The 72,089-nt window shown below is 35.5% G+C and overlaps 6 protein-coding genes and 4 long non-coding RNA genes across 11 annotated transcripts; 4 read left to right on the forward strand and 6 right to left on the reverse strand.

Moving 5' to 3' along the window:
* Window positions 1–1,620: 1,620 nt before the first annotated feature.
* Window positions 1,621–4,091, reverse strand: LOC110900071. The gene is made up of 3 exons (XR_002570751.2): window positions 3,946–4,091; window positions 2,565–2,649; window positions 1,621–1,848 (listed from the first exon to the last, which is right to left on the reverse strand). It is a non-coding gene; the product is annotated as an uncharacterized LOC110900071 (long non-coding RNA).
* Window positions 4,092–7,375: 3,284 nt separating this feature from the next.
* Window positions 7,376–8,630, reverse strand: LOC118485519. Its single transcript, XR_004876501.1, has 2 exons — window positions 8,444–8,630; window positions 7,376–7,725 (listed from the first exon to the last, which is right to left on the reverse strand). It is a non-coding gene; the product is annotated as an uncharacterized LOC118485519 (long non-coding RNA).
* A 12,104-nt stretch (window positions 8,631–20,734) lies between these two features.
* Window positions 20,735–23,507, forward strand: LOC110903499 (type III polyketide synthase A). The gene is made up of 2 exons (XM_022149396.2): window positions 20,735–20,966; window positions 22,312–23,507. The coding sequence occupies exons 1-2, from the start codon at window positions 20,762–20,764 to the stop codon at window positions 23,289–23,291; spliced, it is 1,185 nt and encodes a 394-aa protein (XP_022005088.1). The 5' UTR covers window positions 20,735–20,761; the 3' UTR covers window positions 23,292–23,507.
* A 4,786-nt stretch (window positions 23,508–28,293) lies between these two features.
* Window positions 28,294–29,231, reverse strand: LOC118485520 (ethylene-responsive transcription factor ERF039-like). The gene has a single exon (XM_035981710.1). The coding sequence runs from the start codon at window positions 29,139–29,141 to the stop codon at window positions 28,464–28,466; it is 678 nt and encodes a 225-aa protein (XP_035837603.1). The 5' UTR covers window positions 29,142–29,231; the 3' UTR covers window positions 28,294–28,463.
* A 5,792-nt stretch (window positions 29,232–35,023) lies between these two features.
* Window positions 35,024–35,957, reverse strand: LOC110926776 (ethylene-responsive transcription factor ERF038). The gene has a single exon (XM_022170468.2). The coding sequence runs from the start codon at window positions 35,867–35,869 to the stop codon at window positions 35,210–35,212; it is 660 nt and encodes a 219-aa protein (XP_022026160.2). The 5' UTR covers window positions 35,870–35,957; the 3' UTR covers window positions 35,024–35,209.
* A 1,632-nt stretch (window positions 35,958–37,589) lies between these two features.
* Window positions 37,590–39,354, forward strand: LOC118485521. Its single transcript, XR_004876502.1, has 5 exons — window positions 37,590–37,752; window positions 37,880–37,983; window positions 38,125–38,356; window positions 38,436–38,542; window positions 39,293–39,354. It is a non-coding gene; the product is annotated as an uncharacterized LOC118485521 (long non-coding RNA).
* Window positions 39,355–42,105: 2,751 nt separating this feature from the next.
* Window positions 42,106–43,896, forward strand: LOC118485522. Of its 2 annotated transcripts, none has more exons than XR_004876504.1 (3): window positions 42,106–42,188; window positions 43,327–43,426; window positions 43,554–43,896. It is a non-coding gene; the product is annotated as an uncharacterized LOC118485522 (long non-coding RNA). The 2 variants fall into 2 exon arrangements; XR_004876503.1 differs by lacking the exon at window positions 42,106–42,188 and adding an exon at window positions 43,140–43,221.
* A 3,572-nt stretch (window positions 43,897–47,468) lies between these two features.
* On the reverse strand, window positions 47,469–48,477 carry LOC110926979 (ethylene-responsive transcription factor ERF039). Its single transcript, XM_022170590.2, has one exon. The coding sequence runs from the start codon at window positions 48,312–48,314 to the stop codon at window positions 47,655–47,657; it is 660 nt and encodes a 219-aa protein (XP_022026282.1). The 5' UTR covers window positions 48,315–48,477; the 3' UTR covers window positions 47,469–47,654.
* An 18,336-nt stretch (window positions 48,478–66,813) lies between these two features.
* LOC118485523 (ethylene-responsive transcription factor ERF038-like) lies at window positions 66,814–67,749 on the reverse strand. Its single transcript, XM_035981712.1, has one exon. It carries the CDS (start codon window positions 67,657–67,659, stop codon window positions 67,000–67,002), a length of 660 nt encoding a protein of 219 aa, XP_035837605.1. The 5' UTR covers window positions 67,660–67,749; the 3' UTR covers window positions 66,814–66,999.
* Window positions 67,750–69,440: 1,691 nt separating this feature from the next.
* LOC110926779 lies at window positions 69,441–70,098 on the forward strand. Its single transcript, XM_022170471.2, has 3 exons — window positions 69,441–69,575; window positions 69,676–69,789; window positions 69,868–70,098. The coding sequence occupies exons 1-3, from the start codon at window positions 69,519–69,521 to the stop codon at window positions 70,033–70,035; spliced, it is 339 nt and encodes a 112-aa protein (XP_022026163.1). The 5' UTR covers window positions 69,441–69,518; the 3' UTR covers window positions 70,036–70,098.
* Window positions 70,099–72,089: the final 1,991 nt, after the last annotated feature.

The following is a 72,089-nucleotide window of genomic DNA, read 5'->3' on the forward strand; positions in this document are numbered from 1 at the left end:
AACGTTTGAATGGAATATGGGTTTTAGCCCATTTGTTTAATACTAAAAGTTTGGTGTTTTTCAAACTCTAAAATTATTTCCTAACTACGATCCTGGTGATTTATTCCGCTACAAATTTTAATAAACATCGATACCATCTGATTGGCTCGCGGCACCCGCTCCCAGGGTAGGGTCGGGGGCTGCGACAGCCATTTTCCTTAGACTGTTGGTGGTTGAGCTTAAGCATTTGTGGCAGTCAGGTGTACGTACTAAAGACGTAACGTCAAACACATTTTTCACAATGAAGGCGGCATTGTTATGGATCATAAACGACTTTCTAGCCCATAGTAGTCCATCAGGTTGGAACAGACATGGCTACAAAGCATGGCTGACTTGCAACGCAGACACTTCTTCAATACGTGTAATTGGTAAATGTGTGTATGTCGTTCATTTTCGGTTCTTAGATGCCAACCATCCCTGGAGAACAAGTCTTGACTTTAACGAGGAACCCGAGACAAGACCCCCCCCCAGACAGTTAAGTCCTGCTGACATAGAAGCTCAACTCTATTGTCTACCATGCAAGCATCAAAATTTTGGAGGTGTGGGGATAACCGGTAGGATTTGGAGTTGAACTGGTCCAAACGAAGCATATTTTTAGAATTTGAGTATTGGTCTTACCAGCAGCTAAAGCACAACTTAGATGTAATGCATATTGAGAAATATTGTGCGACAGCTAGCTAGGTACTCTTCTAATGTTGGTATAGTTTGCGAATTGGGTTACTTAGGTAATTTGGTAGTTTACAAATTGGGTTACTTGGCATATGCTGGTAGTTTGCAAAATTTGAAATATATAGTTTGCGAATGGGTTTTGATATGTATATATATATGTGTGTGTGTGTTTTGGTAGTTTTGTTAGAAGATTTGTAAATTTGGTAAATATATGTTGGTGGTATGCTAATTTGGTTGATATTGATATTATTATAGGAATATGTTGCGGACTTGTTCCAAACTCCTATTGATGTGTGTAAAATGCAACATATAAATCACATCAATTAAGGCATAAAACTAACCCTTTTTAAGTACTAATGTTGGAAAAAGAGTGTTTTTGTCTTCCTTTTGTATTTTCAGGATGAAATGAGCTCAAATTCACAAAAGAAGCAGAAAGACAACTAATTCTAGCATAAATACAAGAAAAGGAATAAAAGTAGACTGCCCGGACCCTCAACGGCATCCTCCAAAGCAAAGAAGAGAAAGCAGAAGTCTGAACACGCCCCGTGCTCAGCCAGCACGGGGCCGTGCCCAAGAAGCAACATAAAAGACAAACTTATATGTTACGCCCAAATTACACATTCCAAAATGTAATATTATCATACTATTATTTAACAAAATTCGGGCATGACCCGTTCGTAATAAGAACAATTCCCTGTAAGACTAACGTGTAATAACTTAAAATACGACGCAGCGGAAAACATGAGCCCAAAAATTTCGTTCTTTAATAGACATATCAAACACATGAAGGTTCAATGCGAAATGCCATATATTCATTAAAACAGATTTATAACGTTTTATAACATTAATACTTCAAAACCTATATGAGTTACACTATGTGACCATTCTCCCCGTACAATCCTTGCTCTCATCTCGAACTAAGTCCGCTTCACTTCAATAAATGTAGAGAAAACCCAAGCGATACCTGTGGACACCACGTACAACCAAACCATTAGTCATTTACATACCATACAACATTAAACTATATAATAGAATTTCGTAGAGCATTCTATAAAGTAGTCGTGGAATTGTCCAAGCGCTTTCTTAAATACTCTTATCCAAATCCAGCTCCATTTCTTCATGAAGCCAACGATCCCATACCTACATTACATTCCAACTCAACGCACATCATTAGTAACCATAAATACTCGAACACTTTGATAACGTTCATGCATATGTCTTAAGCATTGAACATTCATTCACACATACATTCACACCTACGTACTTATTATCATACATACATACATACATATATATATATATATACACTTATATATATATATATACATGCGTACCTTCATACATGCCAATGTTCCTTCCTACGCACAATCAATTAATCACGAATATATACACAAGCTTCGTTTACATGTAGGTTTATGCCGGAATGACACATTCACAACCTTACATAGTATAGACAATCTATGATTCAACCCACGTGCCTTTTGGATTCCCATACACGTATACTTATAAAATTTCCTACACTAACACGAAACAATCCGTTCATTCACCAACCGACAACCGAATCATATAAAACTTGTTCCTAATGGTCCGGGAAATGTTCCCCTTACATAAATGACTAAAAATTCTTACCCAAGGTCATAACCATAACGAATTTCATTACATTATGCAACATATGCACATAAAATTCGACCCGTTTAAACCCACCAATTTAGTTTCGGCTTAAATACAACCTTCTTCAATAATGAGGCATTATTGGCTTTGTACTTCTGATTATTACATGTTCTTTCATGATGTTTCGTAAACATAAGTATTAATATCTATTAAACTTACTAAAAAGTGAATCGAAATTCACTTACCTCGAGTACTCCAATAAGTGTATTTGTCACCTTGCCTTATCTTGACCCATTATCCTCCTATGCTTGACCTCTCCTTGACACGTTCCTATTATCTCATTCCATTACATCCATTCAATAGTTAGTATACATAATCATACGCATCAATAATCACACTTCTATTCACGTGTCAATCGCTTAACGAGTTCAACATGTATCATAATACTACAATGCTAATTAATCTAACAATTTATCATTCCATCATCACAACAGTCATACATGAGCTTCTAGCATGCATAATTATGTATTTACATCATGTTCGTTATTCTTTCAAAATTCCATACTTAGAATGATAACATTTTCTAAGTTAGGCAACTTGCTTCATATGTTAAACATTTCATACCATTTCTTAACACCTTGGTTTTTACACATCCATTCTACTATTTTCTATCAACAACCCGTTTCGACCCGTTGGTGCAATTATATGCATATACTAGTTGGTAAGTGTTTTAGACACTTAAAACAATCAAATAACTTACTAATAATTTATTAAAATTAGTAGTTCATGATTCATACAAGTGTGCATAACAATACAACTATTTTTACTGAATATTTATACTAAAATTTGTGCAGCAACTTTCTGCGCAGCAGCTGTTCACGACACATTTTAACCCATTTATCTTCTGATTCAGTTCTTCATGTTCAAATATTAAATGATCTACACTCAGAGATCTTTCTAAGCATATAAATATCGTAACAATCGGAAATTCCTATGATTTTATATGATTTTTACAAAATCAGCACAGAAGCTGAAATGCTTCCAAACAGCTTGCTGTCAAAACGAATTTACTAACTTTTCATGCTGTTTTGACCCACTAAATCTCATAACCAGCCTCTTATGACCAAATATGAAATGTAATATGCGAAACAACCTTTTCAACATATTCATTCATCCGTTTAGTACCCCAACTTTCATTTCATCACGTTTCAATTTACACTTAATTACTCTTTCAAGCATTTCATCGAACACCTAGTGTGCGTTATAATTATAAAGCATAGTGTACAAGTATTTAAAGCATGACTTGCTATTTCATCCTATATGTCATCACTACTCAATCTAATCCTTGCAATTCCCTTAATCTACATCAGTTTAACTAGCATTCGGGTACTATAAGCTGAATTACATATCAATTGCATATATTTATCATTCCTATAATCTTCATATTTATAACACACATTTCACAAAGTGGGTTTATAGAGGCTTTCTTTCAATTAACCAAAATCGAGCATGATTTCTACTTTAGGGGGTATTCTTATCATCTATACAACACAAATCATAACATGATTTCATGATTGGGTCAAAACCCTAATTCTACAACTTATCAAATCCAGAAATTCGACTTACCACTTGATTGGGTATGGGTAAATGATCGAAATCCTACTACATGCAACTAGTAAACATCGATTTTCCCTTGTCAATTTGGCGAATTGGTGAGAACAAGGGTGAGCCCTTGTTTTTCTTTGTTCCTGGTCGATCCACACATATACAGTGTGTGGGTTTTGTGATTTTCTCACTATTAACCTAATAGTTTGGCATTTACCATGTTTCCCCCCTTAAGTTTATTAACTTGTAAATCTTAACTTAGAATCCCACATTTAGGTACCATATTACTACATATTCTTTAGGATCCCACATTTAGGTACCATATTACTACATATTCTTTAGGATCCCACATTTAGGTACCATATTACTATGTATTCTTTAGAATCCCACATTTAGGTACCATATTACTATATATTCCTTAATCACATTAAGTTTATTATTATTTATTGTGTCTTTTATTTTTGGGGTGTTACAAATCTACCCCCCTTAAAGGAGGTTTCGTCCCCGAAACCTCTTTCTTTTCTTCTACAACCCGTCTAGTTTTATTCTTCGTTCACTCACTCATTCAAGTTACATTGGACGACTTACATAAGCATGTTGTGAGAATTTGCCTAATCACAGATCCCATAGTCCATAATTTGAAACTATCATCCTGATATATTATTCATACTTATCAAGATTTCAAACTTCCTTGCGAAAACCAATCCCTAGTCATCATTAATTTATTCATTTCCGCATATAATCTCGTTCATTCGTACATATTAAACATATCATACCTATTCATATGGAGGTACTTTTTCAATGATAGTGTAAAATTTTCATAAACTCATCCAATCTTTCTTTACAAACCTTCTAGACGTGTTACTTATTTCATTCATTCGCATACATAACTTCCCACACATACATCATTAAAACATGATAGTTGTCTTGAATTTCTTAGCTTCATAATCAACTTGGGGTGTTCCTAATGTTTAATGAATGCTAGAACTGAATTAAGGACCTTAGCCTAATAAACAAACAATTTCAGCATAAGCAGATAAGGGGGACCCGTCGCCGACGGCACATGGTGCGTCGCCGACGGGCTCGGGAAGGTCCCGTCGCTAAACATTGCCCGTAGACAGACAGTTAGCGCGTCAGGTGGAGGGGTGCCGTCGCCGACGGGCTCTCTGGTGTGGCAGACGCTGTTTGACCAAAATTTTTGTTCCCGGGTCCTTTTTCCAACAAGAAATGGTCTCGGGCAGTCCCGAAACCTTCCCTAACATCCTATAACGTCCCAACCCAGGTTATAATAGTAATTTATCCATAACCCATTTCCGTTTTCATCTAAAAGCATAGCTCGAAATCCTTAAATCACTTACTTGTGTGGCGCTTAGAAACGAACACACTTTCACGAGAGCGTAGGTTTGAGGGATTCGAGCATCGTACCTTCATATATTAAATAATTTGCTAACCTTACTACCTTGGTGCAGTACTTGAACATGCAGCAATGAGTCGGTCCTCTTCGTCACCATCCATACCATGTTTCGTATTGACCTCGTTCATCCGTGTGACGAGCTTTCGCTTATGAACATTCTTTCACTGACCTAGATAGGTTTATCACACTATGATATCTGCCATACTCATTATAAAATTGGGGATTATCACATTTCATTCAAGTTCATTTAAACATGATGTTTATTACTTCTCTTTGTTTACATATTATTACTTCCAAGATTCTTTTTAAAGCACTAGTGTGTTAAGCTTATTCATAACGGGTCAATACATGACCATTTCTTAATATATATATATCATTCTCATTGTTTGACCCATTCTTGACGGGTAAACACATAATCATTATTTCGTAATTCTTTAACTCATTTGGTGTACTACACTACACATTTCCTTTCTTCTCTAGCACTTTCTTGGTTTGAAACCAAATTATTTCTCAGCTTCTGCAGTTTGACTTTTCAAGGTCAACTGCCACTTATTTCTTATTATATACATGCGTATCGAAGTACACGTTTGTACTCTTTTTCGATTCAAACATGCTTACGACCTCATAGCTTCACTGTTCCAGTGTTTTCTTGCAAATATTTACCCTTCCCGTTTTAAAGGTTAGTCATAATACATATTTCGCTTACAACACCAACATTTTAGTTCCATTCGCTTATGTACTTTCATTTCTTTTACACACTCGAGTATCTAATTAAATGGGTAATGGCATATATTCTCATAATGAGATTCAAGCATACCACTTACGCCTCGGTAAAATCGAGTTAATTGTGTTCAACATAAATATTTCGTTCTATCCGTATAACGGGTTGAGCTTCATACATTTATTATTGCATTCACGACCACCCGTTCTAAACGGATGGTACCCTATCCTTACTCGACTTGTTCAACTTGAACCGGTCGATTTGCATAGCTTATCATAACCTTCTTTAGCATAACCAAATCCGCAAGGGATTTGCATCATTCGTATCTTTCATTCTTTGAATCCGTTTCGCGGATTCAAGCATTGCATTCACATCTTTCATCCTTGAATCCGTCTTGCGGACTCAAGCATTGCATTCATATCTTTCGTCCTTGAATCCGTCTTGCGGACTCAAGCATTGCATTCATACATTGTCAATCCATACTTTCTTATGGACTCAATATTTCATTCTTATCACTTATACCTTTCACCCTTACATAGTACTCTCAACCTCCCGAGAGTCTTACTACCCATTTCACCCACACACCCAGCCGCTACCAGATCCTATCGGACATACCTGTAACAATCATTACGGTCTCACGAACGTCTTATGTTTCTTGTGTACTGGCCAGGTACACAATCTACATACTAGTTTCGTGTCTTCGTGTAATCGTCACCTTATGTCCGAAGAATTAGGTTTCGGCACGTGTAACATTTTCATAACTTCGTTTCCATTATATTATTATATTCCATTAAAATTTTCATTCACTCGATAACTTTTAGCATTACATGCACCCTTATGCAAAATTTACGTACCTGGGCACTGGTCTTATTACATGCCTTGGTGTCGGTCCGAGACCACAGTCGTGGATCATCCTCATCCAAACAACTATGCTTATCTTACACACAACATAATGTTAGTTTCTTCAAAAACATACTTAAATTCATACTTACATTTGCTTCTACCTTTAGATCTTGATCGAGTCTTGGATTGTACGGGTTCCTCGTCACAAGAGCACACAGGTTTGAGTTCAAGTATTTGCCTCCTCATACTTGATTTCCCTCAAACCAGGGCTCTGATACCAACTTGTTACGCCCAAATTACACATTCCAAAATGTAATATTATCATACTATTATTTAACAAAATTCGGGCATGACCCGTTCGTAATAAGAACAATTCCCTGTAAGACTAACGTGTAATAACTTAAAATACGACGCATCGGAAAACAAGAGCCCAAAAATTTCGTTCTTTAATAGACATATCAAACACATGAAGGTTCAATGCGAAATGCCATATATTCATTAAAACGGATTTATAACGTTTTATAACATTAATACTTCAAAACCTATATGAGTTACACTATGTGACCATTCTCCCCGTACAATCCTTGCTCTCATCTCGAACTAAGTCCGCTTCACTTCAATAAATGTAGAGAAAACCCAAGCGATACCTGTGGACACCACGTAAAACCAAACCATTAGTCATTTACATACCATACAACATTAAACTATATAATAGAATTTCGTAGAGCATTCTATAAAGTAGTCGTGGAATTGTCCAAGCGCTTTCTTAAATACTCTTATCCAAATCCAGCTCCATTTCTTCATGAAGCCAACGATCCCATACCTACATTACATTCCAACTCAACGCACATCATTAGTAACCATAAATACTCGAACACTTTGATAACGTTCATGCATATGTCTTAAGCATTGAACATTCATTCACACATACATTCACACCTACGTACTTATTATCATACATACATACATATATATATATATATATACACTTATATATATATATATATATACATGCGTACCTTCATACATGCCAATGTTCCTTCCTACGCACAATCAATTAATCACGAATATATACACAAGCTTCGTTTACATGTAGGTTTATGCCGGAATGACACATTCACAACCTTACATAGTATAGACAATCTATGATTCAACCCACGTGCCTTTTGGATTCCCATACACGTATACTTATAAAATTTCCTACACTAACACGAAACAATCCGTTCATTCACCAACCGACAACCGAATCATATAAAACTTGTTCCTAATGGTCCGGGAAATGTTCCTCTTACATAAATGACTAAAAATTCTTACCCAAGGTCATAACCATAACGAATTTCATTACATTACGCAACATATGCACATAAAATTCGACCCGTTTAAACCCACCAATTTACTTTCGGCTTAAATACAACCTTCTTCAATAATGAGGCATTATTGGCTTTGTACTTCTGATTATTACATGTTCTTTCATGATGTTTCGTAAACATAAGTATTAATATCTATTAAACTTACTAAAAAGTGAATCGAAATTCACTTACCTCGAGTACTCCAATAAGTGTATTTGTCACCTTGCCTTATCTTGACCCGTTATCCTCCTATGCTTGACCTCTCCTTGACACGTTCCTATTATCTCATTCCATTACATCCATTCAATAGTTAGTATACATAATCATACGCATCAATAATCACACTTCTATTCACGTGTCAATCGCTTAATGAGTTCAACATGTATCATAATACTATAATGCTAATCAATCTAACAATTTATCATTCCATCATCACAATAGTCATACATGAGCTTCTAGCATGCATAATTATGTATTTACATCATGTTCGTTATTCTTTCAAAATTCCATACTTAGAATGATAACATTTTCTAAGTTAGGCAACTTGCTTCATATGTTAAACATTTCATACCATTTCTTAACACCTTGGTTTTTACACATCCATTCTACTATTTTCTATCAACAACCCGTTTCGACCCGTTGGTGCAATTATATGCATAAACTAGTTGGTAAGTGTTTTAGACACTTAAAACAATCAAATAACTTACTAATAATTTATTAAAATTAGTAGTTCATGATTCATACAAGTGTGCATAACAATACAACTATTTTTACTGAATATTTATACTAAAATTTGTGCAGCAACTTTCTGCGCAGCAGCTGTTCACGACACATTTTAACCCATTTATCTTCTGATTCAGTTCTTCATGTTCAAATATTAAATGATCTACACTCAGAGATCTTTCTAAGCATATAAATATCGTAACAATCGGACATTCCTATGATTTTATATGATTTTTATAAAATCAGCACAGAAGCTGAAATGCTTCCAAACAGCTTGCTGTCAAAACGAATTTACTAACTTTTCATGCTGTTTTGACCCACTAAATCTCATAACCAGCCTCTTATGACCAAATATGAAATGTAATATGCGAAACAACCTTTTCAACATATTCATTCATCCGTTTAGTACCCCAACTTTCATTTCATCACGTTTCAATTTACACTTAATTACTCTTTCAAGCATTTCATTGAACACCTAGTGTGCGTTATAATTATAAAGCATAGTGTACAAGTATTTAAAGCATGACTTGCTATTTCATCCTATATGTCATCACTACTCAATCTAATCCTTGCAATTCCCTTAATCTACATCAGTTTAACTAGCATTCGGGTACTATAAGCTGAATTACATATCAATTGCATATATTTATCATTCCTATAATCTTCATATTTATAACACACATTTCACAAAGTGGGTTTATAGAGGCTTTCTTTCAATTAACCAAAATCGAGCATGATTTCTACTTTAGGGGGTATTCTTATCATCTATACAACACAAATCATAACATGATTTCATGATTGGGTCGAAACCCTAATTCTACAACTTATCAAATCCAGAAATTCGACTTACCACTTAATTGGGTATGGGTAAATGATCGAAATCCTACTACATGCAACTAGTAAACATCGATTTTCCCTTGTCAATTTGGCGAATTGGTGAGAACAAGGGTGAGCCCTTGTTTTTCTTTGTTCCTGGTCGATTCACACATATACAGTGTGTGGGTTTTGTGATTTTCTCACTATTAACCTAATAGTTTGGCATTTACCATGTTTCCCCCCTTAAGTTTATTAACTTGTAAATCTTAACTTAGAATCCCACATTTAGGTACCATATTACTACATATTCTTTAGGATCCCACATTTAGGTACCATATTACTACATATTCTTTAGGATCCCACATTTAGGTACCATATTACTATGTATTCTTTAGAATCCCACATTTAGGTACCATATTACTATATATTCCTTAATCACATTAAGTTTATTATTATTTATTGTGTCTTTTATTTTTGGGGTGTTACATTATAGAAGCTTCCATTGACCACGGGGTCGTGTCCAGCGGGCACGGGGGCGTGGTGAAAGTACAGCAGGCGCATTAATTGTAATTGCGATTTACAATTAATGAGGAGAGAGAGTGTCAGACGGGCACGGGGGCGTGTCCAGCGGACACGGGGCCGTGCCCAGCCTTCTGTTCAGCCTATAAATAGGAGTGCTTGGTTTCATTCCATCTCATCCCTTGGCACACCACCTCTCTCACACTCCATCCACCACCCACCACCACCATAACACCATCATCCACCACCATCATCCATTGTCCATCGTAGAGTGTGTGAGTCGTCTCGGGATCCAAGATTGATCGTAAGAGTTCTTGACAATCAAGGCCATGTTTGCCTAAGTCTCTTACATCACTTGGTGAAGACAAGTGTTTAGTATAATACTTTTTATTTTTCAATCTTTTGCACTTTTTATTTGGTTTTGTATTAATGACTTTAATAACTAGTTGCTTATGTTGAAGGTGATCTTTCCTTATCATTTGTCCGTGGTGTCTTGGCATTATTTTACTGTCTATATAAAATAAAAGATTTTCACCATTCATATCTCCACAGTCTATATGGAGGTATGTTGGCTACCTAGTCGGGGGTTAAGGGAACGGTTTGGTAAGGGTCTTGCCCTTGTTCAGCGTTTAGAGGTCCTGCTTGGGACCTGGGTCAAATTTAGTAGGATCTCCTTCAATGCCCATAGGTATTGGATGGCGGGGATCCAAACTCTTTGACCCCCTCATAAGTTAACTACTATTAATACTATAACCCGGCTATTTAGGACTGTATCCCTGCTGACTCAGACTACTTAGCCGAGGGTAACGTCACCGCCTAAAACGGGGCCTACCACAATTTGCATTAATAACTTAATTCATTATCTTTCAATAATCCGACCCTTTAGGATTGTATCCTTGCTGACTCAAACTACTGGGTTGAGGGTAACGTCGCCTTCAAAAGAGGGGCCTACTACAATAACTAAGATAATCTCTTAAACAAGTGCAAAAGTGCGAAAATAATCAAAGGTTATACTAATACACGTGTCGGATCCAAGTGATTCATCTTGTCTATCTGTTTTTATTTTATTTTATTTTTCAGCATTTAGTTAGTTTTTATTTTCTTAGTTTAAAAAACATTTTTCTCACTTTTTGATTTGATTAGACGTTGAGGATAAACCGGTATTAAAAGCTCTTGTGTCCTTGGACGACCTCGGTATCTTACCAACACTATACTACGTCCACGATGGGTGCACTTGCCCATATGTGTGTTTAGTGTTAGTGAATATCGTGTTTTATAAATTTAAAACTTGGCTAAAAGTGTAAAAAGGGCTTAATTATACATCAAAAAAAAATATATTACACCTAACGTGCATCAAGTTTTTGGCGCCGCTGCCGGGGACACAAGGATTTTAAGAAAGCTTAAAATCGACGGCCTAATCAGTTTTTCAAAACCTTTTTAAAACGCGCGCAAATTTTTCTGCATTTTAGCTTAGTTTGCATTTACAGTAGCCTGAACACGGGGCCGTGCTCACTGAACACGCCCCCGTGCTGCATATTTTTAGCTAGATACCCAGATACAGAGTCTGAACACGGGGTCGTGCTCACTGAACACGCCCCCGTGCTCAACGTGACCAGTAACTTTAATTAAAACGCCCAGATACAGACCCTGAACACGGGGCCGTGTCCAGCCTCTGTTTCCATCTTTATTTTTGTTTTCTGGTCCCGAGACTCAGTTGTGATCTGTTGAGTGATTCTTATGAATCAATACTCAGGAGGTTACAACTACACCTATGATGAGGATGATTATAGGGGTAATTATTGCACTAATTGTCATAATGCACGCTCGGTTCAATATAATAACTCATATCAACCATCCAATTCATACAACCATTATGAGGAGCCCAGGTACGAGCCATCAACTTCATACACATCCTATGAAGACCAAAGGTATGAACCTCCTCCCTCATACTCATATTTTGATGAACCAAGGTATGAGCCTTCATACTCATACTTTGAAGATTCAAGATATGAGCCACCGCCTTCATACTCTTATTATGAGGAACCATGGCGTGAACAACCCACCTCATATGAGTACTATGAAGAACAAAGTTTCGACCCTTATCCATCATATACTTACAATGAAGAACAATGGTGTGAACCATCTACTTCATATGAGTACTATGAGGAGCCAAGGATCGAACAACCGGATTCAAGCTTTGAGGATCCCAATTCTTTTTCTCTCACCGAAGTGACCAATAGGATATTAGAACACATTAAAACTATCGAACGTTGCATAAAAGAGTCTCGCGCAAGGGAAGAGGAATCCCGCGCAAGAGAAGAATTAAATTGTAATAATAACATAGAGATAGTTGAAAATGTAAAAATGAAAGAACAAATAAGTGAAAAACCGACACATGAGTTAAACAACGAAAGAGGTGAGGTCGATAACGTTAAATTACAAGAAGAGTCTAATTTAGAAGAAATTAATCTCTTGTCACCTTCTTTTGAAAATCATTGTTTAGTAACCCCTCATGCTAAGTTTTTAAAAGAGCTAAACACTAATACAAAAATTGAAGAAATGGTAAGTGTTAAGTTAACTAATGATCAAACTTCACTAATAAAAGAAGATCCTTTTGAAATTAACACTACACCGGTTCCATGTTTTTTTCAAAATTCATTTATTAGTAATATCACCATTGATAAAGATCTTTGTGTTAACATAATGCCTAACTACATTTTTGAAAAATTAAGTATTAGTGATTTCGCTCCACTTCAAATAGCCATTTTTCTATCCGATCGGAAGGTAATAAAATCAATCGGTGTAGTTGAGGATGTCTTGGTTCAAACAAATCAAATGGTTATTCCAACCGACTTTGTCATCCTCGATGACGCTCCTCTAGTCTTAGGAAAACCTTTCGTAAAAACTCATGAAGCTTTGAAAAACCGGAAATTTAACAATCTACCTCTTCAGTTAGGGGCATCCAAAAGGAGCATAGATCTTGAGCGTTCAATGAAATATCCTTTTGGCAAAAATGACCCCCTAATTGAAGATGAGCCAGAACCACCCGATAAGGAGGGTCTAGCCAAGGACCCTTATAAACGTGGCGCACCACGGAGGCATTCCGCGGAACTATCCTTAGTTTTAAATTAGTTTAACTTTTATGCTTTCTAGTTTAGTTTTAATTTGCAGGAATAAAACACACTCGGGATGGTGAAGGATACTAAGGGAAGCTTGAACCAACACCCCATGCACAAAGAACAGAGCAACCCGACACAAATCTCCATCACAGAAGGCTCAACACGGGCCATGCCCAACCAACACGGCCCCGTGCTGAGCCACCTGCAGAAAAACGCCCAGTTCAGGTAACTGGACACGGGCCGTGTTCAGCGGACACGCCCCCGTGTCCAGGCTTCTGTCTTATTTCTTTAATTTCTGTTACTGGCACCTGACCACGGGGCCGTGCCCGGTCACCACGGGGCCGTGTCCAGGATGCCAGTAACATAAATCTTTGCTTTTTAACCCACTTTTACACATTCTAATCAACCGAAAATCTTATTTTTGGGACACATTGAGGACAATGTGTAATTTAAGTGTGGGGGGGGGGGATGCTAAAACCTTGAATTTTGCAAATCCTAATTACAAGCCTTACACAAAACTCTATTGGAACCGCTAATCACCCCAAATTTTTTTAAAAAAAAAAAATTTTTTTTTACTTGTCTTGGTTTAATTTGGGAATAACAAGTTCTAAGAAGGTTATATTTTTACAAATTTACAACCGATAGCGTCGTGATAACAAAGAACCAACATAAGAAAATTACGAAACGGCATAACAAGTCTAGTTAAAAATTCGATTATATATACTTGATCGCATTAAAAACCCATTCCCACAAAAGTGAGTTTTGAGCCTTTATTGAGCATACAAATATACATCTTTAAACTAAATGCTCATTTTCCGTTTCTTGTGTGAATAGCCGCTTGGTTTCTTACGACTCTAGAACTTGCCACGACGATACATTCCCGGTCCTTACCAACTTAACCCAAGTAAGTAAGTGATGGAGGCGTTAGGACTAACCATATTTTTCTTTCTACACCATTATTTTTCATTTTTTTTACCACCTACCCAAAATCCCCCTAGTTAGCCCCTTTGAGCCTAAACCTTTCATTTCATTACCCTAAAACCCTTTTTACCCACCAAAAACCCTTTTTTATTTTTCACCATTTATTTTAGTAACAAGCTCGGTTTTTCGTAAGATCGCTATTTTATGTGACTTATCAAAAAAAAAATATATATGATGAAGTCAAAAACAAACAAAAGCTATATAAAAGCTTGTTTGGAGAAATACTTCAAAATAAGAGTCACTAAAAACAAGGTGTGTCACGAAAACCGACGCTTTTTACGATTTTCGCCCTTTTACTAACCACTAACCCAACCACCCACCTTTAGCCCAAGCCTAACCCTTCACCCAAAAAGTCCTCTTGATATTTACAAAGGTAAAAAGTTAAAAAGGAGGAGGATTGATTGCTTGGCAAGCCTATGGAAGGCGTAAGTTGTGACAATCCGAACCTTCAAGGTTAGCATTACCTCATCCCATGACCCTTAGTTCGTATCATTACGTTCCATGTGTCATATTAAGTTGGGTTTGTGGGTGCACATAGGTTGAACTTGTTAGAATTAGTTGAGTATAGTTAATTGATTATTGACGAATGTCGTGTTTATGGGCTATCCTAGAAGTGTTATGATTTATGATTACCTCAAGTGTTATGTTATATGATTTCGTCAAGTGTTATGTTATATTACTATGTCAAGTGATATGTTATGTGAATACACCCCGGTCACACATTATCCTGAGCCGCACAATTAGTGTATGGACCAAACACCCTCTCTATGATATCTGCTTACCTCTGGCCCAACTTCCTAGAGTCCTATACGAGCCCAAGTGGATCCGGCCCATCGGTTTAAACATATACACATATACGGATTTTTATTATCTCACAAAGAAACTCACAAAAAAAATAGCGAACCCTAGCTCTCTTTCTCCCTCCTTAATGATCAACGACAGTTTTCTAGTCGAAGACCCCTTTCCTCGATTCGGATCACCTCCTCTCCCACTCTACATCTCTCGGTTAGTTATCATCCTATTTGATTGAGTCTCCTTATTGTGATTGATCAGGTTGCTACTTGTTTTTTTTTATTGCATGAATGACATTCAATAACTAGTGTGTAGGAAAATTGTTGTGAGGTTAAACTGTTGTCATGAAGTGGGAACATGCATAATGATAAATCAATGGACTAGGGTTTGTATGGTGTAGTATTGTGATCATCTGTGTGGCTTGATGTTCGTTAATTGGATTGTATGTGTTTCATGATGAATTATGATTATATGGGGATTTAGAATTAAATACATGAATCTGATGATTGTAAGATGGTATATGAAAACTATGACTTTGCATGATATTGATGTTGGCTGTTAGTGATGTGTGTGCATGTGGTCAACATGTGATCCCTAATCAATTTTGATGTAACAACAATGGTATTCTAATCACTTTTGATGATAATCAGTTTTAGTGGCCCAATAGAATTGAAGCTACATGTTTGGATAAGGCTTGGTAAAATGGCGGCCATGTGTTAAGTCTTGATCTAATCAATTACCTTCACTTTTATTTGAGATTCTTCTTGATTTCTGGTTTACTTCATAATTCATATGATATATTGTCCAGTTCTCTTTTTTTTTATTATTGGTAAATTAAGATCTAGACTCATTTATTTTGATGCCCATGGCTTTATAGCCTAGTGGCATCTTGGGAGTGGGATAAGGCTTTGGAACCAATAGGTCCTAAGTTCGATTCCCACAAGGGGGGTTTTCCCATATTTATTGGGTTTCCTCCTGAATTGGTGTATAGGCATTATGCCTAGTGGAGATGGATATGATCGGGTGGTTCCGCTGGTGGCACGATGATACTCCAGTGGTCCGTCAGTGATTCAAATTTGCCGTTCAAAAAAAAAAAAATTTATTTTGATAAATTTATTTAATGATTTTATCAAATAAACAAATTATTATATAGTTATATTTCCCATCTTGTGACTCCCTATTGAAGCCCTACAGATGTATAAAAATGTAGAAATCACAGATTACTTGAATTATGTTTGTATACGTATGACAATGCCAGTTATGTGAATATCGTTAGCTGAAATAAGAAGTAATGGATTTGTGATGCAAAAGGGACAAGGGTTGAATGGGCCGAAGTCCCCTCTCACTTTGGGCCGATCGGATGATGTGTATAATTTGTATGTGCAGCATGTGAATTGAGAATATATATAAGGAGTACATTATTATTATTATTATTATTATTATTATTATTATTATTATTATTATTATTATTATTATTATTATTATTAAGTGGATTAGTAATTTAAGAACATGAAAATGTGGGGTTTGTGGGATGCAAGTAAAATGTTCAGTTGTATATATATATATGATGGCAGAATTTTTAGCACATGTGTAGATATATTATTACGTGGATGCTACTGTATGACAGCTTGTTAACCTGATTCACTTAAACCTTGTATTGTTTGGAAACACTAGCGTATTGCATGACCCTACATGCGTGTACTTACGTTATTATATAATAGGTCGCGTGTAACGGACTTAACATTTAACGCGTAGAAGTACGTAATCATAAACCGAGCAAAACTAAGGTGAGTTCATCTCTCTTGAGCATGCGTCCCGGTGGTTGGGACAGTCAGTGGGTATCCTGGGGAGGGATAAGTCTTTTGGGTAAAAACGGGAATGTTGGATAATATACTCTTCCTATCACCTTTAAAGTCCCTCCGTGTTGTTTGGTTACCGAGGAGGTAACATGGTATTAGTTAGTAGCGCTACTTAGGTTTGGCAACCTCACCCCGTACCTGGGAGGACGGGTGTTGAACTAATGACCTAGTCATGACCAATGCTTTGATAGGGGCATTGGAGAAAGGGCAAAATAATCAGAAGCCGTCTTGTATTGGGGTATTATCAACATTGTTTTCAACATTACTTTCGGAATTAAATTCAATGGATTAACTAATCAATTTGGTAATCCACGTTTTCGTAAAACTATGAACTCACCAGCGTTGTCTGATACACTTGTTGCATGCTCGCAGGTCGTTAGATACCTTGGTTTGGGAACTTGGTGTCTGGAGTAGCTGGAGTGGTCATGGGTCGACTGGAGGGATTCATGTGATTGATTATTGATACTATACATTGGTTTTGAACAATTTAACTTTGGTTTACTAATTGCTTCCGCTGAATATGTTGGCTTTCATTTAAACTTGTTGATGGTATTTTCATTAATAATTGAGGATTTTATTTATAAACTTGTATGGGTTCAATGTAATTAGTGGCTCGTTGTGGGTATGTCACACGCCTTGCAGGGACATTCCTTAGGTGGTATTTTGGGGGTGTGACATAAGTTCCATGCCGCTCTCGAGTGATTCACTAAAAAAAAAATACACCTTCGGCCGAGTGTTGAGTGATCTCCCGTGAGGTATGTGAACTTGTATATAAATGGAATTTTAATAAGGCATGCTATGCCCGAATAAGTAATTTATCCTGTGAAACGTTCTAAATAAATCATAACGAATAGGATTGTAAATAAATAAAAATAAAACTTACAAAGATCTTGGATTCCCGACACTCTATGACAAGCCAAAAACTTTCTCTTCTACCTATTCCATTTGGGAGTGTAAGCCACATTTAAAGAGTTTTGCTTGAGGACAAGCAAAAGTTCAAGTGTGGGGGTATTTGATGTGTGTAAAATGCAACATATAAATCACATCAATTAAGGCATAAAACTAACCCTTTTTAAGTACTAATGTTGGAAAAAGAGTGTTTTTGTCTTCCTTTTGTATTTTCAGGATGAAATGAGCTCAAATTCACAAAAGAAGCAGAAAGACAACTAATTCTAGCATAAATACAAGAAAAGGAATAAAAGTAGACTGCCCGGACCCTCAACGACATCCTCCAAAGCAAAGAAGAGAAAGCAGAAGTCTGAACACGCCCCATGCTCAGCCAGCACGGGGCCGTGCCCAAGAAGCAACATAAAAGACAAACTTATAGAAGCTTCCATTGACCACCACGGGGCCGTGTCCAGCGGGCACGGGGGCGTGGTGAAAGTACAGCAGGCGCATTAATTGTAATTGCGAATTACAATTAATGAGGAGAGAGAGTGATAGACGGGCACGGGGGCGTGTCCAGCGGACACGGGGCCGTGCCCAGCCTTCTGTTCAGCCTATAAATAGGAGTGCTTGGTTTCATTCCATCTCATCCCTTGGCACACCACCTCTCTCACACTCCATCCACCACCCACCACCACCATAACACCATCATCCACCACCATCATCCATTGTCCATCGTAGAGTGTGTGAGTCGTCTCGGGATCCAAGATTGATCGTAAGAGTTCTTGACAATCAAGGCCATGTTTGCCTAAGTCTCTTACATCACTTGGTGAAGACAAGTGTTTAGTATAATACTTTTTATTTTTCGATCTTTTGCACTTTTTATTTGGTTTTGTATTAATGACTTTAATAACTAGTTGCTTATGTTGAAGGTGATCTTTCCTTATCGTTTGTCCGTGGTGTCTTGGCATTATTTTACTGTCTATATAAAATAAAAGATTTTCACCATTCATATCTCCACGGTCTATATGGAGGTATGTTGGCTACTTGGTCGGGGGTTAAGGGAACGGTTTGGTAAGGGTCTTGCCCTTGTTCAGCGTTTAGAGGTCCTGCTTGGGACCTGGGTCAAATTTAGTAGGATCTCCTTCAATGCCGATAGGTATTGGATGGCGGGGATCCAAACTCTTTGACCCCCTCATAAGTTAACTACTATTAATACTATAACCCGGCTATTTAGGACTGTATCCCTGCTGACTCAGACTACTTAGCCGAGGGTAACGTCACCGCCGAAAGCGGGGCCTACCACAATTTGCATTAATAACTTAATTCATTATCTTTCAATAATCCGACCCTTTAGGATTGTATCCTTGCTGACTCAAACTACTGGGTTGAGGGTAACGTCGCCTTCAAAAGAGGGGCCTACTACAATAACTAAGATAATCTCTTAAATAAGTGCAAAAGTGCGAAAATAATCAAAGGTTATACTAATACACGTGTCGGATCCAAGTGATTCATCTTGTCTATCTGTTTTTATTTTATTTTATTTTTCAGCATTTAGTTAGTTTTTATTTTCTTAGTTTAAAAAACATTTTTCTCACTTTTTGATTTGATTAGACGTTGAGGATAAACCGGTATTAAAAGCTCTTGTGTCCTTGGACGACCTCGGTATCTTACCAACACTATACTACGTCCACGATGGGTGCACTTGCCCATATGTGTGTTTAGTGTTAGTGAATATCGTGTTTTATAAATTTAAAACTTGGCTAAAAGTGTAAAAAGGGCTTAATTATACATCAAAAAAAAAAATATATTACACCTAACGCACATCACCTATATTTTTGGATCAACCCAACCAGCATTTAAATTTGACTATTAAGGGAAAGCATGTATGACGATGATGAAGGTGGCGACAATGATGGTGATGATAATATGATGTGGTTTTTTACGTTTTAAGTAATTTTAGGATGTTGACGATGATGAAGGCGATGACAATGATGGTGATGATAATATGATGTAGTGTTTTATATTTTAATAATTTTAGGATGTTTGTGTGCAAAAAAACAAATGACTTTTAAGTAAATTTAGGATGTTTATATAATTTATATGTTTATCTAGTTTGTGTTGTGTAAAACTGGAAGTGACAAGTTGGGTTTTTGTAAAAATCTGAAAATTATTGAAAATGAAAAAATGGGCACCTTTAGCGGTGACTTTTGTCGCCGCTAAAAGCCCGTTTCCTTGTAGTGAACCTGCCACAAAATCAATTTTGCGTCCATATTACGACCAAAATTGGTCGTGTTTTGTGTTGTCGTATTGCTATGTCAATGATACTTTTAATGTGGTGGATTTACAATGTCCCCATGAGAAAGCTTAAAAAAATCAAAATTTGTTGCCATCTTGTGTATGTAGGTAGTCTAATGAGATGGGTCGCTAATTGGTACTATGGTTGGAAGCCAGTCCTTTAGAACATGATAAACACCGAGTCTTTAACTATATATACTCTATCCGACTATCTCACAACATTAGTTCTTCGATCTTTGCAATCTATTAAATATTATGACAATTGGTAAGTTAAATTCAGGTTTTCCACTGAATAAATAATCTTCTTTGATATAACAAATAATTCATGATTTAGTTATCCCACCACACTTCCAACGTACCAATAAACAAAACAAAATCCAAGAAGTATTTATTAAGCGATTTTAAAACAAATTCATGCTGTTTCTTCTCCAAACCAAACATTCTCCAAGAACCTTCAAATTCACTCCTTATATATACATCATACTCCATCAACCTCTCCACCAATCTTTTAACTCAAGATGTCAAAGATGAATGGCAAGAATGTATCCGAAAATCCCGACTCATCAACCACGAATCGCCTTCCTACTCCTGGAAAAGCCACCGTGCTAGCGATTGGCAAGGCTTTCCCGAGCCAACTCGTTCCACAGGATTGCTTGGTTGAAGGCTTTTTCCGTGACACCAACTGCATGGATTCTGCCATGAAAGCCAAGTTGGAACGTTTGTGTAAGCAAGTTTGTTTTAATAGTAGTTATGTAAAGTTAACGTACAAAGTGCCTTATCGTACAAAACGTACGAAAGGCATGAAAAAGCCAAAAAACGTGGTGGCATTTTCGTAATTATTTTTTGGTAGGGTAATTATCAAAATTACTCTACAAATGATCATGTAGAGTAATTTTGATCTTGTAGAGTAATTTTGTAAAATATTCTTGTAGGGTAATTCTGATGCAGAGTAATTTTGATACACTTGTAGAGTAATTTTGATAATTACCATACAAGATCATAATTACTTTACAAGAACATTTTACAAAATTTATTTACAAGATCAAAATTACTCTACAGGATCATTTGTAGAGTAATTCTGATAATTACTAATAATTACGAAAATGCCACCACGTTTTTTCAGCAAAACCTTCAGTTCGTACGTTTTGTACGTTAAAATTATTTGTATTTGATCTTTTACACCTAAATACCAGCTAAGAGCATTCACATCCAATCCACTAAAAATATACATACATTTCACTAAAAAACAACTCCTATATCAATATATTTCCACTAAAAACAAATACTTTTTCTCTCCTTTTCAATATATATTACATTTTTCTCTCTCTTTCACTCACAACCACTTTTAATATATATTAAAAAATTATAGTGGGTGAACAGTGTCCCCCCAAATATACAGATTAACAGTAATATTTCTCTCTCCTCCACTCACAACCACTTTTTATACTCTTTACATTTTAAAAACCCCACACACTACATATGATGGACTGGATGGGAATGCTCTAATCTTATATTTGCAACGATTGTAACACCAAAATTTTAGCTTAGAACTTATGGGTGTTTAAATGACTTCTATAAGAGAACTATATTATTACCGATAACACTACTAGAAAAGCATGTCTTTGCAACAAATTTTCTACCGAAAAAACGGTATAAAATATTGAAACCGATTTACAATGGAATCACACCACAATGAAAATCACACCGGTCGCAAAATTAGCGACCACCATTAATCCAGTGGCAAAATTAGCAATTGCAATCAATCTGGTGCAATACGGACGTATATTTTGCGACAGTGTCATTTCATCGCAAATCGTTCGTAAAATGGAGACCTAAATATCCATGGATATTTTGCGACCGCACTTTCGACGACAAAAGCCTATTTGCAACTGATTTGTGACCAAGTAAACTAGATTTTTCAATCATTCACATACGGCTAGGGATAAAAAGAATACATATATGTTTTGTAATGTTTTTTTAGGAAAATAAAGTAAAATACCTTAACTCACCACCTTTTTTCTACTGAGCTCTAAATTTTAAGAATTCCTTTTTTCCTTTGCAATGCTAGGTAAAACAACTACAGTGAAAACAAGATACACAGTGATGTCGAAGGAAATCCTTGACAAATATCCAGAACTAGCAACAGAAGGCTCAGCAACTATTTCTCAAAGGCTCAGCATAGCGAACCAAGCTGTAACCGAGATGGCAAAAGAAGCTAGTTTAGCATGTTTCAAACAATGGGGAAGGCCTGCTGAAGACATCACTCATGTCGTCTACGTTTCATCAAGCGAAATTCGGCTTCCTGGAGGTGATCTCTATCTTGCTAGTGAGCTTGGGCTAAGGAATGATGTTAATCGCGTAATGCTATACTTCTTGGGATGCTATGGTGGTGTTACTGGCCTTCGAATCGCTAAAGATATCGCAGAAAACAACCCTGGAAGCCGAGTGTTGTTGACCACTTCTGAGACCACCATTTTAGGTTTTCGACCACCAAACAAGTCGCGTCCATATGATTTAGTTGGAGCGGCTCTTTTTGGAGATGGGGCTGCCGCCGCTATTATTGGGGCAGACCCAATCTCCAAAGTTGAGTCCCCGTTTATGGAACTGAGCTACGCGACGCAACAGTTCCTCCCAGGGACTCATAATGTGATAGATGGTCGGCTTACCGAAGAGGGAATAAATTTTAAGCTTGGAAGGGACTTGCCCCAAAAGATTGATGATAACATTGAAGGGTTTTGCAAGAAATTGATGGAGAAAGCCGGTGGTAACTTGGAGGATTTCAACGATTTGTTTTGGGCGGTGCACCCAGGTGGTCCGGCTATATTGAACCGGTTGGAGACTACATTGAAGTTGAGAGGGGAGAAGTTGGATTGTAGTAGGAAGGCTTTGATGGATTTTGGGAATGTGAGTAGTAACACCATCTTTTATGTGATGGAGTATATGAGGGATGAGTTGAGGAATAAAGAGAATAGAGAAGAATGGGGGCTTGCTTTGGCTTTTGGCCCTGGGATCACTTTTGAAGGCATTCTTCTCCGTAGCCTCGGTTAAGTTGGTGCAAACAAACAAACGTACCCATTAAAATCTCACTGATACCGAGAGAAACCCCCTTTTAGTATTCAAGTATTATATATATTACAACTTTATAGTTCTTAACATAGTAACAACATGAGATGCCAGTATCTTTACATAATGTTATTTGATGGAATGTTGATGATAAGGTAGAATACATATATTTAATGTCAAATTTCCAATGGTTCTTCCTAAGTATTGTAAGAAAATATACTCTATTCAAGCTTTATATTCGAAATCTTTGTTCAAGTATGTTAGTTAATAAATAGTGACTCCAATGTTGAAAAATTTGGATGAAAGCAAAGACAAATGAAAAAATTTTTAAAGCTGAAACACCAACCACCACTGTTGAAGATTTTTTTCGTTTCTATATCTCTAGATAACCCATACATTCCCGATAAAAGGGCTTCGATGATCTTCCGCGTCAATTAATTTATTGAAACTGAGGGAATTTATTGATTGAAACGGGAGTCCATAGAGAAGAACTTAGATTGTGGTTGTTTCCTAGTATACTTTATATATATATATATATATATATATATATATATATATATATATATATATATATATATGTATATATATATATATGTATATATATATATGTATATATATTTAGTGTTCATTATATATTTCATTCCAATCATTAGGGCAAATTACATAAGGATAGCAGGTAGACGAGCAACAAACTTTATATTGGATCATGATCATATTGCTCAAGTAAGACTATGTTAAGTTGGATACATTACATGTGTGAATAGTTCTCCTGTTAGTTTCTTTAGTTAACAAAGAGATAAGCAGTAGTCACTTTTGAGAATAATCAGATTAAATTAATTAGAGAAAATTATGGTATCATAAATAAAACACAATTAAACTGCCAGGCACAGATCAAGATTTAAGACTACTAACTGTGTATATGCTAGAAACTAGCTTTAAAGATAATGGAAAATTGCAATGCTTGAAATTAATAGAGTGTTTATGCAACCTTTCAATGGGAAGAAGATGATACATAGTAAAATATAATTTTATTTTAGATTGAATAATTGTCAAATGTTTTTTGATTTTGGTTGATAAATGGGCTGTTTGGCAACTTCTGAATGGCTAAGTGCTGAACTAGTAAGAGGTCTGAACTATTAAGTGTTGAACCAGCAAGAGGTCTGAACCATTAAGAGCCTGTATAATGCTTAACCCTTCAGAGGCAAATGTCTGACCAATTCAGATTAGAGGTCTTAACATTCAGACTCTGTATAATACTTAACCATTCAGAGGCAAATGTCTGAACCATTCAGACATCTGCTCACGAAACAAACAGTTTGAACCAATAAGAAGTCTGAACCATTAAGAGTCTCATTAAGAGGTAAACAAACAGCCCTAATCCGCGTTCATGAAATATTCAAAACTGGTGTACAGATTACAGACTTAAATGGCAGCCCAAATGAATGACAACTAAGTTTAGCCCAAATGCTATATACAAAACTGATTTAAATAAAACTCTACTTACTATTTCAAATCTTTTAAAATCATGGATGAGCTCAAGAGTTGTTAAAATATATTTTTTTTTATTATTTTAACGGTTTGTGAGTTTACTCGAATAAACTTTTGAGTCTCGGATATGAGGATATAAATAGTTTGTGAAAACATTAAAATATTTAACATAAAATACATAGCAAGTCTATGAATCACGAAGGTTATTTTATTGTTTGATGCTCTTCCCTATTTCTTATTTAAATGTGATGCTATATATTTTAAGATGAACACTTGAATAGTTATTCTTCTGGATTTTAAACTGTTTGCATCCACTCCTTCACCGTATTAGTTGCCAAAGTTTCACAATCGATTAAAATTGGTTACAAGATTAGCAAATGTTTTTAAATCATCGCAAATTTTAATAAAAATATTTATTAAACTAAAACTTAACTAGTTGCAAATTTTGTAAAAAGTTAATTACTGAAGAAACTCAAAGTGATATCAAATACAAGACTGATGAAATTCGATACTTTTATTCAAGCTCACAAAGGGCAATTTACAACCTTACATCATAACGTAAACATAATAGAAAATAAGGAACGATAAACGAATAAAGTGCAACAAATAGGGGTGCAAACGAGCCGAGCGGCTCACGGGCTACTCGAGATCGGCTCGAGTTCAGTTCGAGAAAAAGCTCGAAACGAGCCGAGCCTTATCGAGCCCGAGCCGAGCTTGAGCCTAAAATAAAGCTCATTTGTTTATCCAGCCCGAGCTCGAGCCTCGCATGTGAAGCTCGTTAGGCTCGTCGAGCCTTAGTGTAAACAAGCCGATCTTATTCAAACTTATTTACAAGCCGACCTCGAACCTAAAAATAAGTTTATTTAGTAAACGAGCCCGAGCCCAAGATTCACTTATCGAGCTCGCGAGCCTAAAAAGTCTATTATTTATATTATTTTTATTTAATATATTAATTAGTAGATAATAAACGAGCCGAGCTCGAGCTTGAGAAAATACAAACGAGCCGAGCTCGAGCCTTAAAAACAAAGCTCGAATTGAGCCGAGCTCACATAAGTTAATCGAGCTTGAGCTTGAGCTTAGTCAAGCTCGGACTCGGCTTAGCTCGTTTGCACCACTAGCAACAACCCTAGAATCATTCTGCTAACAAGACCGAGTAAACTGGCTGGAGTTTGACTGCCAACGTATCTAAAGCCTGTTATCCAAAGTAACAAAAGCAAACACACAGCCCATGTATACGCCACTAATTAATACCATAGGCCCAATAATTACAAAATAATGTTTTAATTGGTATGAAATTGGTGGTAAAGTTTGTTAATAAAATTAGAAAACAAAGTTGAATATCTTAGAAAACAGTCATAAATTTTATAAAAATATAACTAAAAGTTAAAATAAATCTTGTTTTTTTGTTTTTTTGTTTTTTTTTTTTTTTTTTGTAAAAAACTCTTAATAAATCTGTCACGAGTTTTGTAAAATTGTTAAGTAAAAAATAAAATTAGATCTATGGCACATTTTTGTAAAAATAAATAATTATTTTAGTTAAATAATAATAATAATAATAATAATAATAATAATAATAATAATAATAATAATAATAATAATAATAATAATAATGATAATAATAACAATAATAAATGGGTTGCGAAATTTGTAAAAGAGTAATTCAAGAATAAAATATAACACGGTCACAGAAATAAATATTTGCTACAAAAATAAACCCGTTACACATTTTATAAAAAAAAACTAACCAAGTGATAAAACTAATAGGCTCCTTAACACAATTATAACTCATAATATGACTCACTAATTATGCTCTATCGTTAAGGAAAAATCAGGTTGATCGCAAACCTATTAGGTAAAACATTCAGTAAATATGCCACCACCTCATTTTGATCACAAAAGTTGGTTGCACCGGTGACCTATTAGGTAAATCTGTCGGGTTGGCCAGTTAGGCCACAGGGTGTGGCTTAACGCCACCCTGCCACCTCACCAATTATAGTGCTCTGGGGCGCCAACCACCATACTACCGCCGCTAAGAGGGTGCGCTAAAGACTCTCTGCCAAGGTGCTAACGGGCGTTTTTTGGCTTGATCGAAGCATTTGGTCAAGATAAGGGGGCGCCATGGCATTGAAGGGTTTTAAACTATTGCATGCAAGTTAAAGGAAGGAGCTTCAAAGCCCCCTATGTGACGTGGCGTTGAGGTGACGCTTATGTGGCGTGATAAAGCCCCTAGGGGCTTTATATCACACCCTCTAGTCGACCATAAAATAACGCCACAAATGACCTTAGTGATTAATTTAATTAAGACCGTTTGAATTTCGAGCATCATAATCATCATTTTTAATTGTAAATAGAATATGTGTAGTGGTGAGTGAAATAAATGTCCCATCTTTAGGCATGAAGCGACACGTGACGCCTAGTCAGCAAATGGGCTTGAAGTTAAAAGGAGGTGCAGTGGGGCTTGATGTCTTTCAATGAATAGATATTATGTAATTGAATTAAATAAAAAATAAATAAAAAATCATCACAAAAATTCTATTGGTCATCACTTTTGAATCAGACGTTTTAAGAGAAACGTCCCAACCCAAAATCCACTAAAATACTCCCACGGGGGCGGTGTGCACCCATGATTGGGGCGTTTTTTGCCCATTCCACGCCCAAAGCTTTGCCCACTACACATGGTGTTATAGTGACTGAAACAGTTGTGTATGAAGAACCGTGTTAAGCTAGAACCCTGGACAAAGAAACTAGTACAAATAACATGGTTTATGAAATTATAGCAATAAAGGATGGTTGAAACGTACATTCATATACCATGTCAACTAATAATTGATACAATAATGAAGGTACATGAAAGATGCTTGTCACCTAATTTAAACTCTAATAATCACTTACTATTCATTCACATGTGATCTTATCATCTTAAAATATTCGAAATGAATATTCCACAACAGATTAAACGTGTTAAATTAAAAAAAAAATGATTTAAAAAAAAAAAAAAAACTAACATAACTCTAACAGACTTAACAAGTCATGCTTCGTACAATACCAAGTTGTGCCTATGATTTTCTAATTCTTGTTTACTTAGAGTACCACAACTTGCTGAATTACCGAAAGCATTACGAAGTCGCTATACCTCCTGACATGTTCTCGTCGCTAAATAGCATCATCTAGAGTTGTGCATATCGTGACAGACCAAATATTCAAACATTGTATCTACTTAATTGTGCCTAAGCACTAGGCTTACCGGCTACTCTTGAAATCCTTGGGGGTGGTCTTAAGAGATCAAAAGCGCACGTACCTTAGAAGTGCTTGCACATTTGGTCGTACCACTGATAAACCAGCGACCACTATTGATAAGTGGGACGAAATGTCTTGTCCTTGCGTGGGGCTCAAAGAGGATTCCATGACAATATGGTACCAATAGTTTGGAGCTATTAGAAGGGGTGGGATCAAAGATCAATCATTGATAGTTTTGCATGTCTTTGAACAAATAAAAACTTCTATTTTACCTTTTAAAAGTTTAGAAGATAATTATTGCAATTTGTCAAGAAATGTAGCCAGTTTAATTATGCACAAATTTAGTGCACTTATACAGTTATACATATACTAGTTTTCTTATAGTGGTTGGCCATCTCATATATATTGATATGATCAATGTTGTACCATGATCTAATAATTGGTGGCAATATTACACAACTCATTTTTACCATCTTCAAGCCAAAAGCCACTGTCAACTTCTTCAACTAGCTGCCATGATGAAGGATAGTTAATTAAACAAAGATCTGGCAAGTGAAAGAATGCATCATCATCTTCCATAGATTGTGATGCCACTGATTCCTGAGTATTATCTGATGATAATAAATTAGGGTTTGAAGAACTCGAGTGCGAGAGTGTGTCCTGGCTAGGTGGTTTGGCTTTATCACAGCCACATGAGGCTGCAGCCTTAGCCGCGGCTTCTTGAATGTCTTTACGAGATGTGGAGGTTGGCTGTGGAAGTAGATGCACCATGTCCGGGAAATTGAGGAAAGCGGAACGACCTTTTATTGCTATTGCAGCCACATCATGAGCTCGAGCTGCCATCTCCGCGGTTGAGAATGTTCCTAGCCATATCCTTGATTTCTTTCTTGGTTCGCGAATTTCAGACACCCATTTTCCCCAACTCCTCATTCGTACACCACGGTATGTTGGATGATGTTCGCCGCTACCAACACCTTCGTCGCGTCCTTTTTCATGTCGGTTTTTTGGCTCGTCGCATTTGTTTCGCTTATGGGGTTTTTTTGAGTGTTTTTTTGGGATGTTAGTGGTGGAGGAAGAAGATAATAGAATTTCTTGAGTTGCATTCTGCATGTTGTGTGTTGTTCTATGATAGTTGTGGATGCAAGCAACAAAAAAAAAAAATGTTGTTGAATGGTGGAATATAGGGTTAATAAGAAAATGAGTGGATTTCAATCTTATTTAAGCACAAAATAATGATGTTGGTTTAAATAAGGAAAAGTGATTGGCCTACGTAGCAACATTTTCATTTTTTTTAATAGTAGAGTTTTAAAAGATAAGGGGGAGGGGGTGGTGATTACTCATCACTCACAACATCCAATCAAGTTTTGTCATGTCATCAACCATTATTTCATCACTAACAACCTTTTTTTTTGTGGAAATGATCATCACCCACAACACTCAACAATAAACCCTCACACCCCCTCACATCCTTCCATTTATCACGTGTGAATTTTATCACGCCAAACCACTTCCACGCATGAAACTCATGTACCGGCGGTGGAAAAATTGAAACTTCCACACGTTGAATTAATACATCAAGGACAAAAATTTGTCCACCCCGTGTGCCCTAATAAAAATGGACGGAGGGATACGAAAAAAGATGTTTGGTATGTTGATAGTTTTTTCCTTTGTTTTTAAAATCCATGTAAGTAGTTGTATTTTATAGTATACAAACAATTTATAATATGTACTTTATGTGATTGTCATAACATATTAACATTTATTAACTATTAGTAATTCATATATTATAGCTTACCTGTTTTTATAAGTTAAAATTGTAATGTTTTGTGGGATTGAACACTAAGAAATATAATATTTTTTTTTTATGAATTGAATTTGTGGGATTGAACACTAAGAAATATAATATTCTTTCTTTATGAATTGAAGAAAGAGGTTATTCCAAGGCACCTATTACCGTTCATAATGAAACATGTTCATATTTACAGATGTATACTTTTAGATCGTAACATATTTTTAGTAAGAACTTTTGCCATATGTATACCTTGGTTGCAAACCACTAGCACGAAATTCATGTGGTCGTATTATTGGTCTCTTGCATAAGGGGACTCGGGGTGGTTTCGTTTTCCCCCGTGATAGCCATGTTCCACGCGTGGAACAAACACAAATTCCACCGCCACCTACAAATTCCACGAGTGATGGGATTGAGTCCGTGATAAAATCAACGAGTGATGGAAGTTGAGTGATAAATGGATGTGAGAAGGTGTGAGAGTTTATTGTTGGGTGTTGTGAGTGATGACCATTGCCACTAAAAGAGGTTGTGAGTGATGAAAAAATGATTGATGACATGGCGGAACTTAATTGGGTGTTGTGAGTGATGAGTGATGATCACCCTCACCACAATAATTATAAATTTATAATGGTGGGCTCGTCATGATTTTATTTCAAGATATTTGGTTTTAATATTGTTATATAAAACTTGAATATTAAATCTAGAGATAAATCAAATGATTAATTAATGAAGTGGTCTTATTATGTGGATCAACCCCTACCGTTAGAAACCATAAGAAGTATTATCAAAATATCAATTCTTTTCTTTTAAACATCATTCCATTCAAACTAAAAACCACACTACATAATCTTCATTTCATACACCCACCTAAGTCTATTCTACTCTACAGAGAAAATATCACCCTCAAAATAATATGGATTTATCATCATCGTTCTCTGATTGGGAGGAAGACAAGCTCTTCATGGAGGCGTGCAAATTATCAATCGAGTTTTTAGTTTATGTTTCCGCATCAAGTTCAAGTTCGCCACTGTTAACAAGATGGTCACATCTTGAATGGGTCGTGAGGGCACAAGTGAACGTTTAGTATGTGACTACTTTTGTACAAATCCTATCTACGATGTTTAAGTAATAAACGAATGCATATTAAAAATAATTGTTTTTTAGTATTAAATGATTTTCTATTAATAATTACATGTTTAAGCAATAAACAAATGCATATTAAAAAAATAATGATTAAATAATCATTAAACGAACCTCTTCCAAAACATCCCTTTGATGGGTTGAAGGTGAACATAAAATGTGTCAACGCGTCACTTACGTGGCATCACGTCGCCACATCACTCCATCCTCCACACCACCATCTGTCATCATCAATCAAGTGCCTCAAAATTTGGAATGTGATCCGTGGTCAGCGTGGATCACGTTTGAAGGAGGAAAGTGGTGGTGTACCACCATCATCAAGACCCTCATACTCTATAGTGTAATATAGTTCATTCATAAAATATAGTCTGCTATATCCCTAATTTTTTTTTTTTACAAATGGAACCATTTTTGTGTTTTGCATTAATTTATGTAGACTTTACTTTCTTCAATACAATATATTGCTTACAACGTTTTTTTTAATAATTTGTTGTAATATAATGTGATGGCATTCTCCATATGCCATTTCTAAACCATATCTATCTATATAATAAAAGAAACCAATTTTTAGACACATGTTATTCATTGAAGGCATCCTTAAATATATACTTATCTTATATTAACTAAATAAATAAATAATAAATTAATATTAAATTTTATCATACTCTAATAAAATATTATCCTCAAATCTAAATTGTTAATTTAATATATTTTTAAAACAAATACATCTCTTCCTACTTATCATATATTAAATATATAAATAATAAATTAATATTAAATGTTATCCTAATTTATTAAAAATATAACTTTTTTTATTATTTGGTATACAAAATTATATTTATTCAACTCGTGTAAACATGGGGTTTTTAAAAAATTTAACTTTTATTATTTACTATACAAAGTTACATTTATATAACCCGTGTAATACACGAAGTTTTTAAAGATATATTTTTTTTTATAATTTGGTAGATTTTTCAACCCGACTATACACGGTTTTTTTTAAAGATACGACGTTTTTAATATTTAATATACAAAATTACATTTATCTAATCTGTGTAATATACATGGTTTTTAAAGATATAACTTTTCTTAGATCTATTCAACACGTGTAATATACGGGGTTTTTAAGGATGTAATTTTTTTTTATCATTTGGTAGATTTATTCAACTCTATTATACACGAGTTTTTTTTTAAAGATATGACGTTTTTAGTATTTAGTATACAAAGTTACATTTATTTAATCTGTGTAATACACATGTTTTTAAAGATATAAGTTTTTTAGTTATTTGATATATAAAATTACATTTATTTAACCCGTACCATATGCGAGTGTCATAAAGATATATCTTTTTATTATTTAATATATAAAATTACATTTATTCAACCCGTGTAATACACGGGGTTGTAACCTAGTAGAGATAATATAAAAAACAAACCATTATAGATATGTTTTTTAAGTATTTACATTTAACATGTAGATTCTCATAACTGTCTTATCACCAAGTTCGTAAGCAATTGGTAGAACGTTCAATTGGTAGAAAGTTATATCGTTCTATTGTTAAAACGCTAACTACTAGAAAACTACATATTTTTCTACAAAAGTTTTCCACAAATTTCCTAGAACTCAAATTTTGTTAAGATTTTTCTACAGTTTTTTCACAAAAAAGAAAAACAAAAAAAAAACCCAAAACTTTTCTTCAATTTTCCGACAAAATTATCACACAACTACCAATTGTAGCAATTTCATCACAACATTAATTAGCTTTTCGACAAAATTCCGACAAAATACATTAAAATTTTGTATTATTTGTACCCACAACAAAATAAATAATTTAAAAAAATAAAATTTTTAAATTTGTCTGAAAGTTGTAGCAAATTGACAACACTTGCTACGGATTTTAGACAAAAAAAAAGTTAATCTATTTGATATTTATCAAGATTTTAGAAATATAAATAATTTTTAAAAATAAAATGTTAAATTTGTCGGAAATTGGTAGCAAATTGACACTAGTTGCTACGGATTTCCTATAAAAATAAGTTAATTTGTCGGAAATTTGTAGGAAAAATTAGAATTTATTTGCTGGAAATTTATAGGAAAATTTAAAATCTATTTATCAGAAACTTGTAAGAAAAATAAGAAATTATTTGTCGAAAATTTGTAGGAAAAATTAGAATTTATTTGTCGGTATTTTGTTAGAAATTAAAAAACATATAATAACATTAATATTATCATTATTAATAAAAATATTATTATTATTACTATTATCATAAAAATAATTTTTTTTATTTATAGGAAATTTGTAGCAAACTGTTAAGAGAAAGTTTTATAATTTTGTAGGAATTTTGTCGCAAAATAAAAATAATTATTCATAATTATGGATAATTTTTCATATTAATGTTATTAATTTTAAAAGTAAAATATCATAAAATAAAATACAAAAACAGGCATAATTGTAGGAAAAACATAAAAAACCGGTTTGTAGGTATTTGTGTCAACGCTTGTGACGATAGATTTTTGTCGAAATTTTGTAGGAAATTTTGTCATAATTTGTAGCTAACCTGATTTTCGACAAGTTTATTTTGCACGATTTTTTTTGTAGCAACTCGTTAGGTAAGACCAATTTGCTACAAATTTGCTACAAATTTTGCTGTCACAAAGTAGACACTTTTCTAGTAGAATCATCGATGTGTAAAGTTTTTGTGCAGTTGTGTCTAGTTTAGTGCAACGCAATTAACAATCGAACACGTTCATTTCCTTAACGAAAGAACGTGGACAAAAAATCTCCTTCGGTAATTCATAAACATATATAGTTTCTTAACAAACAAACACAAACAAGGTCTTGTTCATGTTCATTCGGTTTGTGCGCAACCCTAGAGGCTCTAACCAAAGCGAAAACAAAGTCCTTTTTGCCAAACAAGTATATGTTAAAAAGAAAATTAAAAGCGGTTTAAACAACTATAAATTTGCTTTGTAGGAGTCTCATTATGAGAAATATAAAAATTTATATATTTTTCAACAATTCATAAGGTTAGACCATGCGTAGTGGGGTTTGAAACAAATGCCCCTCTTTTGGGTATGAAGCGACACTGGCAGTGCAGTCAGCATTAGGGCATTATGGGGCATGGGTGTAGTGGTATAATGCTCAGTAATGCCCCATCCTATAACTACCCGATTATTTTTTTTGCTTTTCTTTTAAAATTAAAACTAATAATATTTTATTAAATAAAAAAGTTACATTACTAAAAATAAAAAACCGACAAAATGCTAAAAAAACCACAAAATCTAAAGTCCGTATTTGTTACGGATTTGTTGCCGACGCATTTGCGCTAGGATCAACGCGTCTCCTTAGAAGTGATCGATCGATTTAAAAAAAAAATCTATGTCTTTCTCCATTTGCCTTGATTCTTGTAGCGCGATTTTTTTTTTGTTTTTTTTGTTTTTTTCTTGCATTGTCTCCAAACGCCTATGGCCGAGGTCTCGTAAGTCTTGTAGGGGAAAGTTTATAAAAAATGGAGTTGAAAGTGGTGTTGTTATAGGTAAAAAATGGATTAAAAATAATGAAAAAATATTTTTTTTATTACCGTTGGATCCAACGGTCAAATCATCAAAATCTGCGAATTTTAAGCGTTTTAAATCAAACACCTGAGTGATTTGTTTTTAAAAAACGCCAGGGGGCAGTGGTCATGACGTGGATGGCCGTTTTTTAGGAAAAAAACGCCCAAAACCCCCTCCAGTACAGGTGTTCTTAACATGTCTATACTATACAATAAAAGAAAGAGTTAATTACTGTTTCTGTCCCTGTGGTTTGTCAAAAATCACTATTTCAGTCCATTAGTTTTAAAATTTGCGATTTCAGTCCCTGTGGTTTCACTATCGTACCACTGATAAACCAGCGACCACTATTGATAAGCGGGACGAAATGGCTTGTCCTTGCGTGGGGCTCAAAGAGGATTCCATGACAATATGGCACCAATAGTTTGGAGCTATTAGAAGGGGTGGGATCAAAGATCAATCATTGATAGTCTTGCATGTCTTTGAACAAATAAAAACTTCTATTTTACCTTTTAAAAGTTTAGAAGATAATTATTGCAATTTGTCAAGAAATTTAGTGCACTTATACAGTTATACATACTAGTTTTCTTATAGTGGTTGGCCATCTCATATATATTGATATATGATCAATGTTGTACCAATATCTAATAATTGGTGGCAATATTACACAATTCATTTTTACCATCTTGGTGAAGTTTACCAAAGAAACGGCTCTTCAGCTTCAAGCCAAAAGCCACTGTCAACTTCTTCAACTAGCTGCCATAATGAAGGATAGTTAATTAAACAAAGATCTGGCAAGTGAAAGAAAGCATCATCATCTTCCATAGATTGTGATGCCACTGATTCCTGAGTATTATCTGATGATAATAAATTAGGGTTTGAAGAACTTGAGTGCGAGAGTGTGTCCTGGCTAGGTGGTTTGGCTTTATCACAGCCACATGAGGCTGCAGCCTTAGCCGCGGCTTCTTGAATGTCTTTACGAGATGTGGAGGTTGGCTGTGGAAGTAGATGCACCATGTCCGGGAAATTGAGGAAAGCGGAACGACCTTTTATTGCTATTGCAGCCACATCATGAGCTCGAGCTGCCAACTCCGCGGTTGAGAATGTTCCTAGCCATATCCTTGATTTCTTTCTTGGTTCGCGAATTTCAGACACCCATTTTCCCCAACTCCTCATTCGTACACCACGATATGTTGGATGATTTTCGCCGCTACCAACACCATCCTCGCGTCCTTTTTCATGTCGGTTTTTTGGCTCGTCGCATTTGTTTCGCTTATGGGGTTTTTTTGAGTGTTTTTTAGGGATGTTAGTGGTGGAGGAAGAAGATAATAGAATTTCTTGAGTTGCATTCTGCATGTTGTGTGTTGTTCTACGATAGTTGTGGATGCAAGCAACAAAAAAAAATGTTGTTGAATGGTGGAATATAGGGTTAATGAGAAAATGAGTGGATTTCAATCTTATTTAAGCACAAAATGATGATGTTGGTTTAAATAAGGAAAAGTGATTGGCCTACGTAGCAACATTTTCATTTTTTTAATAGTAGAGTTTTAAAATATAAGGGGGAGGGGGTGGTGATTACTTATCACTCATAACATCCAATCAAGTTTTGTCATGTCATCAACTATTATTTCATCACTCACAACCTTTTTTTTTTTGTGGAAATGATCATCACTCACAACACCCAACAATAAACCCTCACACCCACTCACATCCTTCCATTTATCACGCGTGAATTTTATCACGCCAAACCACTTCCACGCGTGAAACTCATGTACCGGCGGTGGAAAAATTGAAACTTCCACACGTTGAATTAATACATCATGGACAAAAATTTGTCCACCCCGCCCGCCCTAATAAAAATGGACGGAGGGATACGAAAAAAGATGTTTGGTATGCTGATAGTTTTTTCCTTTGTTTATAAAATCCATGTAAGTACTTGTATTTTATAGTATACAAACAATATTATAATATGTACTTTATGTGATTGTCATAACATATTAACATTTATCAATTATTAGTAATTCATATATTATAGCTTACTTGTTTTTATAAGTTAAAATTGTAATGTTTTGTGGGATTGAACACTAAGAAATATAATATTCTTTCTTTATGAATTGAAGAAAGAGGTTATTCCAAGGCACCTATTACCGTTCATAATGAAACATGTTCATATTTACAGATGTATACTTTTAGATCGTAACATATTTTTAGTAAGAACTTTTGCCATATGTATATACCTTGGTTGCAAACCACTAGCACGAAATTCATGTGGTCGTATTATTGGTCTCTTGCATAAGGGGACTCAGGGTGGTTTCATTTTCCCCCGTGATAGCCATGTTCCACTCGTGGAACAAACACAAATTCCATCGCCACCTACAAATTCCACGAGTGATGGGATTGAGTCCGTGATAAATTCAACGAGTGATGGAAGTTGAGTGATAAATGGATGTGAGGAGGTGTGAGGGTTTATTGTTGGGTGTTGTGAGTGATGACCATTACCACTAAAAAAGGTTGTGAGTGATGAAAAAATGATTGATGACATGGCGGAACTTAATTGGGTGTTGTGAGTGATGAGTGAGTGATGAGTGATGACCACCCTTACCCCAATAATTATAAATTTATAATGGTGGGCTCGTCATGATTTTATTTCAAGATATTTGGTTTTGATATTGTTAAATAAAACTTGAATATTAAATCTAGAGATAAATCAAATGATTAATTATATATATATATATATTAAACCCATTAAGTCTAACCAACTTTTAGGATAATCTTAGCCATTTAAACTCATCAACTTTTGATCTTGACCCTTTAAACTCAAATAAAAAACTGTAATGGCAGTTCAAGGAAGTTATACTCTCTCTCTCTCCTAAAATGGGGAAGTTTTGAACGGTTTTCTGATTTAATCTCTCCCACGTCGTCTCCTCCCACGTTCTTGTAACTCCCATGTACACTTCCTTTTAAAGGAGACCTGATGTATCTCAACCCTAAATTTTTGCCTCATTCCCCTCCAAACTGAAGCATCGATTTCTCAGCACAACCTGTCTTTGAAGTTTGAAGCACCGATTCCAAGAATCACCGCTTCTTTACCTCCGAAAATGTCAAAAACATGGGCTTAGTTCTCCGGCGACGTGAAGATATCTCGCCGATCAATGGAATAGATGTCTTCTTCGCTTGTATAAACACACTAATCTTCCACCTTCAACCTGAATCATCATCCCTAGATCTCAATAAAGATGGTAAGTTCTTTTAATTTATACACTTTGCTTGTGTATTCATCATAGTTATGGGATTTACCCTAAATCGAAGAGTTTTTATTGATCAATTTTCAGTTGATTTATGTATCTAGGGTTTTGATTTTTGTAGTTCAATGATATCGATTATTCATTAATCATATCTCTGAAGCCTAGCGCACAGACTGAAGTCCGACAGAACCTTTACAAAGTGTTAGCCGTTCATAATCATCACTGGTAACCATCATCCATTACTGTTTATTAATTCAGTTATTATTCCTAACAAATTGCAAGTTGCAATGAGCTTAAAGAAAATATATTTTTGAAACTCGCTGGATATTGTCTATTCTAAATTGCAATTTGGCTTGAGTTTTGCAGAAATTGGGCTTGAGTTTTGGAGAACAAACGGGTAATCTGTGGAAACACAAATTAGAAAGATACGGGTTCAGTACAAACACAATGCAAACCCAAACTTTATGCAGGCCAAATGAATTACCAGTCCATCCTGTCAAACCCGCCATACCCGGAACCGACCCAGTACTACTCGGTACCGACTCACCATTGTAAACGCAACTAAACACATTGGTTATTTATGAATGTTCAAAACAAGGTTAGTGGGTCAATCGTCTACACGATCTTTTCTTTGAAGTAAACTAATTTTTTAGCATTTTTGGCACAATTTGCTGCAGAAGCCACCCTTCGAAGAGTTTGTGCGGATGAGAAAGGTGATGAGATGCCCCCTATTTAGGCCATTATTGCTTCACCGGAGGCAGAACTCAAGTTGGTTAGAATGGAGGTAAGGACGCTAAACTTATACCCACCATACAATTGATTTTAGACGACACACTAAGAAAGAAAATTTTCAATTATGATTGGAGGCAATTTGCACACATCAAACGTTTTTCAGTTGACAATTTTATTCTTACACGTAACTATTTTGCTGGACTATTTCTGTGACGAGGCTAAAATTGTGAAAAAGGTTTTGTTCTAACTTTTACCTTATTTTAAGTAACCAACTTTTTTAGGAAAGAAAAAATCATCAGTTTCAACAATTCTGATACAAGGTAACAAACTTTCTGAAGCTTGGATTTAAGGTAATATGATCCGGTAACTGAGAATTTTGATGGAAAGGCAATTTGTCCATAACAAAAAGTGATTTTACGCAATAAATGTGAAGAAAAGGTATCATTTATTGCGTAAAATCACTTTTTGTTATGGACAAATTGCCTTTCCATCAAAATTCTCAGTTACCGGATCATATTACCTTAAATCCAAGCTTCAGAAAGTTTGTTACCTTGTATCAGAATTGTTGAAACTGATGATTTTTTCTTTCCTAAAAAAGTTGGTTACTTAAAATAAGGTAAAAGTTAGACTAAAACTGCTACGAGGGAAATTTAATCACACTCATAAAATATAATGGAAATACTCGACAAGTAGAATGGACTGGATATAAACAACTGTTGGAGAATTGTCATGTTTAAAATCATATGACCCCATAGAAATCTATTGCATTAACTTACATACATTGATATAATGAATTTTTCAGATTGGAGTACTCAGCCGATGTGGATTTTGCTAATTGGGTGAAGTTCAATGTGCAAAGAACTGTAAGTTTTTTTTTTTTTTTTGTAATTTTGTGCTACTTTTGTTTTGATTGATCATTCAGAAGGATTACTTTGAGGTGTATGCTTTGATTTATTTCCTGTTTTTAAAATTGATCATTCTTTGTTTGTTACGTTGTTAGCGTAACCCGTCCACCGGATTGTGTTTTAATTTTAAGAACAAATAATTTCACTCATCAATTTTAATAGCTTAAGGTTTATTGATCAATTTTGTGTTGATTTGCATCTGTAGGGTTTTAATTTTGACTTCAGTGATATCAATTAGCATTATTCATGTCAGTGCAGAACTGTTAAAAAGTGGTTTCCATTCGTAATCATCGTCAGATCACTCACTGAAAATTCATCATCCATTACAGGTACATGAGTTTATAGTTTTGTTTCCTCTTATGCTGTATTTTATCGGCATATGCATATATGTAGGTTTATTTTGCATTTTAATTATTGGGTTGTCTTCATTAGGGAACTAATTTATTTCGACATGTGACATGGTTTGCATAGAGGTTATTTTTGTTACATTTATGCACATTTCTTAGTGGGGTGGGTTTTTTTTGTGCATTAATATGCTACCCTTAAAGTGAAAGAGGATTTGTGGAGTGTTTTGGAAAGAGAACCAACAGATGGAGAGTTGGTTGAGGCAACGAATATGATCGTATCACAGCTGACTTAGAGGGGAGTCCTTTTTCGTGTGGTTTATCTGGTTTATCTGATATGGCGTTTTTAAATGATGAGATGAAGTTTGAAAAAAAACATTAATATTTATTAATAACTGAAAAAGCTATTAACCACCGCATTCTTTCTATTATGGGCCATTATCTAAATCTATTACTGCTCGTGCCATTTATCCACTTAATGACACCATTGTTGCTGGAACCATGGTGGGTATATATACATGCTACACTGGCGGAGTTTGAACGAAAACTTAGTGCGGGTCGGTCTCTTAAAAATCCAATATTTTACGCTACAAAAGAAAAATATACTTTTTCTGAAGTTTCCGGTAAAATTAACTCCGGGCGCCAATAAAGCTCCGCCCATGACTACACTCCCTTGCATTTTTATCATTTTTGATGGAAACGTGGCAGCTCAGGTGTTTCTCTAGACATTCTATTTCTATATTTACCTATTTTCATTTCGTTTCTAGCTTTTAACTGTCTTAATGCTAAACAGGGTCAAATGGAAGAGCTCGCTGTATGAGTTAAGAGGCAGAGGTTACATAAGGTATGCACTATACACTTTCACGAGTTGTACCGATCACCCAAAAAGAGATCAAAATTTTTTGTACTGGTCACTCAAAAAAGATCAAACTTTTCCTAAGGGTCATCCAAAAGGGATCAAAATTTCGTACTCATCACCCAATAAGATCAAACTTATCGTACGGGTCACCCGAAAAGGATCAAAATTTTCATACAAGTCACCCAAAAAGGATCAAACTTTTCACACGAATCACGTAATAAGGATCAACTTTTCAAACGGGTCACCCAAAATATATCAAACTTTTTTGTATGGGTGACTCAAATTAGAAAAGTTTAGGTTTCGTACAATGAATATAAAGTAGATTACCTGAAACAAAACCATACAGAAAGTTGGTTATCCGTTCATTTTGGTATGTTTTAAATGCTAAGTTACAAAATGACCTGATCCACTAACTCTTTTATACTCTTGCTTCAAATCCTAATCGGTACTGATTCTAATACGTGACAGCTAGAGCATTCAGCCAGTTTGTTACAGGAATTGGAAATACAGATGTTGGTTTTGTGTTAGGGACCGGAAAACTTTTACTCAAGGTTTGTAAATGCGTTGGTATTGTGTTTTTTTAAACTGTTTCTACGAGTCAATTGAAACTTTTTTATATGTTTTTCTTCATGACCATTGTTAATAGGTGCCTTGAACTTTAAGATTTGTAAAATATCTATTCACCCAGCTTACACTTTTATCATAGTTATTATACATCACAATATTCTCTCGTGTAGTATATATCCTTAATATTAGATAAAAGTCATCCTTTTATATAAGAATCATCCAATATATTAACTATTAAGCCCTAAATTGACAAGTATGGTTAGGATATCGCTAACCGGGTTAGTAGTTAGTCTGTTCGTATCACCAAGTTAGTATTTTCTACTTACATGTTGCTCCAGTTTCTATTTAATTCCTAATTTCATCACTCTTGAAAAAAAACAGGTTAAATCAAGAAGAGTAAAAACATCTTAAACGAAACCAACAACGACAAGCTTCTGTATGTTCATGTTCATGTTCATGTTCATGCTCGGCGGGTCAAGCAACAGATAGCCATCACTTAGTGGAACTGGTAATCATCTTAATCATCCAAAAAATAGTACAATTAATTAAGCTTAACTTAGTTACTAATTACTGGTTGTTTTTTTAATCCCAGGCAATTAGAGAGAAGATAAATGTTTGACTAAAGCTTCATAGAAATTGTTACACTTTTGTTGAACATTAGCTTTAAGTTTGACTAAATGTGGCTACTGATATTGAATTAAAGATATCTACAGGGAGTGCAATATATCTTGCAAAAAGTTCCTACAGGAAGTGCTAAGTTTGTACTCTGTACCAGAAACTTCATTTGCCAAAGCTTGGATCATCATAGATAAGGTCACGGATATACCTATGTGTCAGCACTTAAATGCAAAATTAGATCCACTTTGTATGTTTTTGTTTTCAAAAGATTTATTTTAATTGGAAAAGGTGGGGAAAATACCCATGGAGGAGATCAAGAAAGAGATAAGTTGGTTGATTTATCAAAGGAAGCTATTGAGGATCTACTGCAAGTTCTTTCCATGAAGTCTTTAGTTGAGTTGGAAGGTACTTTTTGTTACTAATTGACAAGTAGGGGTGAGCAATTAACCAAATCGTAACTGACTTAACCGAATCGTAACGATTAACTGAAAGTTATGGTTCGGTTATGGTTTTGGTGTGTGGCATAGCCGCATAACTGAATTAACCGAACTGGACCAATGGTTATTATTTATAAAGAAACTAATGGGGATAAATGGTTATTATTTAAAAAGAAATTATTTTTTTAATGGGGTGGGGGGGGTGTGCAGGCTCGTCGCCGCACCAGGCCGGCCCGGGGACGTCCCCTACACCGCGTAGTCTAAAATTTCATCTCTTTCTCATCTAACACAATGCCAATTCTACTATAATCTGTTCTTTATACTTTCATCATTTTAGATTGATATAAAAAAATATCTATGGTATCCATATCTGTTGAGACCATGCCTTAGGGGAGTGGGGGTGGTCACTAGTGATAGAATTCTATCACTCACAATATTCAATCAACTCCTGCCATGTCATCAGCCACTATTCTATTACTCACAAGCATTTTGTAGTGGCGGTGGTCATCATTAGTGATGGAATTCCATCACTCACAACTTTTTTTTTTATTTTTTAAATTAGAAATTAACAATAAAACACTAAATTATAAATTTTATTAAAATTAAAAATAAATTACATAGCAAAATAAATTACAACCGACTTAAACGGTTCGTCGAGATGGGCAGTTAAAATTTATATAAAGATGAAGGACCTGAATTGCAATTAAAGGAAAGCTATTTAAAAATAGCTAACAAAAGTTGAGGGGCTAATTTGCACTTTTCATCAAAGTTGCTATTAATTCAACATAAAAAGACAAAACAAAAGTTGATGGGTAATTGTTTCAACGCGTGAAGAATATAACGGGATTTCAATTTCACGCGTGGACATTTCCGGTGGCGGTGGAAGTTTTGTTTTTATCACGCGTTAATTTTGGCCATCACGGAAAAATGACGCTCCTCCCCCACTCCCCTTACAAGTTGAATGTGTGTACCGGCGAATTGGCTATATTGATTATGACCAGGTGCTTTTAATCTTTTACCATTTGGATTTTATATGTGTGTATATATTTATATATTTGCTATATTGAAATTTAAAGAGCACTTGATTCGTAATTCCCAAATTGCAGTTGGAGCGAGCATTTGACAGTGAAGTTGATTAATCTAGATTGTTACTCATCATGCATGTGTTGTTGACATCTGGATGCCAATATGTCACATTAATCTCTGGTTAGTAACTTAAATCTCCGGTTCATAAATGGTACTCTGTGTTTGTTAAAACATTTTTATCCAAGTATTGATTTTGTTTCGTGGTTCTGAATCTTATATTAATACCATAGTCTTTTCATTTCTCCAGCTAAAGAAGACACCTCAATTAAAAGAAAAGGAGAAGCCGCGAAAACCAGGTTCAAGTGTAGGTGTTGGAGCCCAAATTTCAAACGGAAAACATCGCTTGGGTTTTGGTTGATGAGCAGATAAAGCTACGCGCTCGAATCGGCGGTGGTTATGTCGCCGACATCGATTTGGGGCAAAGCGGTGGTGGTCGATGTTGGTAGGTGACGCAGGTTTGGGGAAGAGCGATGGTGATTTGTGGTAGTAAGCTGGGTGGATGCCCTAAAAATGGATACTGGTGGAGTGGATGACACATGTGGGACATTGTTACGCTGTTAGCGTAACCCGTCCAACGGACGGGTATTAAACTAGTTAATTAAGTGGTCTTATTATGTGGATCAACCCCTACCGTTAGAAACCATGAGAAGTATTATCAAAATATCAATTCTTTTCTTTTAAAAATCATTCCATTCAAACCAAAAACCAAACTACATAATCTTCATTTCATACACCCACCTAAGTCTATTCTACTCTCCAGAGAAAATATCACCCTCAAAATAATATGGATTTATCATCATCGTTCTCTGATTGGGAGGAAGACAAGCTCTTCATGGAGGCGTGCAAATTATCAATCGAGTTTTTAGCTTATGTTTCCGCATCAAGTTCTAGTTCGCCACTGTTAACAAGATGGTCACATCTTGAATGGGTCGTGAGGGCGCCAGTTAACGTTTAGTATGTGAATACTTTTGTACAAATCCTATCAACGATGTTTAAGTAATAAACAAATGCATATTAAAAATAATTGTTTTTTTTAGTATTAAATGTTGTTCTATTAATAATTACATGTTTAAGCAATAAACAAATGCATATTAAAAAATAATGATTAAACAATCATTAAACGAACCTCTTCCAAAACATCCCTTTGATGGGTTGAAGGTGAACATAAAATGTGTCAACGCGTCACTTACGTGGCATCACGTCGCCACATCACTCCATCCTCCACACCACCATCTGCCATCATCAATCAAATGCCTCAAAATTTGAAATGTGATCCGTGGTCAGCGTGGATCACGTTTGAAGGAGGAAAGGGGTGGTGTACCACCATCATCAAGACCCTCATACTCTATAGCGTAATATAGTTGATTCATAAAATATAGTCTGCTATATCCCTAATTTTTTTTTACAAATGCAACCATTTTTGTGTTTTGCATTAATTTATATAGACTTTAGTTTCTTCAATACAATATATTGCTTACAACGTTTTTTTTTAATAATTTGTTGTAATATAAGGTGATGGCATTCTCCATATGCCATTTCTAAATTACCATATACAGATAATATAAAAAACATTAAGTATTTACGTTTAACATGTAGATTCTCATAACTGTCTTATCACCAAGTTCGTAAGCAATTGGTAAAACGTTCAGTTGGTAGAAAGTTATATCGTTCTATTGTTAAAACGCTAACTACTAGAAAACTACATATTTTTCTACAAAAGTTTTCCACAAATTTCCTAAAACTCAAATTTTGTTAAGATTTTTCTACAGTTTTTTGACAAAAAAGAAAGACAAAAAAAACCCAAAACTTTTATTCAATTTTCCGACAAAATTATCACACAACTACCAATTGTAGCAATTTCATCACAACATTAATTTGCTTTTCGACAAAATTCCGACAAAATACATTAAAATTTTGTATTACTTGTACCCACAACAAAATGAATAATTTAAAAAAAAAATAAAATTTTTAAATTTGTCTGAAAGTTGTAGCAAACTGACACCACTTGCTACGGATTTTAGACAAAAAAAAGTTAATTTATTTGTTATTTATCAAGATTTTAGAAATCTAAATAATTTTTAAAAATAAAATGTTAAATTTGTCGGAAATTGGTAGCAAATTGACGCTAGTTGCTACGAATTTCCTATAAAAATAAGTTAATTTGTGGGAAATTTGTAGGAAAAAATAGAATTTATTTGTTGGAAATTTATAGGAAAATGTAAAATCTATTTGTCAGAAACTTGTAAGAAAAATAAGAAATTATTTGTCGAAAATTTGTAGAAAAAATTAGAATTTATTTGTCGGTATTTTGTTAGAAATTAAAAACATATAATAACATTAATATTTTCATTATTAATAAAAATATTATTATTATTACTATTATCATAAAAATATTTTTTTTTATTTATAGGAAATTTGTAGCAAGCTGTTAAGAAAGTTTTATAATTTTGTAGGAATTTTGTCGCAAAATAAAAATAATTATTCATAATTACGGATAATTTTTCATATTAATGTTATTAATTTTAAAAGTAAAATATCATAAAATAAAATACAAAAACAGGCATAATTGTAGGAAAAACATAAAAAACCGGTTTGTAGGTATTTGTGTCAACGCTTGTGACGATAGATCTTTGTCGAAATTTTGTAGGAAATTTTGTCATAATTTGTAGCTAACCTGATTTTCAACAAGTTTATTATGCACGAATTTTTTTGTAGCAACTCTATAGGTAAGACCAATTACCTACAAATTTGCTACAAATTTGGCTGTGACAAAGTAGACACTTTTCTAGTAGAATTATCGATGTGTAAAGTTATTGTGCAGAGTTGTGTCTAGTTTAGTGCAACGCGATTAACAATCGAACACGTTCATTTTCTTAACGAAAGAACATGGACATAAAATCTCCTTCGGTAATTCATAAACACGTATAGTTTCTTAACAAACAAACACAAACAAGGTCTAGTTCATGTTCATTCGGTTTGTTTGCAACCCTAGAGGCTCTAACCAAAGCGAAAACAAAGTCCTTTTTGCCAAACAAGTATATGTTAAAAACAAAATTAAAAGCGGTTTAAACAACTATAAATTTGCTTTGTAGGAGTCTCATTATGAGAAATATAAAAATTTATATATTTTTCAACAATTCATAAGGTTAGACCATGCGTAGTGGGGCTTGAAACAAATTCCCCTCCTTTGGGTATGAAGCGACACTGGCAGTGCAGTCAGCATTAGGGCATTATGGGGCATGGGTGTAGTGGTATAATGCTCAATAATGCCCCATCCAATAACTACCCGATTATTTTTTTGTTTTCCTTTTAAATTAAAACTAATAATATTTTATTAAATAAAAAAGTTACATTACTAAAAATAAAAAACCGACAAAATGCTAAAAAACCACAAAATCTAAAGTCCGTATTTGTTACGGATTTGTTGCCGACGCATTTGCGCTAGGATCAACGCGCCTCCTTAGAAGTGATCGATCGATTTAGACAAAAAATCTATGTCTTTCTCCATTTGCCTCGATTCTTGTAGCGCGATTTTTTTTTTGTTTTTTGCGTTTTTTTCTTGCATTGTCTCCAAACGCCTATGGCCAAGGTATCGTAAGTCTTGTAGGGGAAAGTTTATAAAAAAATGGAGTTGAAAGTGGTGTTGTTATAGGTAAAAAATGAATTAAAAATAAAGAAGAAATATTTTTTTATTACCGTTGGATCCAATGGTCAAATCATCAAAATCTGCGAATTTTAGGCATTTAAATCAAACGCCTGAGTGAAAAAAACGCCAGGGGGCAGTGGTCATGACGTGGATGGCCGTTTTTTAGGAAAAAAACGCCCAAAACCCCCTCCAGGTGTTCTTAACATGTCTATACTATATTATAAAAGAAAGAGTTAATTACTATTTCTGTCCCTGTGGTTTGTCAAAAATCACTATTTCAGTCTCTTAGTTTTAAAAATTGCGATTTTAGTCCCTATGGTTTCACTGTCGTACCACTGATAAACCAGTGACCATTGTTGATAAGCGGGACGAAATGGCTTGTCCTTGCGTGGGGCTCAAAGAGGATTCCATGACAATATGGCACCAATAGTTTGGAGCTATTAGAAGGGGTGGGATCAAAGATCAATCATTGATAGTTTTGCATGTCTTTGAACAAATAAAAACTTTTATTTTACCTTTTAAAAGTTTAGAAGATAATTATTGCAATTTGTCAAGAAATTTAGTGCACTTATACAGTTATACATACTAGTTTTCTTATAGTGGTTGGCCATCTCATATATATTGATATATGATCAATGTTGTACCAATATCTAATAATTGGTGGCAATAATACACAATTCATTTTTACCATCTTGATGAAATTTACCAAAGAAACGGCTCTTCAGCTTCAAGCCAAAAGCCACTGTCAACTTCTTCAACTAGCTGCCATAATGAAGGATAGTTAATTAAACAAAGATCTGGCAAGTGAAAGAAAGCATCATCATCTTCCATAGATTGTGATGCCACTGGTTCCTGAGTATTATCTGATGATAATAAATTAGGGTTTGAAGAACTCGAGTGCGAGAGTGTGTCCTGGCTAGGTGGTTTGGCTTTATCACAGCCACATGAGGCTGCAGCCTTAGCCGCGGCTTCTTGAATGTCTTTACGAGATGTGGAGGTTGGCTGTGGAAGTAGATGCACCATGTCCGGGAAATTGAGGAAAGCGGAACGACCTTTTATTGCTATTGCAGCCACATCATGAGCTCGAGCTGCCATCTCCGCGGTTGAGAATGTTCCTAGCCATATCCTTGATTTCTTTCTTGGTTCGCGAATTTCAGACACCCATTTTCCCCAACTCCTCATTCGTACACCACGGTATGTTGGATGATGTTCGCCGCTACCAACACCATCGTCGCGTCCTTTTTCCTGTCGGTTTTTTGGCTCATCGCATTTGTTTCGCTTATGGGGTTTTTTTGAGTGTTTTTTAGGGATGTTAGTGGTGGAGGAAGCTGATAATAGAATTTCTTGAGCTGCATTCTGCATGGTGTGTGTTGTGTGTTGTTGTTCTATGATAGTTGTGGATGCAAGCAACAAAAAAAAATGTTGTTGAATGGTGGAATATAGAGTTAATAAGAAAATGAGTGGATTTCAATCTTATTTAAGCACAAAATGATGATGTTCGTTTAAATAAGGAAAAGTGATTGGCCTACGTATTCATTTTTTTAATAGTAGAGTTTTAAAAGATAATAAAAATGGACGGATGGATACGAAAAAAGATGTTGGGTATGTTGATAGTTTTTTTCTTTGTTTTTAAAATCCATGTAAGTACTTGTATTTTATAGTATACAAACAATATTATAATATGTACTTTATGTGATTGTCATAACATATTAACATTTATTAATTATTAGTAATTCATATATTCTAGCTTACTTGTTTTTTAAGTACTTTATGAAGAAGATGATCATTGGACTGGTAATTATTTCTTGGTGGTGTATGTGGAAAGGCAGAAACGAGTTAGTTTTCAGTCAGATCAGGTGAAGTCCGCAAGAGATTGTGATAGAGATTAAGTCGAAAGGTTTTGGATGGGCTAAAAATAGATCATCATGTAAATATATTAGTTGGAAGGAGTAATACCATATGTTGTAGTTTTTTCCCTTTGCCCGTTTGGGTTGTTTGGGTTGGGGGTTGTTTTATATTGCCCGTTTGAGTCGGAGGTGTGTTTTAATGAAGTTCTATTTTAAAAAAAAAAAAAAAAAAACTTGTTTTTATAAGTTAAAAATGTAATGTTTTGTGGGATTGAACACTAACAAATATAATATTCTTTTTTATGAATTGAAGAAAGAGGTTATTCCAAGGCACCTATTACCGTTCATAATGAAACATGTTCATATTTACAGATGTATACTTTAGATCGTAACATATTTTTAGTAAGAATTTTTGCCATATGTATACCTTGGTTGCAAACCGCTAGCACGAAATTCATGTGGTCGTATTATTGGTCTCTTGCATAATAATTATAACAAGTTGACGCTACCCGCGCGTTGCGGCGGGAGTTGATTATCAAAGTTTTTAGTATAAAATGTGGATATTCTTTTGTATAAGCAAAATATTAATCATTATCTCAACGCCATAAACGACATATTTTTGACCACCGATGGTATTCTTTTTTTGATATGACGGTTGGTTTTAGGCTTCTTAAAGGTATTAGATACTACGATCTTACAAATGTTCTTTGACGGTGTGGTTTTTTTGACATGACGGTTGGTTTTACGCTTCTTAGAGGTATTAGATACTACAATTTAAAAAAAAAACAACCTTTTGGTGGAAGGCTAAACCAAGATCTGGAAAACTTGTCGAAATTCAAACTATATTATGAAATAAACCTTTAAAATTGAAACTATATATTTCCATGGTATAGCAATTAGTAATATTTAAAATTCATTTCTTAAGACCGTATATGATTGTTTCATATAAGAAAAAAACATATATAAATACACCAGTACTTGGCACAACCTTAGTGAAATTGTTGTACGCTAAGCTCAAGCAAAAAAAGCGCCCGATTACAAAAGTTCACCTGATCTCAATGCGTTTAACTGTGCTCTTAACCACGCTATGGGATTGGTTACATTCGTTTGGTTTCTTAAATGTCTGGTCAATTGCTGCAAAAAAAAAAAAAAAAAAAAATAGGATCTTCATGGTAAATCTAAGATGGTGTTATTCATACTTTTCTTAAGATAGTGTTATTCATACTTTTCTAATGTCAAGGTACATTTACCATCAAGCATTCTCCGGCTAGTTCAAAGAGCAATGTAGCGTATGATTCTTCTTCATCACTTGTTCAAAGAAAGATGCAGTGTATGATTATTCTTCATCACTGTTGCCCTGACTTACATTTTAAGTAACAAAAGTAAACAATTAATAGTGCCTAAAGTATTCAGTATAGAGAATTTCTTAGTTGAGAAGCATTTGGTTTTTGTTGGTGCACTTGTGTCTGTACTTTGTCTGTATTCGGTCTGATATAAACGATGTCCTGATTTGTATTGTAAGTTGACCAAGTCAACCATCCTCCGGTTTGACTTGGACAACAGTTGAAAGATGTTCTGATCGAAGGATAGCCTCGAAGGATACACCTGATCCTTCGAGGTGATCGAAAGATATGGTTCGACCATGGTTCGACCATTAGACCTCGAAGGATGATCCTTCGAGGTCCATGCTGATCTTTCGTGTAACATGTGGTCGACAGATGATCCTTCGGACCATCTGTCGAATCCTTCGAGCAGACCTGCTGAGCTGGGTATATATACCCATGCATGTGTTGAGTGTTAGAGAGTTCTGCCATTTTCACACACCCGAGAGATAGAAGCTTAGAGAGCATTCTGCCCAGAACTCACACACACACTTAGAGAGTTTATAGAACACTTCTGTAAACATTGAGCTTGTAACCGAACCTTCATTTGCATTAATACGACTAGTGTTAATCGGTGAATCTTTGTGTGTTTGTTTCTCTACTTGCTACTAACTCGGTTTGCTTGCTAGCTTGGATTCCGCACTCGCTAGTAGGTTTGTATAACAAGGTTTAGGTTCGTAATCCTCCGCGAAACAGGGACCTACAAGTGGTATCAGAGCTAAGGCTCTTAACCTTGTTTAAAACCGGGTTTTTACAAGTTTTGGTGTGTTGAAACACTTGGTTTTGCACCTGTTTTTACTAAGTTTCTTGCATTTTCTTTGAATAAAAACGTGTCTAAACTAACCGGGAGTGGTCAGGTTGGGTTGGGTAACATAAAAATTGGTTTTTAGAAAACCTTGTGTTTTCCGGTGGTATTCCGGTGTGTTTCCGGTGACTGAACTTGAGGATAAGGTTTTGCCTTTTTGGGTATAATTTTTGAAAGTCAAAAAGTTTGGTGGAAAGTTGTGCAGAAACATCCTTTCTGCCGAAAGCAACTTCACCAACCCCTGTCACCTTTTCACCAACCTTTCACATCAGATCAGATTGTGTCAGAGCTCTCGAAAGATATCTTTCGACATCGAAAGATCATCCTTCGATATCTTTCGATCAAGGAGGGCTCGAAAGATTTATATCCTTCGACCCATCCTTCGAAGTCTGAAACATATCCTTCGACAGAGGAATCTTTTCGAAAGATTAGTGTCCGAAAGATTAGGATCCTTCGTATTGGTGAATCTTTCGAGATCTGTTATTCGAAAGATAAAGAGTTAACTCGAAAGATAAGGATCTTTCAAAAAGGAATCCTTCGAGCTCTTGAATCCTTCGAAGTCATTGTTCGAGAGTCAACAGTAATCTTTCGAATACTGTTGATCCTTCGAACAATAAATCGATCTTTCGACTGTGGTCAGTTTATTGCTAACAAGTTTCTGTGATTTCAGATCCTTCAACCAGGATCCTTCGGCTGTGTATCTTTCGGATCATTCTTACTTAGCATTTATTTTGCTTATCTATCATGAATCCGAGTTGGTGGGGAAGTCCGGCTCCAGACAGTGGAAAATACATGAATACTAGTCAATCTCCATCATGGGCCGAATCTCCGGTATCTACATCCTCACAAACAAATGCCACTCCAGCTGGTCAATGGGCGTTTGTTTCAAATCAAACTCCGAGTATTCAAAGTCTTCTTCTAAGCGAAAGTGAAACCGGAAGTTTGAACAGGCCTCCAAAGTTGATGCATCTTCATGAATATCCAGGATGGGTTGATCGTTTCCATACATACATTCTTGGTCAAAATACAGAGTTGTGGTTACGGTTCATTACGGAATTCGATCAAACTATCGAGGTTGCTGCTTCTTCGACAGCTACCTTTGCCGATCTTCCTGATGATCAAAAGAAGACGTATGACTTAGAAAAGAAAGCATACGCTATTCTTACTCAAGCACTGAGCAAGGATATTTATCATCAGTTCGTCAGTTTCAAGACTACGAAGAAGCTGTGGGATGCCTTGAAGACAAGAGGAGTAGGTAATGAAGCCACACGTCAACTACGACGAGATCTACTGAAGAAAGAATTTGATGGCTTCACATGTATGGATAAGGAGTCCTTAGGAGATATGACAAGCCGTTTCTATCACCTACTTACTGAGCTGACCAACTTTGAAGTCACAACGACTCCAACAGAGGTGGTAAAGAAGTTTGCCGATGCATTGCCTCCTCAATGGAACAACTTCCTGGAAATCTTGAAGTACAACGGAACGTTGAGAACTACCAATATCAACGATTTCGTGCAGCTTCTGGAGAACAAGGATCAGGAAGAAACGTTGAAGGCAAAGAGAGTTGCAGTGCCACAGAATCCAGAGATGTATTATGGCACCTCCACTACTTCATCTGCAAAAGCTGGATCACATGCTCCACTTCAAACGGCGTTTGTCACAAGCACGGATATGTATGGCAATCCAGTGCAAGTTCCTGTAAAGCCGCCTCCAACCACAGATCTGTATGGAAATCCAATACAACCACCTCATCCTCCTCCTGCTCAACAACCTCAATATGCATGTTATGGAGGAACATCATCTGCTGCAGGTCAACAATCAAAGTCAAGTACAGTACAGCTCGACACGTCAAGCTTCTCTAAAATCAGTGTAGAAGTAGCTAAGGAACACATGGAGCTGCTTAACACTGTAGTGAGCGCGTACTGTGGGTTGATAGAAGGTCAGATTGGAAACATTAATCTGACACAAGAAGATTACAGGCAGATTGATAAGGAGGAGATGGACTTGATGGACATCAAGTGGGCCTTTGCGAGTGCTGTGAGAAGAGCAAAGGATTGGATGGAAAGTACTGGAAGAACCAGCTTGGAAAGTAAGCGAGACACCAAGTATGGGTTCGATAAGCAAGCTGTTAAGTGCTTCAACTGTGGTGAACGGGGCCACTTTAAACGGGAATGTACAAAGCCAGCCCAGCACGGGAATCAAAACCCCTTCAGGAACCAAGGCAACCAGCAGAACAGAAACAATGATCGTACATTGGTGCCTGTCAACAACCAAACCAACCGAGCACTTGCAGTTCAGGTGGATGAAGGTTGTGACTGGTCAATCCAGTTGGGTGGTGATGCTCCTGATGGAACAGCATGTTTTGCTCAGATTGTGAAGGAGCTGGTTCACACCAATGGTGGAGAATCTTCTGCCAGTGGTGATGAATCGTCTGAAGATGAAGACTCCTCTGGATACAGCAGGAGTGTTGATGAAGAATCATCCAACTCTGGTGATGATCATGTGGGTGAGACATCTAATGTTTCGGATGATATTGACATTGATGAACTCTTGGGGGAAGCTGTAGCAGAAACTCAAAGAAGATCTATTCTGGTGGATCAAGCTGCTTACTCTTCGTCTTCTCTCCATTCAGCCTTTATGGCTAATGTCGACGGTTCATCAAGTCAGGTATGTGTCGATGAACCCACTGCTGTTAATTGTGATGAATGTGCTAGGTTGCATGCTAGATGTGCTGATCTTGAGAAAAGTATGTCTGAGTTGCAAGGCAAACATGATGCTTTACAAGCTAGTTTGTTTGACTTGCAAGACAAACATACTACTGTGAATGAGAATTTGAGTGACTTGCAAAGTAAGCATGACGCTTTGCAAGAAAAATATGATGTGACCTTTCTCCACAATCAGAAGTTGACTGTGGATCTCTCTAAATGCACAGAAGCCAACATGTTTTATGAAAACCATGAAAAAGAATTTAAGTCAGTAATTGAAACATTAAAGAAGGATAAAACTGAACTGACTAAAATGGTTTCAAGAAAACAAACTGATATTAATTTGTATATATCTCGCCTTGAGAGTATGCAAAAAGAGATGGCTTGTGTGAAAACCGAAAGTGATGCGATCCAACTCAAGCTAGACAGTTATTTGAGTTCTAGCTATGTGTTAGATCACATCATTGACGTTCAGAAGGAAAAGAGAGATGTCACATGCATTGGCTACAAGAAGTGTCCACCACCAGTGAGACATAATTATGATGCCATGCCTGATGAAGAGGACAGGGTTTTCTTTGAACCTACTGTGCCTCTAGATGTTAAGGAGTTTGCTGCAGGACTCGGATACCAAAAGGAAGTATCCTCAGATTCAGATGTGTCAGCAGATACATTTGTGAGTGCTGAACAGAATCAAGATCCTCCAGTTGTGATTGAGGATGCTGATTCGTCTGATGATGAATCTGATGATACTGTCCCAGCAAAGTCTGATGCGGTAGTCAAAAATGAGGACATACCTCTTGAGAATCACATTCTATGTGATCCCCCTGTCAAACCCGCTAAGACTGTTGCAACTGAGTCCTCATCTGCAGGAGAGCCGGAGAGTGTGAATTTGCTGTACACTCTAGTTGGTGATGATAAAATTTACTCAGACAAAGATTTTCCCATTAAGAATGTTAATCAATCCTTAATCTGCAAAGTCTTTGAGAATTCGACAAGTAAGTTCTTGGGAAAGGCAGGACCTAAAGTTACAGTCACACAGTGTCCTCCAATCCCAAAGGCTGAAGTTCGAAAGCAATTTGGCAACAAGAAATTGCCAACAGTGCCAACTCAGCAAAATCACACCAAACCCAAAGGTAAAGTACCGGCTCCAGTGCAAAAGAAGCCGAATCAAAAGAAGAAGAAGAATGTTAACTTTGTGAAATCGACGGGAACAGACAAAATTGAAAAGTTTGAAAATCAATCTAACTTAGATTTTGTCAAGAAAGCTATTGTCGAGAAAAGAAATGAACCAAGTAGTTCAAAACCTAGTACCTCGGGTTCACAAAGTTCAACATCATCGGCTAGACGATCACATGATTCTTCGGGGTTTGTAGAACGAAGATCATGTTTTGAGTGTGGAACCATTGGGCACATTATTAGAAACTGCCCATATCTTCATAAGCAGAAAGGAAAGGTTGATGATCCCCGTGGTAAGACTGACCGTAAGCCATCTGTTTCCACAAAACAAGATCCCCGACTTGTAAAAGAAAGGGAAAAGAAACAGAAACGGCAACAGGTCAAGAAAATTGAAAAAGCGATTAAAACCGATGTGGTTCATAAACAATCTGTTGTTGTAAAACCAGAAAATTCTAAAACTTCAAATCATCAAGAAGTTAAAATTTTAAAGAAAAACACTGGTGAAACCAAACAGACTTGGAAACCAAAAACGGTTGTTGAATCAGGGGGACCATCACAATTCACCAACCATCAAAGACAAGAAGTTATTGTCATTGATGAAAATGGAAGACCCAAGACCACAATGGCTTGGGTCCCCATCTCCAACTAATTCATTTGAGTTCATGTGCAGGGTGCTTCAGGAGGAACTATCAGTAGTCATTGGATTGTTGATAGTGGGGCATCCAGGCACATGACAGGCGACATGAAGCTTCTCTACGACGTTAAATCTATTAGAGGAGGTTATGTTGCTTTTGCTGGAGATAAAGGTGGATACATAACGGGTGAAGGAATGATATCTAACGGGATTGTCAGCTTTGACAAGATCAATTTTGTGCAACAACTTGATCACAATCTTCTTAGTGTTTCTCAAATTTGTGACAAGAAATTTTCAGTCCACTTTGATGCTAATGGATGTTATGTGCTGAAACCCGGCTTCAAAATTCCAAAAGAATGGATTCTCTTGTCGGCTCCAAGGATAAATGATTTGTACGTCCTTGACATGAGCCAGGCTATTACTACGTCTGCACAAGCAACTTGTTTCGTTTCCAAAGCCACAGAAAAAGACACTATCTCTTGGCACAGACGAATGGGTCACATTCACTTACGCAAAATGAATCATTTGGTTTCAAATGAATTGGTGAATGGTGTTCCCCTCAAAAATTTCCATCTTCAAGACATCTGTGTTTCGTGCCAGAAAGGAAAGCAAACAAAGAAGAAGCACCCTACAAAGAAGATCAACACAGTGGCAGTTCCTCTTGAACGTTTGCACATGGATTTGTTCGGTCCTGTCAAGCACAAGAGTATTCGGGGTGATCAATACTGCCTCGTGGTTACTGATGATTATTCAAGATTTTCTTGGGTTGCGTTCATGGCACACAAGAGTGAAACCTTTGGCATTATCAAAAACTTGATCATTCAGATTGAGAATTTGTATAAGTTGAAGGTTAGGCGGATACGTAGCGACAATGGTACTGAATTTAAGAATCATTCCATGATGGAGTTCTGCACTTCAAAAGGTATTCTTCATGAGTTTAGTGCAGCTTATACTCCTCAACAGAATGGTGTCGCTGAACGTAAGAACCGCACATTGATCGAGACTGCTAGGACAATGTTGGTAGAGTCACAGTTACCCATTCCATTCTGGACTGAAGCTGTGGCCTCTGCATGTTACACATTGAACAGAGTCCTTACAGTCAAAAGACACAACAAGACCTGCTTTGAGCTTCTTCAAAAACGGAAACCAGATTTGTCTTATCTCGAACCGTTTGGAGCTCCATGCACAATCATCGATCCTAATGGAAAGTTTGGGGCAAGAGCAATTGATGGATACTTTCTTGGGTATGCCACCCCTAACTTACGAGTCTGGAATCTAGAGACTAAAAGGGTTGAAGAATGGTCTGAGGTCAGAGTACAAAGGCACACCTTGCCAGTCAAAAATCCGGGTCAACCTTGGATGTTTGAGTACGATGACTTCTTCAATTCGATCAATGTTGAAGCCGCTGAAGAAAATGCTGCGGCTAGGATGTTTTTCGAGAGTGACAATGCAACAGTTTCACCGGTGGTTCGTCCAATTCTTGTGAATCAAGAACCATCGTCTTCGGTGAACAACAATACTCTCAACAATGAGGATTTTCATGATGCAAACGAATTGAACGAATCTTCAGAGGATGATGAATTTCTAGATGCAGATCAAGAAGCTCCTACAACAGCAGTTCATGGTACTTCAGAGGGTACTCCTCCAGTAGATGCTCATAGAACAGCTGAGGCTACTGCATCATCCTCTTCGTCAATTCCGGGTCTTGAATTGGTTGTTGATCTTAATCTTAACAACCTGGGTATAAATGTTCCAGTTCCAGATAATCCAGAAACAAGGATTCATAATACCCATCCTCAACAAAACATCATTGGAAATGTGCAAAGTGGCGTACAAACAAGAAACATGTTGCGAAACAACAACAATGCAGGCTTGTATGCAGCCATTCGAGAATCCGGACAACAAAACGACTGGTCCTTCGCGTGTTATGTCTCACAAGAAGAACCAAGAACGTGGAAAGAAGCCTTGAAAGATAATGCTTGGGTTGAAGCAATGCAGGAAGAACTGCAACAATTCCAGAAGCTGGGTGTCTGGAAACTAGTAGAGAAACCTGCTGGATACAAGAAGATTGGTACCCGTTGGGTTTTCAAATGCAAAAAGGATGACCGCGGAGTTGTTATCCGAAACAAAGCTCGTTTAGTCGTTCAAGGTTTTCGTCAGATTGAAGGGATCGACTACAACGAAGTCTATGCACCAGTGGCACGTCTCGAAGCAATTCGAATCTTTCTAGCCTATGCGTCCTTCAAAGGATTCAAGGTTTATCAGATGGACGTGAAAAGTGCATTTTTACATGGTGTGGTTGAAGAAGAGGTGTACGTCGAACAGCCTCCAGGTTTTGAAGATCCTATCCATCCCGATCGGGTTTGGTTGCTCAACAAAGCTCTTTATGGTCTTCATCAAGCACCACGAGCTTGGTATGCAACCTTATCTCACTATCTGCTGGAGAACGGTTTTCGTAGAGGTCTTATCGACTGTACTCTCTTCATCAAAGAACAAGATGGAGATCTTCTTCTGGTACAGGTATACGTTGATGACATTATTTTTGGTTCTACTAATGATGTCTTGTGTAGGGAATTCGAGCGCATTATGCAGGATAAATTCGAGATGAGTGCTATGGGGGAAATGACCTTCTTCTTGGGCCTACAAGTACAACAAACGGAGTCTGGGATATTCATCCATCAGACTAAATATGTTGGTGACATCTTGAGCCGGTTCCAGATGTCTGATGCAACGCCCATTGGTACCCCATTGCCAACTAATCACGGAATTACTCCAGACTTGAAGGGAGAAGCTGTTAGCCCTTCTATCTATCGCGCCATGATCGGATCTCTCATGTACCTCACAGCATCAAGGCCAGACATAATGTACCCGACGTGCCTGCTTGCCAGATATCAAGTTAACCCGAAGGCCTCACATCTTGCTGCTGTCAAAAGGATTTTTCGTTATTTGAAGACGTACCCCGACACCGGTCTGTGGTACCCTAGGGATAATAACTTTGAATTGGTAGCTTTCAGTGATTCTGATTTTGGCGGATGCAAAATCGACGGTAAATCCACAACGGCTGGAGGTCAGTTTTTAGGAAATCGCCTAGTCACATGGCAGTGCAAGAAGCAGACGTGTGTAGCTACATCAACATGCGAAGCTGAATACATTGCTGCCTCAAGTTGTTGCTCCCAAGTACTTTGGATTCAACAACAAATGCGGGACTACGGTTTTGAATTCCTAACTACTCCTATTTACGTTGATAATTCTGCTGCTTTAGATATCACTAGAAATCCTGTGCAGCATTCAAAGACCAAACACATCGAAATCAAATATCACTTCATACGTGATTGCTTTGAGAAAAGGCTAATCGATGTTGTTAAGGTCCACACCGATGACCAACGTGCCGACTTATTTACCAAAGCTTTTGACAAATCAAGATTTGACTTTTTATTATTGGTAAACGGCATTAAGGTCAAGCAAGAGTAAAACCAACATCGGAAAATCATTTTTGTAAATACCTTTGTGTTTTGAAATTTATCTTAGTTTGTTGATTTTAGGGGGAGTAAATCCAAAAATCGGAAAATCCAAAAACATCGAAAAATTCAAAAACACAAAAACAATAGAAAAACAAAAATGAGTTTCCTGGCGAGCAAAAGAGAAAATGATAGTACATCAGTGGTCTATCCAAACCTCTTTAAACCTTAAATGCAAAACGATAAGCAGCTCTATATAAGATGTATCGGTAGGCTCACAATCATTTTAAAGTGTGCAGGGTGATATAAATCTTAATCGACTGAAGATCAGGTGGGAACCATTCATTGGCATATGGTCTTAGTACCGAAATTTCGTTTGATAGATTGCCGAGGTTCTGAGATATTCGGTCTTTATGCTGCTTATCATCTGGGTATCATGGTTGTATCTTTTACCGAAAAATAACGGGGACGCAAGTCTAGATCTTCCATGATACTATACATACGTGTACATATTGCATACTGCATTCGACCTCAATAAGTGATAAACAATCACATGTCCAAATCAAATAAGTGATAAAATATCACATTTTTCCGGGTGTCAAGTTCGTCTCTCTGCTGTACGGAAGTACTGACCTGTTCACGGACTTGCACCTGTGCCCTCATGCATACGAAAATCAAGTTCCTCATCAATAAGTGATTATATCACATAGGACTTGTTTTCAAATCAAAATAAGTGAGTATCTCACAATTTATACGGTCAAACAGATGATAATCGGTATACTCACCGGTAAGATGAACTCTCGTGCATACCTTGATACGGGAATGTGTCGTGATGTGGATGAACACCGGTCGGTAAGTATAAATCATACATTAACGTATCCTCTAAACATGATTACATCTGATAAGTTGAGCTTAAGTGGACAACAATACCGATAATTGTTATAGGATGCTTATCTTAATGTTAACTAACTGAACAACAAGAGTGTTTTGGCATGACCGTACACTGATATGATTCTCTTACCCTCGAAACTCGCAAAAAGAATGTTTGTATATATTTATTTACTGCTTAACCTTTATTAGTTCTTTTAAACAGTTTCATCGTTTGGTGCATATCAGCACGACATTAGCGGTGATGTCGTTTGATAACACTCAAAGGATTTTAAATTGTTGTCTTTTAATTTCAAAAATACCAAAAAGATTTTAGGCTTGTTTTAATATAAACTTTATAAAAGCCAAAAAGATTTTATTTCTGCTTTATTTTCGATCGTACGATGTTGGAGCTCAAGTCTTCGTTACCTGAAACCTGACTGAAAACCGAACTGACTAAATCTTCATAAACGGTCGAAATTTGCATGTTTTGAAAGTTAAAAACTAAAATTGACAAATTTTATTAAACTTTCAAACTGTCGGACGGTGTTTGATTATGACATGGTCATTCGTGTGTCATTTGTTTATACTATATTCCAAGCAATTGTTCTCATTACGCGTTTAGATTTCTTGCATGTGCAGATTCTAAAGGCTAGGAGAACATGGTCGTTGACGAGCTTTGGAATGAAGACACGAAGGCACTCAATGAATGAAGATGATCGAGTTGCCGCTGGCCATCATCATCACCTCGAAGGATCTTACTTCATAAAGTTAAAGTATTTCACGAGCATAACTCAAGGGGGAGCTTATGTTAAGGGGGAGTTTGTCAACACACTTCCTACATGATACGGGTAGTTTGTTGATACACTTTCTACTTTCAAGACGTGAAGACTTTGAAGACCCTCCGACATTGAAGACATGATAGGACATCAGAGTCTTGAAGACTTGAAGACCAAAGACCGTCGAAGTTCAAGACGAGTCTACACTTTTAGAAGAACAAGACAAAGATTAGAGATCAAAGACAAAGCTACAGCCAAGGGGGAGTTTGTTGGTGCACTTGTGTCTGTACTTTGTCTGTATTCGGTCTGATATAAACGATGTCCTGATTTGTATTGTAAGTTGACCAAGTCAACCATCCTCCGGTTTGACTTGGACAACAGTTGAAAGATGTTCTGATCGAAGGATAGCCTCGAAGGATACACCTGATCCTTCGAGGTGATCGAAAGATATGGTTCGACCATGGTTCGACCATTAGACCTCGAAGGATGATCCTTCGAGGTCCATGCTGATCTTTCGTGTAACATGTGGTCGACAGATGATCCTTCGGACCATCTGTCGAATCCTTCGAGCAGACCTGCTGAGCTGGGTATATATACCCATGCATGTGTTGAGTGTTAGAGAGTTCTGCCATTTTCACACACCCGAGAGATAGAAGCTTAGAGAGCATTCTGCCCAGAACTCACACACACACTTAGAGAGTTTATAGAACACTTCTGTAAACATTGAGCTTGTAACCGAACCTTCATTTGCATTAATACGACTAGTGTTAATCGGTGAATCTTTGTGTGTTTGTTTCTCTACTTGCTACTAACTCGGTTTGCTTGCTAGCTTGGATTCCGCACTCGCTAGTAGGTTTGTATAACAAGGTTTAGGTTCGTAATCCTCCGCGAAACAGGGACCTACAGTTTTCAAACCAAACCGGCCAATTCCAACAATTTTCTACGCTTCCAATACCAAAATTAAATTATCAAATCACAATTAGTATTTATCTGTAAGGGTACTCTAAAAAATATTTACTTAAATAGGCATTTTTTATCCCCTTTATTTACCTTTCTTTTATTTTTTTTCAATAAAAAACAATAGTAGAACACACAAAGTCACCAAAAATATAGTTTAATCAAATAACACAAAAACTCAAAAATGATGCAAAAATTTCTACATAAAATCTTCAAAAAAATTTACAAAAATCTAATATTCTGCAAAAAAATTATGCAAAAATTCTAAAACAATTCAACAAAATTCTGAAAACAATAATCTGCAAAAATTGATTATGAAATAGATAACAACTTTCCAATAATCCATACCAAAAAATGAATTAGAATTGTTGTATTTTCTACCAATCAAATACAAATTACAATTAAGATGTCAAAACAACTCAAAATAAATATTAAGACTAACCATCCTGTTGAAATCAAAATAAATCCAAATAAATATATCAAACATGATAAATATGATAATTTAATTAAGGATTTATATCGATATATCAAACATGATAACTATCTTTTTCAAAACTTTTTCATGACAAAAAAATCAAACATGCTATCTGGTTCTTTAATACGCACCGTGTCTGGCCGAAGTCGGAGATGAACCAAACATATTTTATTTTTCTTGTCTTATAAAACCCAAGACAATGTATAGTTGTAAATGAAACTAAGAATTTTTTTAAGAATGTTGTCTAGTTCGTTTAAAATAGAAATCGTCGATGAAAGAAACCTGTAAGGGAGGAAAGATGGTCGTGGGAGGAACGTCGTCGCCGCCTGGTTGCTTGATTATTGGATGGACTTAATCGCCTAGAAGAACGATGGTGTAAATGATCTTTCGATTCCTTCACACTACAAAGTCTGTAATCGATTTAGATACTCGCCAATCTATCAATACCACCGTCCGACCACAGAATCGCAAATGGGTTATGATGCAAACATGGCTGAAAGCGTGAAGGGAGGCATATCGAATCGCTTTCAAACTCCTTTTTGATAATTAGCGTATGGTTTTTGTAACAATTAGTTTGTGATATAGGATGTGGATGTTGGAATTGTTAAGGCGACTAATCAAGTTGAGAGGCATATTGGAAGTGAATGATTTTATCAAAATGGTAAAGGATTGATTTAGGATGTGGTTTTTTTGGTGGGTGTAAAATTTTGCCGGGAATATAAGAATGGAGCAGAAAGTTGATGTGGCATTTAATAGAAAAAAATACCAACAGATTCGATGTGAACAGGGATCGAACCGTTGTTAGTTGTTTGTTAAACAAACACCACAACCACCGCAATGGATAGAATATTTTTTGATTGGCTTTTGTATAAGACATATAATATAAATATATATAGATGAAGGGTTGTGACTTTTTTAAAATGTATGATCCAAACCATCATACCTTAAGTTGTAGTTTAAAGAGTTGTGACTTTTTGAAAAGGTGTTATTCAAACCATCATACCTTAAGTTACTTTTTATAGGGTTATATAATTTATAATTGTGGGCTCGTCATGATTTTATTTCAAGATATTTGGTTTTAATATTGTTATATAAAACTTGAATATTAAGTCTAGAGATAAATCAAATGATTAATTAATTAAGTGGTCTTATTATGTGGATCAACCCTTACCGTTAGAAACCATAAGAAGTATTATCAAAATATCAATTCTTTTCTTTTAAACATCATTCCATTCAAACAAAAAACCACACTACATAATCTTCATTTCATACACCCACGTAAATCTATTCTACTCTCCAAAAAAATATCACCCTCTAAATAATATGGATTTATCATCATCGTTGTCTAATTGGGAGGGAGACAAGCTCTTCATGGAGGCGTGCAAATTATCAATCGAGTTTTTAGTTTATGTTTCCGCATCAAGTTCTAGTTCGCCACTGTTAACAAGATGGTCACATCTTGAATGGGTCGTGAGGGCGCCAGTGAACGTTTAGTATGTGACTACTTTTGTACAAATCCTATCAACGATGTTTAAGTAATAAACAAATGCATATTAAAAATAATTGTTTTTTAGTATTAAATGATTTTCTATTAATAATTACATGTTTAAGCAATAAACAAATGCATATTAAAAAAATAATGATTAAACAATCATTAAACGAACCTCTTCCAAAACATCCCTTTGATGGGTTGAAGGTGAACATAAAATGTGTCAACGCGTCACTTACGTGGCATCACGTCGCCACATCACTCCATCCTCCACACCACCATCTGCCATCATCAATCAAATGCCTCAAAATTTGAAATGTGATCCGTGGTCAGCGTGGATCACGTTTGAAGGAGGAAAGGGGTGGTGTACCACCATCATCAAGACCCTCATACTCTATAACGTAATATAGTTCATTCATAAAATATAGTCTGCTATATCCCTAATTTTTTTTTTTATACAAATATAGTCTGCTATATCTCTAATTTTTTTTTTATACAAATGCAACGATTTTTGTGTTTTGCATTAATTTATGTAGACTTTACTTTCTTCAATACAATATATTGCTTACAACGTTTTTTTTTTTAATAATTTGTTGTAATATAAGGTGATGGCATTCTTCATATGCCATTTCTAAACCATATAGAGATAATATAAAAAAACAAACCATTATAGATATGTTTTTTAAGTATTTACGTTTAACATGTAGATTCTCATAACTGTCTTATCACCAAATTCGTAAGCAATTGGTAGAACGTTCAATTGGTAGAAAGTTATATCGTTCTATTGTTAAAACGCTAACTACTAGAAAACTACATATTTTTTTACAAAAGTTTTCCACAAATTTCCTAAAACTCAAATTTTGTTAAGATTTTCTACAGTTTTTTCACAAAAAAGAAAAACAAAAAAACCCAAAACTTTTATTCAATTTTCCGACAAAATTATCACATAACTACCAATTGTAGCAATTTCATCACAACATTAATTAGCTTTTCGACAAAATTCCGACAAAATACATTAAAATTTTGTATTATTTGTACCCACAACAAAATAAATAATTTAAAAAAAATAAAATTTTTAAATTTGTCTGAAAGTTGTAGCAAACTGACACCACTTGCTACGGATTTTAGACAAAAAAAGTTAATTTATTTGTTATTTATCATGATTTTAGAAATATAAATAATTTTTCAAAATAAAATGTTAAATTTGTCGGAAATTGGTAGCAAATTGACACTAGTTGCTACGGATTTCCTATAAAAATAAGTTAATTTGTGGGAAATTTGTAGGAAAAATTAGAATTTATTTGCTGGAAATTTACGGGAAATTTAAAATCTATTTGTCAGAAACTTGTAAGAAAAATAAGAAATTATTTGTCCAAAATTTGTAGGAAAAATTAGAATTTATTTGTCGGTATTTTGTTAGAAATTAAAAAACATATAATTACATTAATATTATCATTATTAATAAAAATATTATTATTATTACTATTATCATAAAAATATTTTTTTTATTTAAAAGAAATTTGTAGCAAACTGTTAAGAGAAAGTTTTATAATTTTGTAGGAATTTTGTCGCAAAATAAAAATAATTATTCGTAATTATGGATAATTTTTCATATTAATGTTATTAATTTTAAAAGTAAAATATTAGAAAATAAAATACAAAAACAGGCATAATTGTAGGAAAACATAAAAAACTGGTTTATAGGTATTTGTGTCAACGCTTGTGACGATCGATTTTTGTCGAAATTTTGTAGGAAATTTTGTCATAATTAGTAGCTTACCTGATTTTCGACAAGTTTATTTTGCACGATTTTTTTTTTTTTTTGTAGCAACTCTATAGGTAAGACCAATTACCTACAAATTTGCTACAAATTTGGCTGTCACAAAGTAGACTTTTTCTAGTAGAATCATCGTTGTGTAAAGTTATTGTGCAGAGTTATGTCTAGTTTAGTGCAACGCGATTAACAATCGAACACGTTCATTTCCTTAACGAAAGAACATGGACATAAAATCTCATTCGGTAATTCATAAACACATATAGTTTCTTAACAAACAAACACAAACAAGGTCTTGTTCATGTTCATTCGGTTTGTTCGCAACCCTAGAGGCTCTAACCAAAGCGAAAACAAAGTCCTTTTTGCCAAACAAGTATATGTTAAAAAGAAAATTAAAAGCGGTTTAAACAACTATAAATTTGCTTTGTAGGAGTCTCATTATGAGAAATATAAAAATTTATATATTTTTCAACAATTCATAAGGTTAGACCATGCGTAGTGGGGCTTGAAACAAATGTCCCTTCTTTGGGTATGAAGCGACACTGACAGTGCTGTCAGCATTAGGGCATTATGGGGCATGGGTGTAGTGGTATAATGCTCAATAATGCCCCATCCAATAACTACCCGATTATTTTTTTGTTTTTCTTTTAAAATTAAAACTAATAATATTTTATTAAATAAAAAAGTTACATTACTAAAAATAAAAAAACGACAAAATGCTAAACAACCACAAAATCTAAAGTCCGTATTTGTTACGGATTTGTTGCCGACGCAGTTGCGTTAGGATCAACGCGTCTCCTTAGAAGTGATCGATCGATTTAGACAAAAAATCTATGTCGTTCTCCATTTGCCTCGATTCTTGTAGCGCGATTTTTTTTTGTTTTTTGCATTTTTTTCTTGCATTGTCTCCAAACGCCTATGGCCAAGGTCTCGTAAGTCTTGTAGGGGAAAGTTTATAAAAAATGGAGTTGAAAGTGGTGTTGTATAGGTAAAAAATGAATTAAAAATAAAGAATTTTTTTTTATAACCGTTGGATCCAACGGTCAAATCATCAAAATCTGCGAATTTTAGGCATTTTAAATCAAACGCCTGAGTGATTTTTTTTGAAAAAAACGCCAGGGGGCAGTGGTCATGACGTGGATGGGCGTTTTTTAGGAAAAAAACGCCCAAAACCCCCTCCAGTACAGGTGTTCTTAACATGTCTATACTATATAATAAAAGAAAGAGTTAATTACTGTTTCTGTCCATGTGGTTTGTCAAAAATCACTATTTCAGTCCATTAGTTTTAAAAATTGCGATTTCAGTCTCTGTGATTTCACTGTCGTACCACTGATAAACCAACGACCACTATTGATAAGCGGGACGAAATGGCTTGTCCTTGCTTGGGGCTCAAAGAGGATTCCATGACAATATGGCACCAATAGTTTGGAGCTATTAGAAGGGGTGGGATCAAAGATCAATCATTGATAGTTTTGCATGTCTTTGAACAAATAAAAACTTCTATTTTACCTTTTAAAAGTTTAGAAGATAATTATTGCAATTTGTCAAGAAATTTAGTGCACTTATACAGTTATACATACTAGTTTTCTTATAGTGGTTGGCCATCTCATATATATTGATATATGATCAATGTTGTACCAATATCTAATAATTGGTGGCAATATTACACAATTCATTTTTACCATCTTGGTGAAATTTACCCAAGAAACGGCTCTTCAGCTTCAAGCCAAAAGCCACTGTCAACTTCTTCAACTAGCTGCCATAATGAAGGATAGTTAATTAAACAAAGATCTGGCAAGTGAAAGAAAGCATCATCATCTTCCATAGATTGTGATGCCACTGATTCCTGAGTATTATCTGATGATAATAAATTAGGGTTTGAAGAACTCGAGTGCGAGAGTGTGTCCTGGCTAGGTGGTTTGGCTTTATCACAGCCACATGAGGCTGCAGCCTTAGCCGCGGCTTCTTGAATGTCTTTAGGAGATGTGGAGGTTGGCTGTGGAAGTAGATGCACCATGTCCGGGAAATTGAGGAAAGCGGAACGACCTTTTATTGCTATTGCAGCCACATCATGAGCTCGAGCTGCCATCTCCGCGGTTGAGAATGTTCCTAGCCATATTCTTGATTTCTTTCTTGGCTCCCGAATTTCAGACACCCATTTTCCCCAACTCCTCATTCGTACACCACGGTATGTTGGATGATGTTCGCCGCTACCAACACCTTCGTCGCGTCCTTTTTCATGTCGGTTTTTGGGCTCATCGCATTTGTTTCGCTTATGGGGTTTTTTTGAGTGTTTTTTAGGGATGTTAGTGGTGGAGGAAGATGATAATAGAATTTCTTGAGCTGCATTCTGCATGTTGTGTGTTGTTCTATCATAGTTGTGGATGCAAGCAACAAAAAAAAAATGTTGTTGAATGGTGGAATATAGAGTTAATAAGAAAATGAGTGGATTTCAATCTTATTTAAGCACAAAATGATGATGTTGGTTTAAATAAGGAAAAGTGATTGGACTACGTAGCAACATTTTCATTTTTTTTAATAGTAGAGTTTTAAAAGATAAGGGAGAGGGCGTGGTGATCACTTATCACTCACAACCTTTTTTGTGGAAATGGTCATCACTCACAACACCCAACAATAAACCCTCACACCCCCTCAAATCCTTCCATTTATCACGCATGAATTTTATCATGCTAAACCACTTCCACGCGTGAAACTCATGTACCGGCGGTGGAAAAATTGAAACTTCAACACGTTGAATTAATACATCAAGGACAAAAATTTGTCCACCCCGTCTGCCCTAATAAAAATGGACGGAGGGATACGAAAAAAGATGTTTGGTATGTTGATAGTTTTTTCCTTTGTTTTTAAAATCCATGTAAGTACTTGTATTTTATAGTATACAAACAATATTATAATATGTACTTTATGTGATTGTCATAACATATTAACATTTATTAATTATTAGTAATTCATATATTATAGCTTACTTGTTTTTATAAGTTAAAATTGTAATGTTTTGTGGGATTGAACACTAAGAAATATAATATTCTTTTTTATGAATTTTTTTTTTTATATGAATTGAAGAAAGAGGTTATTCCAAGGCACCTATTACCGTTCATAATGAAACATGTTCATGTTTACAGATGTATACTTTTAGATCGTAACATATTTTTAGTAAAAACTTTTGCCATATGTATATACCTTGGTTGCAAACCGCTAGCACGAAATTCATGTGGTCGTATTATTGGTCTCTTGCATAAGGGGACTCGGGGTGGTTTCGTTTTCCCCCATGATAGCCATGTTCCACTCGTGGAACAAACACAAATTCCACCGCCACCTACAAATTCCACGAGTGATGGGATCGAGTCCGTGATAAATTCAACGAGTGATGGAAGTTGAGTGATAAATGGATGTGAGGAGGTGTGAGGGTTTATTGTTGGGTGTTGTGAGTGATGACAATTACCACTAAAAAATGTTGTGAGTGATGAAAAAATGATTGATGACATGGCGGAACTTAATTGGGTGTTGTGAGTGATGAGTGATGACCACCCTCACCCCAATAATTATAAATTATATATATATATATTAAACCCATTAAGTCTAACCGTTTTTGAAATCGATCCTGGCCGTTTAAACTTGCTGAGATTAAATCCTGTCCGTTTAAACTAGCATAAATAACCGCTACCACCGGCGGTTCAGAGAAGTTACCTGGTAGTTTCCGGTGGTGGTTTCGTTCCATATATTTCTGGCCCATGATCTGGTGGTTTTGCTCCATTATTTTTGTCCCATTATCTACCTGCAATCGATAAATGTGGAGGATTTTCAAAATAATTAAAGCCACGATAAAGGTGGAAGTTATGTTCAGGAAATCACAGTTTTGTTTAGCTGGAAGTTACCTCCGAAACCTGTGTTATTAATGGTTTTTATTTTTCCTAAAAAAATGGCCATGTTCTCCACCTTCCTATATTTTAGCTCCGTTGCAGTTATACATGTGCTTATAAATATTGAAACCTTGCCGATCAACAGAACATCCTGCTTTCTTTCTTTACCTTCTGTCGCTGAACATGGAGCAGCATCCTGGGTTTTTGTTGCTGAACATGGAGCAGCAGGTTGAAGATGAAACAATGGATAAAGCTGTTAAAGTAAGCTTCAGACATACCTGTTTATTTCTGCTGGTTGTAATCTCCACTTTTTTGTTTCTTTCAGGTTGCATCAATGGACAACTCCTTCTTTAGCCCAATCGTGTGTAAACCTACAAATGAATCGGATAAGGTAAGTAGGAGTTTTATAATCAATTTAATAGGTTTTTTATACCTATTATTTTATTGTTATAATTTATCATTCAAGTGATATATTATTGTCTAAAAAACAGGAAATTGATGACGTGGAGTTTGAGGCATCGAATGGTGGTCACAAAGACATTTCATCCAGTTTCGAGGATAGCCAGCAAGCAAGCATCTGTGAATCTTTCTATGAATTGGCAAAAGTATATACATTATACTAAATTATACTTTTGTACACGTATTAATATTCTATTGTTCTCATTACTTGAATGTTTTTTTAGGTTAGCAAGTTTAAGAGATTCGACAAAAGGGCAAATGCTTTAAAGACATGGAAGTGGGATGAAGTGATACAAATTGATAGTGAAACCGAAGATGAAGAAGAGGATGTTACACCTGTGATAAAAAGAGCTAAGCATGCTTTTGTTGTTGAATCAAAAGTTGTTGGGTAGAAACAGAAATGTTTTTAATGGGTCTTGTAGTGGTGTTAGAAATTGTACGTTGTTGTTTTTGTGTTTTTCCTTTCTTAGGCTGGACCATGTGGCTGTATCTTTTATTGTATTGAATGAAATGCCTCTTTTAAAGGTTCAACCTGTTTTAAGTTAACCTCTCTTTTAGCACTTTTGTCTAATTCGGTTAATTCGTTTAACATTTATTGGATTGACTTTGTAACACTAGCCTTTGTGCTATATAGGAAGGTGTTATTTCGATTTAGTGGCATTTGTTTACATTATATGGAGAATTCCTTCTATTTGATTGAGTAAAAAGTAATTATGTTATCGTAATTTGGTATTTAAAAGCTTGAGGCAACTAATTAATGGGATCACAATCAGATTGCTATGCAATGGATCAGAATTCGGCTCGTGTTTCAACTGTTGTAAGCAATTAGATTATATTATCTATTATATACTACTGTACAATCTTTTGGATAACATTTATGTTTGACCAAGTATTCATGTACTTAATATTGCATACGTCTTTAATTGTTGTGTTTCTTTAAATAAAGTTTTCCTAGGTTATATTGAATAGATATCAGCTATACTAGCCCTTTGTTCTATTGGAATTACAACAGAAGAAATAAAATAGTCAAATTACACAAAAAAAAATAGCAAATTGTAAAAAAATGTTATTAGTTTAACACCCTTCCATCACAGTTTAAAGAATTGAGAATATGCAACCTAGCTTCCAAAAGTTTTAAGATTATGCTATCTAATATATTACCCGTTTGTTTGTTACTGGCCCATTGGGGACTTCCAGTGTATTACTAGCCCTTTGTTCTATTTTGAGTTGTTAAAATAAAAAAAATAAAAAAAAACCAAATGTAGACCTTTGATCTGGCAGTTTTGGTCCAAATGTCTAATTTGGGTTGACTTGGTCTTTACAAAGAAAGTAATTGGCTGTTTGGTAAACATTTTTATTTTCTTGTAATGTAACCGACTAACCAACCCATCACTCCACTAACCCCATGACTTCGCTAACTATAGGGTAGTTGATAACATAAGTTATGTTTTGATTACTGTTCCCTGCAAGCAGTTATTTTCTTAAGATAACCGATAACCCAACCCATGAGTCCACTAACTACAGGGTAGTTTACAACTCAAGATATGTTTTGATTGCAATTTCCTACAAGCAGTTTGTCTTTCAGCCTATATAATAGGGATCCCCTTCACAACCCAAAAAATTAATAATACTTTCGATTAAAAGTATGGACGAATACACAAATAAAACAAGTGATCGATCTGTCAATGTAATATGCATCTAATACTTATCTTGCTTTTACTTTAATGTTTGTCTTGTCTATTTACATGAAATAGTTTGGGTCTACCATTACTAATTCTGTCTTTTAGGTTGTCAAAGCTATCTCTGTCTTTGAGGACGTGGATCAGAAGTTGATCCCCCAGCCAAATGAACTACCAAAGGTTTATTTCAATTATCTTATCAGTTTTTACTTATTATCGTCAAATTAATTTAAAATTTTATTCTTTTTTATTTCAGTCATGTAGTGACAGTGTATGGATTATTTCATTCGGTCCATTTAGTCCTTTCAAATCACATTTAGCTCGTGAGTTCAGTGCCGAGGTAATACACGATGAATACATCATTATGTTAAGTTTTATTTCTCCTGTTAGAGTATTAGCACTGCTACATTCAACCTATTTCCGTTATTTAGATGCAAGAGTTTGAAAAGCAGCGAGAACGAGAAAGAGACTTGCTAGAATGGAAATGGGATGATGTTGTAGAAATTAGCAGTTCTAAAGAAGAAATGGATTTTTATGATATGACTAGCAATGTTGATGGGAATGAGGTTTCTACTCCGTATGATGATGAATATGCTGATCCTGAAGGTGTATTTGATGATACTGCTGATTCGCTAGAAACTTTCCATAAGAATTTGAAGATTCCAACAGTTAAAATTCACAGTCGCTCTCGGGTTGTTCGTCTTTGAATTTATTGTTTTTTTTTGTTTTTTCGTGTTTTGTTTACTATGTTTGTCCGTGCATCTTTT

The sequence above is a fragment of the Helianthus annuus genome, chromosome 13, assembly GCF_002127325.2.
Source record: "Helianthus annuus cultivar XRQ/B chromosome 13, HanXRQr2.0-SUNRISE, whole genome shotgun sequence".
Taxonomy (NCBI): Eukaryota; Viridiplantae; Streptophyta; class Magnoliopsida; order Asterales; family Asteraceae; genus Helianthus; species Helianthus annuus.

What these genes read in the sequence shown, in the direction of transcription:
- LOC110903499 (XM_022149396.2), top strand. Translation starts at nt 20,762, where the DNA reads ATGTCAAAGATGAATGGCAAGAATGTATCCGAAAATCCCGACTCATCA. An exon ending in AGCCAAGTTGGAACGTTTGT is followed by an intron (nt 20,967 to 22,311) that starts GTAAGCAAGTTT and finishes TTGCAATGCTAG; the next exon opens with GTAAAACAACTACAGTGAAA.
- LOC118485520 (XM_035981710.1), bottom strand. Translation starts at nt 29,141, where the DNA reads ATGCAGAATGCAACTCAAGAAATTCTATTATCTTCTTCCTCCACCACT.
- LOC110926776 (XM_022170468.2), bottom strand. Translation starts at nt 35,869, where the DNA reads ATGCAGAATGCAACTCAAGAAATTCTATTATCTTCTTCCTCCACCACT.
- LOC110926979 (XM_022170590.2), bottom strand. Translation starts at nt 48,314, where the DNA reads ATGCAGAATGCAGCTCAAGAAATTCTATTATCAGCTTCCTCCACCACT.
- LOC118485523 (XM_035981712.1), bottom strand. Translation starts at nt 67,659, where the DNA reads ATGCAGAATGCAGCTCAAGAAATTCTATTATCATCTTCCTCCACCACT.
- LOC110926779 (XM_022170471.2), top strand. Translation starts at nt 69,519, where the DNA reads ATGGACAACTCCTTCTTTAGCCCAATCGTGTGTAAACCTACAAATGAA. An exon ending in CTACAAATGAATCGGATAAG is followed by an intron (nt 69,576 to 69,675) that starts GTAAGTAGGAGT and finishes TCTAAAAAACAG; the next exon opens with GAAATTGATGACGTGGAGTT. An exon ending in CTTTCTATGAATTGGCAAAA is followed by an intron (nt 69,790 to 69,867) that starts GTATATACATTA and finishes ATGTTTTTTTAG; the next exon opens with GTTAGCAAGTTTAAGAGATT.